Genomic DNA, 72089 nt, shown 5'->3' on the forward strand with positions numbered 1-72089 from the left:
GCACGAGAGACTTGTGGGAGAAGACGGGGCTCGAATCGGGTTCCCGGTTTGGGAGTTAGAGCCGGATTTCACTTTAGGCAAACAACTTCCTTAAGAAACTTGAATTCGAGGCGTTAACGCCCCAAAATCACCAAACGGCGTCGGTTTAGCACGAAACTTGGCACACACGACCGCCTAGGCACGAGAGACTTGTGGGAGAAGACGGGGCTCGAATCGGGTTCCCGGTTTGGGAGTTAGAGTCGGATTTCACTTTAGGCAAACAACTTCCTTAAAAAACTTGAATTCGAGGCGTTAACGCCCCAAAATCACCAAACGGCGTCGGTTTAGCACGAAACTTGGCACACACGACCGCCTAGGCACGAGAGACTTGTGGGAGAAGACGGGGCTCGAATCGGGTTCCCGGTTTGGGAGTTAGAGCCGGATTTCACTTTAGGCAAACAACTTCCTTAAGAAACTTGAATTCGAGGCGTTAACGCCCCAAAATCACCAAACGGCGTCGGTTTAGCACGAAACTTGGCACACACGACCGCCTAGGCACGAGAGACTTGTGGGAGAAGACGGGGCTCGAATCGGGTTCCCGGTTTGGGAGTTAGAGCCGGATTTCACTTTAGGCAAACAACTTCCTTAAGAAACTTGAATTCGAGGCGTTAACGCCCCAAAATCACCAAACGGCGTCGGTTTAGCACGAAACTTGGCACACACGACCGCCTAGGCACGAGAGACTTGTGGGAGAAGACGGGGCTCGAATCGGGTTCCCGGCTTGGGAGTTAGAGCCGGATTTCACTTTAGGCAAACAACTTCCTTAAGAAACTTGAATTCGAGGCGTTAACGCCCCAAAATCACCAAACGGCGTCGGTTTAGCACGAAACTTGGCACACACGACCGCCTAGGCACGAGAGACTTGTGGGAGAAGACGGGGCTCGAATCGGGTTCCCGGTTTGGGAGTTAGAGCCGGATTTCACTTTAGGCAAACAACTTCCTTAAGAAACTTGAATTCAAGGCGTTAACGCCCCAAAATCACCAAACGGCGTCGGTTTAGCACGAAACTTGGCACACACGACCGCCTAGGCACGAGAGACTTGTGGGAGAAGACGGGGCTCGAATCGGGTTCCCGGTTTGGGAGTTAGAGCCGGATTTCACTTTAGGCAAACAACTTCCTTAAGAAACTTGAATTCGAGGCGTTAACGCCCCAAAATCACCAAACGGCGTCGGTTTAGCACGAAACTTGGCACACACGACCGCCTAGGCACGAGAGACTTGTGGGAGAAGACGGGGCTCGAATCGGGTTCCCGGCTTGGGAGTTAGAGCCGGATTTCACTTTAGGCAAACAACTTCCTTAAGAAACTTGAATTCGAGGCGTTAACGCCCCAAAATCACCAAACGGCGTCGGTTTAGCACGAAACTTGGCACACACGACCGCCTAGGCACGAGAGACTTGTGGGAGAAGACGGGGCTCGAATCGGGTTCCCGGTTTGGGAGTTAGAGCCGGATTTCACTTTAGGCAAACAACTTCCTTAAGAAACTTGAATTCAAGGCGTTAACGCCCCAAAATCACCAAACGGCGTCGGTTTAGCACGAAACTTGGCACACACGACCGCCTAGGCACGAGAGACTTGTGGGAGAAGACGGGGCTCGAATCGGGTTCCCGGTTTGGGAGTTAGAGCCGGATTTCACTTTAGGTAAACAACTTCCTTAAGAAACTTGAATTCAAGGCGTTAACGCCCCAAAATCACCAAACGGCGTCGGTTTAGCACGAAACTTGGCACACACGACCGCCTAGGCACGAGAGACTTGTGGGAGAAGACGGGGCTCGAATCGGGTTCCCGGTTTGGGAGTTAGAGCCGGATTTCACTTTAGGCAAACAACTTCCTTAAGAAACTTGAATTCGAGGCGTTAACGCCCCAAAATCACCAAACGGCGTCGGTTTAGCACGAAACTTGGCACACACGACCGCCTAGGCACGAGAGACTTGTGGGAGAAGACGGGGCTCGAATCGGGTTCCCGGTTTGGGAGTTAGAGTCGGATTTCACTTTAGGCAAACAACTTCCTTAAAAAACTTGAATTCGAGGCGTTAACGCCCCAAAATCACCAAACGGCGTCGGTTTAGCACGAAACTTGGCACACACGACCGCCTAGGCACGAGAGACTTGTGGGAGAAGACGGGGCTCGAATCGGGTTCCCGGTTTGGGAGTTAGAGTCGGATTTCACTTTAGGCAAACAACTTCCTTAAAAAACTTGAATTCGAGGCGTTAACGCCCCAAAATCACCAAACGGCGTCGGTTTAGCACGAAACTTGGCACACACGACCGCCTAGGCACGAGAGACTTGTGGGAGAAGACGGGGCTCGAATCGGGTTCCCGGTTTGGGAGTTAGAGCCGGATTTCACTTTAGGCAAACAACTTCCTTAAGAAACTTGAATTCGAGGCGTTAACGCCCCAAAATCACCAAACGGCGTCGGTTTAGCACGAAACTTGGCACACACGACCGCCTAGGCACGAGAGACTTGTGGGAGAAGACGGGGCTCGAATCGGGTTCCCGGTTTGGGAGTTAGAGCCGGATTTCACTTTAGGCAAACAACTTCCTTAAGAAACTTGAATTCGAGGCGTTAACGCCCCAAAATCACCAAACGGCGTCGGTTTAGCACGAAACTTGGCACACACGACCGCCTAGGCACGAGAGACTTGTGGGAGAAGACGGGGCTCGAATCGGGTTCCCGGTTTGGGAGTTAGAGCCGGATTTCACTTTAGGCAAACAACTTCCTTAAGAAACTTGAATTCGAGGCGTTAACGCCCCAAAATCACCAAACGGCGTCGGTTTAGCACGAAACTTGGCACACACGACCGCCTAGGCACGAGAGACTTGTGGGAGAAGACGGGGCTCGAATCGGGTTCCCGGCTTGGGAGTTAGAGCCGGATTTCACTTTAGGCAAACAACTTCCTTAAGAAACTTGAATTCGAGGCGTTAACGCCCCAAAATCACCAAACGGCGTCGGTTTAGCACGAAACTTGGCACACACGACCGCCTAGGCACGAGAGACTTGTGGGAGAAGACGGGGCTCGAATCGGGTTCCCGGTTTGGGAGTTAGAGCCGGATTTCACTTTAGGCAAACAACTTCCTTAAGAAACTTGAATTCAAGGCGTTAACGCCCCAAAATCACCAAACGGCGTCGGTTTAGCACGAAACTTGGCACACACGACCGCCTAGGCACGAGAGACTTGTGGGAGAAGACGGGGCTCGAATCGGGTTCCCGGTTTGGGAGTTAGAGCCGGATTTCACTTTAGGTAAACAACTTCCTTAAGAAACTTGAATTCAAGGCGTTAACGCCCCAAAATCACCAAACGGCGTCGGTTTAGCACGAAACTTGGCACACACGACCGCCTAGGCACGAGAGACTTGTGGGAGAAGACGGGGCTCGAATCGGGTTCCCGGTTTGGGAGTTAGAGCCGGATTTCACTTTAGGCAAACAACTTCCTTAAGAAACTTGAATTCGAGGCGTTAACGCCCCAAAATCACCAAACGGCGTCGGTTTAGCACGAAACTTGGCACACACGACCGCCTAGGCACGAGAGACTTGTGGGAGAAGACGGGGCTCGAATCGGGTTCCCGGTTTGGGAGTTAGAGTCGGATTTCACTTTAGGCAAACAACTTCCTTAAAAAACTTGAATTCGAGGCGTTAACGCCCCAAAATCACCAAACGGCGTCGGTTTAGCACGAAACTTGGCACACACGACCGCCTAGGCACGAGAGACTTGTGGGAGAAGACGGGGCTCGAATCGGGTTCCCGGTTTGGGAGTTAGAGCCGGATTTCACTTTAGGCAAACAACTTCCTTAAGAAACTTGAATTCGAGGCGTTAACGCCCCAAAATCACCAAACGGCGTCGGTTTAGCACGAAACTTGGCACACACGACCGCCTAGGCACGAGAGACTTGTGGGAGAAGACGGGGCTCGAATCGGGTTCCCGGTTTGGGAGTTAGAGCCGGATTTCACTTTAGGCAAACAACTTCCTTAAGAAACTTGAATTCGAGGCGTTAACGCCCCAAAATCACCAAACGGCGTCGGTTTAGCACGAAACTTGGCACACACGACCGCCTAGGCACGAGAGACTTGTGGGAGAAGACGGGGCTCGAATCGGGTTCCCGGCTTGGGAGTTAGAGCCGGATTTCACTTTAGGCAAACAACTTCCTTAAGAAACTTGAATTCGAGGCGTTAACGCCCCAAAATCACCAAACGGCGTCGGTTTAGCACGAAACTTGGCACACACGACCGCCTAGGCACGAGAGACTTGTGGGAGAAGACGGGGCTCGAATCGGGTTCCCGGTTTGGGAGTTAGAGCCGGATTTCACTTTAGGCAAACAACTTCCTTAAGAAACTTGAATTCAAGGCGTTAACGCCCCAAAATCACCAAACGGCGTCGGTTTAGCACGAAACTTGGCACACACGACCGCCTAGGCACGAGAGACTTGTGGGAGAAGACGGGGCTCGAATCGGGTTCCCGGTTTGGGAGTTAGAGCCGGATTTCACTTTAGGTAAACAACTTCCTTAAGAAACTTGAATTCAAGGCGTTAACGCCCCAAAATCACCAAACGGCGTCGGTTTAGCACGAAACTTGGCACACACGACCGCCTAGGCACGAGAGACTTGTGGGAGAAGACGGGGCTCGAATCGGGTTCTCGGTTTGGGAGTTAGAGCCGGATTTCACTTTAGGCAAACAACTTCCTTAAGAAACTTGAATTCGAGGCGTTAACGCCCCAAAATCACCAAACGGCGTCGGTTTAGCACGAAACTTGGCACACACGACCGCCTAGGCACGAGAGACTTGTGGGAGAAGACGGGGCTCGAATCGGGTTCCCGGTTTGGGAGTTAGAGCCGGATTTCGGTTTGTCAAAATTATTTACTAAACTATCTTTCTAATTATATAGTAATCAATTTTTTTTTATATTTTGCTATAATTAAAATATTAACACATTATATGGTTTTTAATTATTTTTATCTTGTTTTTTTCAGATATTTCCTGAGTAGCAGTTGGCTTTTTTCTGGAATGCGGGCGTATCAAGATTATGACTAATTTTTGTTCTTGTAACCCACGAACGAATGAAGACGAAAACTTTTGATTTTGATTTTGATTTTAATTTATGTTATTTAAATTTGGGAGCAACATTATGTATGTATTATGCGACGTTATGTAGTGGCATAATTTTTATTGTTCTGAATTTTTATTTCTGTATTGCTATGAATTGAACAATATTATTAATTTTCATTATTTGTCAATTTTTGTTTATGTACGTATTTATATTATTCTGTAATTTTTCAATTTTTTATACTTATTTTTTATCTAATACAGGTTATTTTAATTTTTTTATTAATTTATCAGCAGGGTTTTTTATTTTTTTTTTATTTTTTGAGACGGGAGAAGAACCCGTCGCAAAAACCAGTAATAGGCCTTTGCGACGGTACCAACACAGTCGCAAAAGCTGCCTTATTGAATGTACAGGACACCTTTAGCGACGGTAAACCGTGCCGTCACCAATACTTATATGATGCCAGAGCCTTTAACGACGGTAATTTTCCCGTCTCAAAAAATCACTTTTAGCGACGGGAATTACGTGCCGTCGCGAAAAGTGATATTTCCACCATTATTTGCGACGGGAAAAATGTCGTCCCAAAAAACTTGGCATACCGTCGCCAAAGGTCTTTTGCAACCCCGTCTGTCGCGACCCCCCTTACCGTCGCAAAAAGCCACATTACCGTCGCAAAAGACATTAGCGACGGCTTTCGGGGCATTTGCGACGGCCGTTTACCGTCGCAAAAAACAAGTTTTTTTGTAGTGTTACATACCCAACTAATTAGAATTATTACAATCAATTAATCATCTAAAAATCCTAAACCTTACATATACGTCTAATCAACATAATTAAATTTTATCAATCATCTAAAATCCTAAACCTTACATACCCAACTAATTAAAATTATCACAATCAATTAATCATCTAAAAATCCTTAAAGTTTACCTACACAACTAATCAAAGTAATTAAAATCAATCCATATCTAAGAACCCTAAACTTTACATATACTACTAGTCAAAATAATTAAAATCAATCTATCATCTATAAACCCTAAATCTTATATCCAGAACTAATCAAAATAATTAAAATTAATCTATCATCTTTATGTAAAACAAAATCAAACTAACATCAAACAAATAAAAATAAACAAATAAATAAAACAGCGAATTAAACATAAATCAAAGAAAGTGGGTTTTGTACTCACCATATTTTTTTGAAGATCCAAGAAATATTTGAAAAATTAATGGAGCCACCAAAATAAAACCATAATCTATTTTTTCTTTTTGCTCTTTTTCTTCTTCTTCACTTTCACGCCACACACACACAGCAGTCTTTTTTTTTCTTCTTTGATGATCAATCTCTCTCTCTCTCTCTCTCTCTCTCTCTCTCTCTCTCTGGAGCTTGCCGCCGCAGACAACTTTGTTCTCTTTTTTTTTTTTCTTCCACCCTTAACTCCTAAACCCTATTTGACTTCCATATTGTATATATATATATATACCTAAATCTCATACATAACACCTAATAAACTATCATATAATATTATACAGCAAATTATAATATATATAAATATAAATATACGGTAATATATATAAATAACAAATATAAATACACATTTCTTTTTTATGTATAAATGAATATATAAATATAAAGATTCTGGTTAATTATATATGATTATATAAAATTAAATATCACATTAAATTAACTAAATAATACATTAAATTCTCATGAATCTACATAATTAATAAAGTCAAAAATAAAATAAGATAATAATAATTATAATAATAATAAATAATGACTTAAGAAAATTAGGAACGCTACAAATACCCTATTCACGATTTTGTTTTGATGGGCCGCAATTGGTTCTATCGCCTCCTTTATCACCTCCTGTAGCGTAAACATCTTCTATAGAAGAAAAGTTAGCAGGATTCCTTATAGAGGGAGTGCGATTAGGCATATCATATTCTTTGTTGTGAGAATAGGTCTACACCATTCCCTAAATTTGAGTTAAAGCCTTTCAGTGATCTCATAGCAACTTCCCAATCAAATTCAAGATCATTGGAAAGAGTATCCTTAATGAGTGCCACTTCTAGAGGATCCATATAAGAAAACATATCAAAATGGGGTATGCCATTTGTCTTGCTCGGTGACATGTTAGAGTCTGGTGGCGTAGCTAGTCCTTTAAGCTTTTCTTTTTTGTGAACGTCGATTTTTCAAGAAAACATTTTTTCAACATTCTTAAACAACCACAACACAGATAATTTAACAAAGTCCAAAATAAACAAACGAAATCCAAAGTCAGGCAAAATGTCTCACTACCTAAAATGTGCACAACCTAAATGATGTTGGAAAAACAACCCACAACAAATCTATATTCAGATTTGATCGAACAATAACCAAAAACACTAGATCAGGACACTGAAAGCTGTTGATACCTGGATATTGTTGGAAGCCCTTATCAGGTGAAGCATCAATGTGTGGAAGTTGTTGTTTGTCAAACACTGTGTCCACCGATGTAACAAGAGAGAAATCAAGTGGGTAATGGAGAAGAGATCGGTGATGGAGGGAAGGGAAAGGCCGGAGAAAAGGATCTTTGCCGGAAACAAACCCAATAACAATCACTGGCTGCGTGAAATCGAATGAGAGGGCCACCCCCTGCCCCCAAATGAGACACGATTTGAAGACGAAGGAAGACAGTGAGGGTTGTTTGGCTTCACCGGAGATCCGACCAAGTGTTTTCGAAAATCGCCTAGACCTCTATCAGAAATCGCCTCTAACACTTGGGTGTCTCTGATTGGATGGACTGAATACTGGACGCTAAATCCTTTATCCTGTGTTTGGTTGAGGGATTTGGGGAGAGATTTGGAAATGGAAAAGGAAAAGGTGTATGAAATTATGTGAAATATAGGCATGATTTATTCACATTTCACCTACCTTTTCCATTTCCCTTTCCAAATCACATCCTAAATCCCCCAACCAAACACAGCATTAGGGTCTTTTTGTTTTCAGATGTAGATTGGGTAGGATTATTAATAAGGGAATTATTAGTGAGGAGACTGTTAGTGAGGGAACTATTAGTGAGGGGACTAAGAAATTTGTGTTTCTTTGATAACTAATAGACTAGCAATAATTCATGTTTGTTTTGAGAGATAGGAGTGAGATTAACCAATTAAATTCCATAAATACCCTTGTTACATTATTATGAAATTTGGAAATTATTAGTGAGTGGATTATGAAAAATTATGTTTTATAAAAATATTATTATATTAAATTAAATTATTTTTATAAAACACAATTATATTAAATTATTTTTATAAAAATATTAATATATTAAATTATTTTTTATAAAACTAAATTACGAAAACAACTCAGCCAGCCCATGGTTTTAAACAGTGGATTCAAAGATTTTTTTCACTTAAATATTGTTCATTCATCATCATCTTTGCCCACGGTTTTAACCATTGTTCATTCATCATCATATTTGCCTTCTCTGTTAATAAGAAGAAAAAAAAAAACAGAGCATCACTACAAGGACGAGGATGGCACCGATCTTCACCAACAACGACGCAATGACGCCAATCATTACCGTCAACGACGACGCCGACGCCGATCTTCACAGCCAACACAATTTTTTTTTCTTACAAATTTCAATTTTGTATAATTTCATATCATGTAAGTCTTTTGATTTGTATCTCTTTTGTCTACACTTTCTGTTTAATTTGTAATTTGCCTACACTTTTTGTTTGATTGGTGAGAAAACCGAATGAAATATGCATATATATATATATATATATATGATAAGAGAACAGAGAGGAGAGGAGAGAAGAGAAGAGGAAAGGGTAAACAAGTAAATTACTCCTCTTACCAATGGACTAATTTTTAATACCAAGTGTTGGGGAAGACTAACAATCCCAACATGGAAGGCCCATCTAAAGCCTCCGGCTTATGAATTCATTCCCCAAATCTGTAAACAAACAGGAGTTATGTTCACTATTCATCATTCACAGTCCACTCCGGACTATGAAAGAGGGAAACAAACGGGGCCTTAGATTATTTGGTTGGATTTGTTTTTTTTTTTCATGTGTTTAGATATTTGAAAAAGAGTATTTTTAATGAATCTAATGTTTGGTTAGACTGGATAGAATAAATGAACAAAAGATTATTTTATTATTTTTTAATTATTTATTAGTAATAACAATATTAAACATATTTTTAATATTTTAATTATTTTTACCTAGATAAAATAAAATTTTATTTTATTTTATTTTTTTACACAATTAAATAAATTTATTTTTTAAAATATCAATAAAAATATATGTTATTTTTTAATTAAAATTTTAAATAAATTTATTTTTAAAAATAATAATAATTAAACAATGAAATTAAATAAAACATCTATTAAAATTTAAATAAAGAAATTTAATAAAATATAAACAAAATTTTAAAATAAAACATCAACAAAATATCTATAAAAAATTATTTTAAAAAATTAAATAAATAAAATATCAATAAAAAGTTAAACAAAATTATTTTATTTTTACATTGAGGCATTTAAATTTTATTAAATTTTACTAAATATAATACATAATTAAATAGTAGATCTTCAAAATGATCATTTTACATTCTAATCCCAATAGTAAATAGTCCAATGAAAATTGTCTCATACCTCCGCCCCAGGATAGTATAATCCCCCATATGGGGGATAAAGAGTCCGGCTGGACTTCATGTCCGGTGGACTAAAAACAAAAAAACAAACAACGGATAAAGAGCTTCTCCCGATTACAATCCCAACAATGAATAATCCCCCCCTTATCCCCTCAATCAAACACACCCTTGGAGTTAAAAGAAGATGATCATTGTTGTTGCTTTCAGGCATATTTGCTTGAGTAAGTTTTGCCCTGGAATTGCCAAAGGTGAGAGATTGTTAATGGCTGGAATTTACACTACAATCCTTTCAACAAAAATTTAGTCAAATCATTATTGTTTTTATTTGAACTGTAATTATTTTAGAAGTTCAAGTTTAGTCAAAATTAGTATTAGAGTTGGGTGTATAGTGTTCAGTTCCTTGGTATGAACAATTAGAGATTCCTGAACCAATTACATTGTTGTGTCATGCGTTGAGTAACCATTCAAGCTGTCAACATTTTAAAAACTCATTGGATTTTCATAACTCAAGAGATGGGTGACAATTTTACGAATTCTAAAGGGTGTCTGAACTCAAGTTTTATGGAATTGGTTTTAGAGTCATCCTAAAGCACTAAATTATAAATATGAGTGTGGTTAAGGGAGGAACAAAATGATTTTGGAGAAGATTAGATAACTGATTAAAATATATCTATACTGCTTTATAAAGTTTTCATACATCAACTTGATTGGATACAATATATCTTATTATTAAGGGCAATATTTTTTTTCTTATAGATAGTTTGATATTGATCTAACTTGTTGTAATGTCATCCAGACTTCATTTATTAATTTATTTATTTATTCACAATTTTATCACCTCTTGCATGACAATATTGTATCATATGGCATAAAATAATTTTATCACCTCTTACATGACAATATATCATATGGCACAAAAGGATGAAACAAATGAAGTAACTATAGCATCTTTTGCTTATTTAAATTTAACACACTTGATTAACAAATAAAAATTTATCACTTCTTACATGACAATGTATAATATGACACAAAACAATGAAACAAATCAAATAACATATAGCATCTCTTACTAAAATTTAACACACATGATTAAGAAAACAATAATAGGTACTCAATTAAAGCTGCCTTTGCCAAAAGAAAGAATGGAGAAGATAGTTTGTGCCACGGTAAGCAGAAGTAGTATGGTAGCAGCCAAAAATGAAATCCATGCCCATGGACTGTTGAAGTAATTCCGCTTTAAGTTTGCCATCCACCTGTTTCGGCGTCGCTTACAATGCTTGTTTACATCATTGAAAACTTGAGAGTAACTAAATTTTTCAGGATATGTTGTGGTGATGTTGAACAACTTGTGCCACATGGAGTAAATTTCTGCATCATCACCTACCCAACTTTCAATAATTCCTCTACGACGAAGCATATGAACATCCTCGGAGGAATTGATGAGGCAATTCATGAAGACGACATAGTCACAAACGTACAGTGGCTCATAATGATATGAAGGACACAACTCAAAAGCAATTAGATTTGTGAAGAAAGACTCACTTAGTTCTTCTAAGATGGCCAGTGATGGGATTTCCAATATCCCACTATTGAACTTTATATCAAACAAGTTTCTTTCCTCAGCCTTCTTGAATTGAACCCCCGACTCTCGAAGCTTTGTTGCAGAATTTATAAACTCCAATTGATTTTCCGTTGCATTTCTATCCATCTCAGCAAAGTTAAAGCACCAACAAACATGTACCAGGTGAAGTAGATGTTTGATGTCGTTGATTGAGACTCCTCTAGGAGCTTCTAACTTGCGCTCTGGTACGTTGGATTCTATATAAGTTACGGCTATTTGAACGATTTCCAAGTCTAAATCCGTTTTAGTCATGTCGAACAAACGAACAAGGATAAAGAATGGAAGTTGATTTTCAAGTAAAATTAAGTCACGCGTTAATGCATATTCAATTCTATCTGATTGGAAAATATGATCATTCTCAACTCTCAGTTGCCGCATACTAAACTTGCGAAATAACTCAATTATAAAGAAACCGTCAAGAAGCATCATTTCCACAAACTCATCTGATTTGAGGAGAATGGTTTCTGCATAACAATTGCGTGCGCTTTCTTCCAATTCTTTTATGGCCATGATGTAGTCATTCACACTCTTGTCTTTTACTCGATTGAGAAGTTGTTGTAGGTACCATAATTTGTACTCTTCCATCCGCTGTAGCTTAGCTTTACCACGATGGTAAGGACCAATAGCAACTATTGATGGTTCATAGGCTTTCTCATTTTGCCTCCGTAAGCCATCATACGTTCTGAAGATACAACACTCAGATGATGGATGGTAAAAATTAGCAAGCTTTTTGGCAATACTAATGGAGACATTATCTGCTCTTTCTTCCGGTTCCCTATTGGCCATGACTTTGCTGAAACAAATTAATTGTCAGGCCTTTTAATAATATATATATATATTATAAATTAATGTGACATTTGACTTTTTTTTAATTGTCACTGAATGCAGCAGCTGCAGCTCAGTTAAAAAAACTACGGTCAAAAACCTTTTTACTTTTAGGTTATATTTAGATCATGAATTTGAGTAATAATTTAAAATAGGAACAAAAAAAGTTGGATGAAATGCAGTTGAATTCACTCACTCTTTCTCTTTTCGTTTCCAAATCATTACCTAAATCTATGATTCGAACACAACCTTAATAGAAATGTGTTGACCAAAAATAAAGGTGTTTTGAAGTTAAAGAAATCTTCCATGACTGTATCTCCTTCTACGCTTCAAAATTTTTTTTTTTTTCTTAATTATAAGGAAATACGTTTGCTAAAGGGTATATACTATACACACTTTCTTACGTATTTATATAAAAAATGTTATGTGATCTTCTAGTTGAATTATGATAATTTGTTATTTAAAAATGAAGTTATTCATTTTTGTGATTTATAATAATTTTGAATCATAAAATGTATAACGTTACTACAAAACTATATAGCATTATAACAAAAATGTGTAATTTTAATTTTGAATCATAAATTATTATAATTCTACTAAAAAAATTAAATAACATATGCCACAAAAATGTATAGCATGTTCAAGAAAATGCGCAACAAGATAAATGTAAGAGGTGCATACCAAAAAGGTTCCTTTTCTATAATCATCACGTGTTGGGAAGATGCTTCGGTGTAAGGCTTATTGTATAGACTTTATTGCAACGTATGTAACTTAACGATAATGTTTCGTACCAAATACAACAATATTTAGTTCCATTTAGGCTGTTCAAAATTTTAATATCCATTTTCTATCATATTTGTTTTTACTGGAAGAAAAAAGTTCCAAACATTGCTTAAGATGTCTTATTTTAGCATATAGATTGACCTAGCTAGGGTTGATATCTTATGTAACTCAACATTGATACAAAAAAAAATATGCTTATTTATACACATATTTTCATCTTATTTTTCACTTTCTATTTTAAGCGTGAATGGAAATTGATATAGTCCTTTGAACTGCTCGGACCAGAAACTGCACAAGAAATTAGTAGTTAAGAATAGATAACACCTAAATGTGTGTAAGTTCTTCACTCGCATTACTGTAAATATTTCAAATAAAAAGTTCATACATAAAATTCATGTGCAAAAATGTACTAAAAAATTAATATATGATTCTAATTCAACACTTTGTATGGTATAACTCGCATCTTAAATAATAAACCATATATTAAATATACCGAGTATTTTTGTTTTGTGCAAATAAAAATTATATGTACGTAGCATTGCCGATAAATTTCAGTTAACTACTTCGAAATTTGAAGAAAATATAGAAAGGTCCACAGTTTTGGCATAATTATACTATTTTTCCTTTTAATAAAGTCAAATGGACAGGAAGTATTGCAGATAGTGAAGATAAAAAAATGAACAAAGTAAAATAAATATTTTAGTATAAAATAAATAACCACATCTCTCTATGTGACTAACGAAATTCTAAAAAAAAAAACTTTAACTATTATATAACTTAAAATAATAAGAGAGTTTAATAGGGTGATGCCATGCATACATGACTTTATATTTTCTCAAAAGTTTAGTGGAGATATCATTGTAATTTACCCTCTAATTTAAATATCTATCACTATGTTTTGTTTGTTTTGACAGAAAATATTTTCTGTAAAAAATTTTCTGAAAAACAATTTCAATAAAAAACTTTTTCCATAGAAAACATTTTCTTGTGTTGGTTATATATTGAAACTAATATACTAATAGTTGCATTAGTGGTGATAGTAGTAGCAACTACAGAGGTGTTGGGATGATGGTGGTGGTGGTGGTGGTGATGGTGGTAATAATGCGGTGAAGATCGTAGCAGTGGTTGTTGTGGGGCGATATAGGTGGTGGCGGAGGCAATGGTGATGGCGGTGGCCATGCCATGGTGGAGGTAATGGTAATAATGTGGTGATATTGATAAAAAAAAAATTGTTAGAAAAATATTTTCTATCTTTTGAAGTGGAAATATTTTCTTCCTAAATATACTTATTTTCCATTGCACCAAACGTTATAAAAATAAAAATAAATAATAATAATTTTTTTTTCTTTTAAAAAAGACAAACGTCAGCCTCGTTTGAAAACATGTTATTTTAGTAACTTTTAGACTTTTTACGAAAAGATATACTAAAAAATAAAAAAAGTAATGTAACAACTTATAGTAACTTTTTAATTTTTTCGCTAAAATATATGATTGTCAAATGAGACTAGGGAACATAGACCAAAAATTTCTAACGCACATAAAGGAACATATATCATATGACTTTAAATAGAGATAACAAATAAAAACTTTAATTAACCGAAAAAACAAGAAAACAAAAATATATATATATATATATTATAATTGACAATAATAAAACAAGTAATAATAAAATTACTTGGTGAAAACTTCTTTTTCAGTGACTTCAGCTGATCTCGTGTCAAACCGAAGAAGAGGACATACTAAAAACAAGGGTCCTGCTACGTTTCATGAAAACTGTCATGAAAACCATCTGTACCGTTGGGTCATGAGACACATACCTGATCTAACGGTGCATATGGTTTTCATGACAGTTTTCATGAAAATTCTTCATGACACTTAGCATTTCCCTAAAAACAATATTACAGCCAAGCCACTGCCTTCATTTTGATTTTTTAAATGAAAAAATAAAGCAAAAGTTTATAGAGATTATGATCAGAGGAAAACTCATTTTATAATCGACAATGAGCTTATTAATCACTAAAAGGAGGGAAGTATAGAATAAAGAGAAGTAATAAGAGCACCATGGAATGGGTTCTAACATTTTACTTATTTAGTATGAAAAAAAAAATTTAGTTTATATTTATTTTGAGTAAAAATGAGAAAGAGAAAGAAAAAAACATATTTAGTACACAAATATTTTAAAATTTTGTTTTGATAATAACTGAAAAGAGATGGTTGTCAATGGTGGCTAGAGTTGGTTGCTTTCTATATGAAGTGATGATTGAAAGTAATTATTAGTGGTGAGAGATGGTGGCCAATCAACCGCCTAAAGTAATTTTCAACAAGAGGTGATAGTCGAAAATGGTTATTTGTCGATGGGAGGTGGTTGACAGTGGTGATAGGTGGTTGGTGGTTGAGGGATGTAAATGAGGTATCAACGATGATAGGCAATAGTTATAAGCATTGGGTGGTGGTCGAAAAGAAAATGGAAGAAAGAAGAAGAAATGCGCACACACACAATATATATATATTTACAAAATTTACTAATTTTTGGAAAGTGTTTACAAATTTTTAAAAATGAAATAGAAACCAGACTTATTTTTTTTTACAATTTTTAAAAATGATATAATTGTTTGTTTTTCTTGATTTTTGCCTTGCTGCTGTTTGTTTTGAAGCTCTGTTCTTGTTCTGTTTTTTTTTTTTTTTTTTTGGATTTTGGTTGTTTTGATTGGCTTCTCGCCAATCTTGGGTTGAGTGTTGCATATGATTGTACTTCTTTGACGGTGTCAATTTAGTTGGAATTATGAAAGTTTGCTATGATGCTTAGTGCCCTCGTCTGTTTTTGTTGATGTATTGTTGAATGTAATTCGCTTTATCATCAATAAATCTTTATTTTGCTGATCAAAAAAAATATCACTAAATAGACCCTAAAGGATGGGTGTGATGAATGAGACGTGATTGAGAAGGAAAATGATATACAAGCCTAATTTTTAAACCCATTTGATAGAACTAATGATGTGGCAATAGAATTGAGCTCTACATGATTAAGTGTGACAAATCCAAAATTGACACTTATAATACTATATCATTATGAGTCAAATTAGGAAATATATATATATATATATATTGTTGTAAGGGTTTCAAACATTTCCCATAAGTGAGTTAGCATTCTTTTCAACGTGGGTTCCTTCTTTTTATTTATTTATTTATTTATTTTATGGATCTTATGAAAAACACAAAAAAATTGTTGTACAAACTATTTCTGAAAATTGATTTCATGAAACTTTTATGAAAATAATCCATTTTTTACAAAACAATGAAGAGTTATACTATAAAAAAAACTATTTTGGCATAAAATAAAAAGGGAAAAATCCATTTTATCCCTTATGGTATGATTAAATACCACTTTACTCTCTTGTCTTTTAAAAATAACCACATACCTTCCATGTATAGTTACATTTTCCATCCAAATTAGCGAAGAGTGTGTCTCACGCCTATTTTGAAAGTGGGGAAGGAAAAAAAAAACAGCCAAAATTAAATTTCAATGTAAGAAGACGAAATTAACCTTATTTTACTTTCTTTTTCCTTTTTTTTTATAATCTTCTTCCTACCTAATTGCCCTAACCCAAACCCACCTCTTCTTAAGAAACAGTGTATCTATAAAATTATATAGACAATATAATTTTTTTATTATAAAATTACCTTAATTTAATTTTAAATTAACCTAAATACCTTGTTTATTATCATAAAATTAAATCATCAAACTACTTTAATTTCATTTTTAAATTTTAACCAAAATTTTTATTTAATTATATTTTAAAATAAACATATATATATATATAACAAATTAAATCATAAATAACTAAACACCCTAATTTATTACCATAATATTACCTTATTTAATAAAATTTTAAACTAAATGTATATATATATCTATATAACAAATTAAATCATATATTAACTAAATAACTTAATTTATTTCCATAAAATTAAATCATAAAAATTCCTTATCTAATTTTTAATTTTAACCCAATTTATTATTTAATAATATTTTAAATTAACATATACATATATGTATAAATGTATATATATAACAATTTAAATTATAAAGTAATTTTAATATCTGTATATAGAGAGTGTTGAGTATATATATAATTATATGTATGTACAGGGCTTATATATACATGCATATCATCATATCTAATTAAAATTAAAATTTAAGTTTGTTAAAAAAGATATTTTGAAAACTCTTTCTTAAATGATTTTTGTGCTATATTTTTAATTTTTTTCGCTTAGTCATGGAAATAAATTAATTTATTTATTTATTTACAAAGAGAATCAAAAATAGAAGAATAAGAAATAAATTGTATAATTGTCTTCTTTTTTTTTTGTTAATATTAACGGGGTTAATATTATATTTTAGTCTAAAATTACATGAGGCGTATATGACTAGTTTTAAAAGATAAAGGGTAGCTATCGAGTCATACTACATTGGGTAAAATGAATTTTACCCAAATAAAAATGAGGGGTGTTTTCAAAGTTTTCAGTTTTTAAATTTTTTTTTTTCCTCAAATAAGTTATGTTTTGTTACAATTAGGAAAAAGATGCAAATTCATAAAACAAGAAATCAAACTAAATGCTAGCCAATATGAGATTGAAAATTTTGAATTCTTATTGGGTATGACTATTTGGATGTTTGGGATGATATATTATTTGTCATCAATTCCACTGGTAAAAATTTACAATTAAAATTAGAATAATTCTACACATATTAGCAGGCTTATTAAAAAATTTACTAAAAATACAAATGTCAAATGTGATAGGTTATCAAAAAAATAATAATATTTAAACTTTCAATGATGTTTGAACATGAATGTTTTTAGAAAGATAATTAGTAAGATTTTAAGTAGATGCATATTGATATTGTTATAAATAAGTAAAACTCTTATTTTCTACAAATATAGAAAAAAGTAAATTTTTAATTGCACTGGCTTTATCTAAAGAGATTTAGATAAAGTGGAAATATAGATTATATTATGAGAGAAACCACATAATTGCAAAAAGAAATGGTTTAATTAGAACAGTAATAACTACACAACAAAATCTACTAAAAAAATCTTATAGAATTGACGAAATTTTGGGAAATATTGCATTATTAGTCGTGGTCGTGATCATGATTGTGAGGTGATGATAGTGATCATGGCGGGCTCTAAGGGCAAACCGGCAAAGTCGCTGCTTTAGGGCTCCAGATTTGAGCTAAAACATAGGACTCCATGTAGGAAAAATCCTTATAAGATTGAACAAATATATATATTTTTTTTTTTGGTTAAGACCTCAATTAAATGAAAGCATACTTACGTGTAGGTCCTAATAAATGAATTTATTGTCTAATAGGTCCTATAGGAAAAATTTGTTATAAAAAAGGTCATTAATTGTAAATTTTAGCGATAATTTATAAAAATCATGACCAAAAAAAGTCACTAATTATCAATTTTTAGCGACATATGTAAAAAATTGTCACAAAAAAATTTATTTTTAACGACAATTTTACCAAGATTTATTTTCAATAGGACTTAATGAGAATTAAGTCTAACTATTAGAACCTATTGGTAATTTATCCTTAAATGAAACGGCTCAATTATTTTGATTGTTAACTTATGAAACTCACTTTAACTCTAAGCTTTTAACACCAAACTCAAAAACAAACTACTTTTATATATGGAGGATTCTCATTACTTTGATTTTAACTTATCACAACCCAACTACGTCTAGCGCTTAATACCAAACAAAAAAACAACACTACTTTTATTACTGGAGAGTTCTAAGTAATTGATTTTACTTTACTAAATTTCTCTCCAACTCAATTTAACATTTTGATATTAAACTTCTTTGGTATTAATAGTCTCTCTAGATGACTTTAGATTTTGTATCATTTCAAGTTCGACTTCAATTGTTTGTTAACTTTACTTTAAAAATTGAAATCTCTAGATTTGAATTGAATGTTGCTTGCTAAATTATGGAATGGATTATTTATTTAATCATACTTCCTAAAAAGTATAGATGAATTAATTGAATCTAAGCCAAGAGCTCTTGGTTCAATTTTATAACTAGAGTTCAATTTTACAACTAGAAATGCAAGAATAGTGTTAGGATTGTGGGCACCCAAAACTCAATCACACACACACACACACACTGAGATATAGAAATTTACGTGGTTCGGCTAATAGCTTACGTCCACGAACCAGAAATTATGTTTTCACTAAAATAGAGCAAAAACTCAAACAATGGAGGAGAAGAAGTTTTCTCTCTCTCTCTCTCTCTCTCTCTCTCTCTCTCTCTCTCTCTCTCTCGAAACATTTAGCTCTCACCCTCCCTCTCTATTTATACACAAAGTTGAGGGGTGTGAACTCTCGGGTTAGAAGTCGTTTTTTCCTACGACTAGTCGATTGGCTACCTTTACTCTTGACTTCCAGGAGCTTCCCTTCCAGCTCCTTCTAGCCTTCACTCTAGACTTCTGTGGATTCATATGAAGATGAAGAAAAATATGGATCACCCCTTTCACATGGGGTGACTAGCTAATAATCACCTCCTCAGATGATGTGAGCTGATCCGCAACAAAACCCGCTATCTATCTTGTCACACTTAAAACTAGCATAGTCTGCATCTCCACACTGAGACGTCTGCACCCCCAAAAGAAATACCTAATATCCCCTCAGTCGAGTGGCTATGGTAAAAGCTACAGATAAAACACCAGAGAAAAACATAGATACAAGAGAAGAAGGAAATCTAACATCCTCAACTCAACTTACACTACTCTCTGATTCTCTCTTAGAGTGAGCCCTGCTCTATCTCACACACATCTCTTCCATGCTTCCTTGTCACAGATGTCTTCATCTACCATGCTTGAACTTGCGTGATCAAAATATCCGGCACCCCCTAATTGGATGCCCAACACCCTCTACCCCGGATGCCCTACACTCCCTTGAGTGCTCTGTGACACTGCAACTTCTTTCCCTAAAATACCACTATACTGTCCATGCATCACCTTGCACAGTCAACATTGGAGCAACAGAAAACTCTTCGTTTGCTTGGTCAACGTTTTCAGTTTTCTTTGCTTAGAGCTTTCTCTGAATTATCAGCATTTCCCCTTTGCACTTCTGAACAACTTTCCAATATTTTCACACGCTTGTTGTTAATGCCTTTTGTAATCCCTAATCTCCAGTTCAACGATACACGTTACTTGCGCATCTCTTACTTGTACTACCAGACTGACGGTTGACAGCAGATCCCTCTACCAAAGCAACTTTAACAGGTCTGTACAAGTCACCAACTATCCAACACCTATCATAGTACCGGCACCCATACTCCTTGAGTGCTCATCGTGGCTCCATCTCTCTTTCTGAGCTCGCGTGAGAGATTTGCAACTACTCTATCTTATCAAGAGGTGCGTTCACTGCCATGGAACCAAAACCGATACCATAACCCAAGTATCCAACCATTCATTCAAAACTGAATGCCATCTGCTTGTACAAAACACGAGCACTCTTCCAAAAACCACAGCAGATTCTATTGCTCAAAATCACATTGAGCCAATGGACAAACATACAGAATCAATTGAGCTAGCTCTTTGATTTTCTACAACTCAAGCTCTACCATGGTGCCATGTTCCGATTTCCACAAATGCCAAACAAGTTGTCCTTGACAACTCCAAAAAAATCATGGTGAGCAACTCCGCTTGAACCAATTTTGAGGAGACTAAACAAGAGAGGCTTCAAATTCTCTGTCAAAGCAACTTCAAATGCAGTACCGTAAACTTTCTATTCGATCAACCATTGAACACAAAACCGCTCTCTTCTAGCTCAAACAAATCACAAAAGATAAACAAATTCTCTGAGAACAGAGGCAAGTTCTCAACCAAATAAAACTGGACTGTAGATGTAATTAAGCTCTAACCAATTTGGAAGTAGTGAACAAACTTCTGACGAACTAACAAAATACCAAAAGCCAAAAATTTTGAAGTGTTGAGCAAACTCCGGATTCCTCCAATTGCAATTCCAACCAGCAGACATAAGATTATGCACCATCTTCACAGCTATTAAAACCGCCCAAAAGTGCATGCATTGTAAATACATAACTCCAACAGTCCCTGCTGACTCCACCGAGTCAACACACGATCTATCCCCTCCAAATCCAACGGCAGATTGAGGGATAGATCCCAACATATGAGATTCACAAAATCACCATCTTCACATTTCTTATCAACTATCTCTTTCAATCTTCAACGAACACCAACGGTCACACCGTTTCTACAGAAGCAAACACCCAAAGTCTGAATCGTCACCTAGACTATCAATAGCTGATGTCTTCGAATATAGAGCAAATTCCAAAAAGAAAGAATCCACAAAATGAAGAAACGATCAAGTCTCACGAACTGGAGACACCCTTAGATCTAATCCGACACGATCATAGATCCTAACTGTGATAATGAATCTTAACAAACCACGACTCTGCAAATCGCTGATAATCTGTGAAAGACCACCAAAAACAATGTCTCCAATAGACATTGAAAGAGAATACGAAAACTCTACCAAGATCTGAAGTCGATTGCCACAACTTCTTCTTCAAATCGACAATTGTAGACATCAAGGCTTAACCAGATGTGAATCTTCAAACAATGATCCATGAAGGATCTCCAACTGTCTCCACAGAGGCCAATGCCAATAAAGTACTACTATTTGGACTTATCATACATGTCAAATCTCGTAGTACACTCTGCCAACGTCGATTCTCTTTATCCCCTAGAGAAATCCCAACAAACTGTAAAGTTTTGCAACTGACCCGAGAGTCTCCAAATGAACTGATAACCTCTACAACTGACTTCTGTAAGGTCTTCAATTTGCTTCCAATTGTCTTCAACTAGGTGAACAAAATTTATCACCCCTGTCACCTACATGGGTGATAAAATGTCGTTGTTCAGCACGCCTCCATTCCATTGAGCATCTGGAGTGAATCTACACCTTCTACTTGGAATGTCTTATACCGCCACACATCATCCTGCATGGCTTGCACCTCTATCACCAGGTACTTATATCCTCCAATAGAATGCTTACGATTTCCCTGTTGAGGTGACTTTGCCCAAACTCTTTGGGTGTCCGTTGTGAGTCCACTGCCACGAACCAGATTCTGGACAAAGAAAGGGATATGCCTTTCTACTGGGTATACACTCGTCTTATCAGTCTCAACTTCTCTATCTAGAGCTTTCTTCTATAAACTTCTAGCAACCATTTGCTGCTTGTAGAAAAAAATCCTACACACTACATTTTTGTACGACTTTTCTTGCGTACTCTTGCACTATTGTACGTCTGCACCTTATACGGCACTCCTACATACCCATCTATGCTCTCGCAGCCACGTGCTTTCATGCCTTATGTGTACATTTCTGCAACTGTTGCTCTTCCATTTTCACATATCACTAGTACTCCTCGTATTCTGTTTGATAGTAGCTCCAACTGCCACAACATTCCCTTAAGCTTGTATTGGTTGCCCATCACATGTCTATCGATGAAATTGTCTTCTTTTGATTAAATTAGACTTCCCGATCGCCTGGACTCAACAACTAGGAAAGTTTCCAGGAAAAACTGGTGGGGTCACAACCAGTCCCACTTAAAAAACCAGTCTCCTTAGACAGTATATCTTTTTTATAGAACTTTCCTAGACATTGTTGATCATGAAATAATCATGTGCAATCCTCTAGTCGCCCTTGATCAATTATGATTTCCCTTGATTCGCTACTTGATCAAAGCTTATCTTCTCTCCAATGATCTATCTCCCAATCTGTTTGGTCGTCCAATCCAATAGAATCTCGCTATTTTGATCTCTTTAGTGAATCCGTAACATTTCAAAACATCCAGCAACCTCCATTCGGCTCTTGAATATGACAAGCTCAAATTTTTGGAAAACTTCAAAAAAATGTTTAGAATTTCGCCATTCTGACCTCGCAGTTGCATTCGGAATGGTCCAATTAGCTAGGACCAACCTTCGTTGCACTTTCGGGGGCCTCACTAAAAATACTTCCCAAAATTTGGGATAAAACTATAATTTTTGGATAATTTGGGCCCTTCTACAATTTTTAGAAACTTCCAGGGAATATTCCGTTATCACCAGGAATATTTCACCCACTGACGTCATCCCTGAGAATATTCCGTTATCACCAAAAATATTCCATCGATTGACGTCATCCTTGAGTCATTACTACGTCATTGCAGGAATGAATTCTGAAATTTTGAATGGGTTGAAATGGTTGAATTCGTAGCCTATTTACAAGCCTTGATGCACCTGATCGAATAGTCATATCCTTTGATCGTATCCGATCAGATCTGACCGTTGGATCGACGATCTACGATGCAGATCATTCTCCCACCGATTAGGCTAGATTAAATAAAAATTTATTCTATTTTTTAAAAATTAAATAAATAAAATATCAAAAAAAATTGTGTTATTTTTTAAAATAAAATTTTAAATAAATTTATTTTAAAAAATAATAATTATTAAATAAAACATCAATAAAATTTTAAAAGAAAACATCTATAAAAATTTATTTTAAAAAATTAAATAAATAAAACATCAATAAAAATTAAATTAAGTTATTTTATTTTTATATTGAGACATTTAAATTTTATTTAGTTTTACTAAATATAATACATAATTAAATCAAATAGGCAAATATGTCATTTTACTATTTAATCCTATGGGATAGTTATTCCACCAATTCTATTCAATACCCCCCTGCGATACAATAGTCTCAGATATGTGGAATTAATAGTCTAATTGGACTCTTAGCTTTGTTTGGGATCCCCTAAAAAAACAAAAAGTTACTCATGGGTGTGCAAAAAAAAACAAAAAAAAATCCAACAAAACCAGTGCACACATGATATTGATTGCACAACCGTACTGACATGCACGAATTGCAAATCAATACTCAGATAGGTAAAAAAGTAATTTTGTTATTTTATATAATATTTTAATATACATTTTTTAGTAAAAAGTCAAAAAGTTATGTCAAACGACCATATATTTTTTCCTCTACTTTATTACCCAAAAAATCAAAAAACTCACTTATATAGTTTATCCCAAACAACTTCTCAATCCGATTTACAAATTTACAACAAAACAATAGATTTCATAATCCAATAGACATGGTGTTCAATCTCCCCCAATCCTTTCAAACAAACACCTCCTAATTGAAGAGCCTTACTAGAACCCCAATGACGTGGGAACAACCACGTCAAACAACAGACCACGCGCTCCTTTCTCTTCTCTCTCTCCCTCCCTCGTGACGGTAGCTCTCTTTTCGGTCTTCGATGATGACTCCAACGAGACCAGACCTCTCTCTCTCTCTCTCTCTCTCTCTCTCTCTCTCTCTCTCTCTCTCTCTCGTGACGACGACCGGTGACCCAATCTTGTCTCTCTTCTCTTGACCTGCCCGACGACCAGCGACCAGAAACGAACGAGAGAAAGAAATGGAGACCCAACAAAAAAAACGACGGAGACACACAACCACCATCACTATTCTCCACCGGCGAACTCTTTACCGTCCTCAGCCGTTGTTGTCCACCGAAGCAAAACGAAGAGAGAAGAATAAATCTTTTGAGAAAACCTAAGGTTTCTTCAATGTTCAATATTTTAAATCAAATTCTATGTAATGAAACCATCAATTGAACAAAGAGATAGCAAGAAAATTTGTATTGAACTTTCACAGGTGATGATGGGTTTGAAGAGCTTGTTTGGTTTGTTTTTGGGAAAAATTCTCTACAAACAAATTTTCATCAAGAGTAATCAAACTAAACAAATTTTTTTAAAAAAAATCTTAACGTTTTATTTAGTTACCTACTTTCCAAAATCACTCTATCTCTCATACACATCAAATCAATCACTTTTTTTAAAACTTTGTTCCCAAAATAATTTTTTAAAACTATTTCTAAAAAAATACAAACTAAATAAGTTTTCGTATTTTTTATCTCAAAAACTACTTTACAAATACAAACCAAACAAGTTCGAAGTTTTTTTTGCGCAGCAGTTGGAGATGGAAGGAACAACAAATTCAGTTTTTTATGGGGGTATTTAATGATGAACAAAAAGAATGAAAGAGCGAATATGTACTCTCTTTTTTTCTTCTTTTTCTTTCTCCTAGGCAGTGCGTGTGTTTCACACACTGCTTTTACAACTCAAATAACAAATTCAATTTTTTCGGCTTGGAAAGAGTTAAAATAGTCTGATTTTTTAATTTTTTGATTATTTTAATTTGACTTTTTTAGTTTTATTTGGTTTCTATTTTTAATTTTTTTAAATTTTGTAAGAAAAAATATATAATAATTATGATTTGAATATAATATTTTATTTTATTAACTTATATAATCAATTTTATCTTTGGTGCTTTTTTAATTAAAAATCAAAGCCAAACATAGCTTCAGCCACCTCACTAGGCTGTGTTTGCTTTGGGAGAAATTTTTGTGTACGGATACAGGCTGCTGGCATCCACATGTTTGTACTCGTAGCTACTCAACAACACATCTTCTCAACAGAGATTTGCCACATAAGACAATAGTAGTAGTTAAGGCGGTGTTTGGCAAGTTTTGGTTTTGGATTTTTTTTTTTTTTGATTTTTTTTCATTAAAAGATAAAGTTTTTGCAAAATAAAAAAAAATTAAATGCAAATAAAATATCATATCTAATTTCATAATTATTTCACTTTTTCTCTCACAAACATCACATTCAACCACAAAAAAACCAACTATCTTCTCAACACCAAAATTTTTTTATCCAATAATGGCCCTGTTTGGTAGAGCTGTGGAAAAGTGCTTATAGCTTATGCCTAAACAGCTTATAGCTTATAACTTTCAGCTTAAGCTGATTTCCAGCTTATTCTTAAAGCATCTCCTGCCCCACTCAAAGAATAAGCTGTTTTCTGACTTCCACAAAGCTATAAGCTATAAGTTATAAGTTAAACTAAACACATCAAAATAGCTTAAATTAAGCTGAAAGCTGAAATAAGCTGAAATTAAGCTGTACCAAACAGGGCCAATATCCTATAACTAAAAAGAAACCTACATAAAAATTCCCTTCCCAAACACCCACCAAGAGTTCTAAAATAAGAACTTTAAAAGGTATTTTGGGAACATCTCAAAAAAGTTAGGTTCCGTTTGGTAAAGTTTTCTAACTATGATTTGAGAATATGAGTTATATTTTGAGTTTGTGTGTTTTGAAATTATGATTTGAGTGTAAAAAATTTGTTTGGTTATGATTTTTGAATAGAGTGTTGAATTGAATTTTGAATTATTGTGGAATTGAGTTTTGAAAGTTTGATTTGAAATGTGAAATAAAAAAATTTGTTTGGTTATGAGTTTTGGAAAGAATTTTCAAAACTTAATTGAAATTGTTATAACTCATAACAAAACACACTACTTTTACACTATTGAAAATTCTGATCAACACTCATAACCAAACTCTTTTTAAAATTCAGTTAAAAAAATTTATTATTAACAGAAAATAACATTAATCAATTTTTTAATTGAAAATACTACAAAGGAAATAATTTTTTTTCAAAATAAATATTCAAAAAATTTAAATCATAAATATTTAAATAATTTAAATAATCTAAAAAATTTAATAATTAAAATAAATAAATAAATAATCTAAAAAATTTAAATCTTAAAATTTTAAATAATTTAAATATTCAAAAAATTTAAATAATTTAAAATTATAATATTATAAATTTAAAATAACTCTAGACTCAAATCGTAACCAAACATATAAAACAAAACAAAATTAAGAAATTATTTTTAAAACTCATAACCAAACATATAATTCGAAACTCCATAATACTTTCACAACTCTACACTCAAATCGTAACTAAATACATAACAAAAAATTAAAATATTTAAAAATATTTTTATAAAATAGAGTTTGAATTTATTTTTATAAAATATTTTAAAATTTAAAAAATTAAAATCGTAATATTTAAAAATTAAAATATATAAAAATATTAAAAAAATTAAAAAAATCGTAACATATTTAAATATTTAAAATCTTAACAAAATTAAAATAGGAAAAATTACTCATAAATCTCATGTTGGGAAATGTTGCTCTATCTAGTCTTGAGTGTTTTTTTTTAAACCATTTAATTCTTTTTATATTTGGTATGATATCTTTATTTGTTATATTTTATATTTTGTATGGTATCTTTGTTTGCTATATTGTATAAACATCAATATATTGTATCCCATATTGGTGTATGATGATGTTTGATGAGGTTGAAGATGTAGTTGATGTTTAATGATATTTACAATGTTAGTGATGTTGATGATGTAGTTGATATTTGATGATGTTGATGATATTTTATGATGTTGGCTATGTTGATAATGTTGATGATTTTTGATAAGGTTGAAGATGTAGTTGATCTTTGATGATATTCACAATGTTGGTGATGTTGTAATTGATGTTTGATGATATTTTATGATGTTTGTGTTGTTAATGATGTTATATGATGTAGTTGATGTTTGACGATGTTTGATAATGTTGGGGAGAGGGGGGGGGGGGGGGGATTCAAATACTGTAAAAAAAGGGATAAGAACAAAATAAAGATTAAAAGTTGAGAAGGGGACAAAAGAACGAACCTGGGAGTCTAGAAAATTTCTGGGATTGCAAGTGATGGCGGTAAAATTTTTCTTCCGCGCGAAGCGATGCTGTATGAGAAAATTTTGATTTTCCGAGAAAAGAAAAGAAAATATAAAACAAAAGGGCATGGGGATTTGTTTGACAAATGCTGTGACCCATTCACGGTACCGACCATCGTACGCTTACGCAAATTGATTGCTGCTGCTCTACCCATGATTTTATTTTATTTTATTTTATTTTATTGTATTGTATTGTAAAAGAAAAATTACTCATAAATATGATGATGCTGTTGATATTTGATAATATTGAAGATGTTTTATGATATTGGTGATGTTGATGATGTTTGATAAGATTGAAGATGTAGTTAATCTTTGATAATGTTCACAATGTTGGTAATGTTTGTCGTTGATGTTTGATAATGTTTTATGATGTTTGTGTTGTTGATGATGTTTGATGATGTAGTTGATATTTGATGATGTTGATGATATTTTATGATGTTGGCGATATTGATGATGTAGTTGATGTTTGATATTGTTGTTGAGCAAGGATCCTCTAGAGTTTTTTTTTTCTTAAAGTTTCCTAGAGTGGTGCATTGTGTGGTTGAGATTTAATGACAAATCACATCAATTTTTTAACATTAAATCTCAACTACACAATATACCACTTTAGAAAACTTTAGGAAAAAAACACTCTCGAGGATCCTTGGTGATTGTTGTTGGTGTAGTTAATGTTGCTGATGTTTGAAAATGAGGGAAATTTAAAAAAGGCCTATAGTGAACTTTTAACATTCAAATAAGACTTATTAGTCTACAAAATAAAAAGCAAGACTATATGGTTTAACATATTAAAATTTGAAATTTATTGGTGTTTTGCCCATTAAAATATTGATTTGAATTGAGTTTTGAAAAGAGTTTTGAATTGTGTGTTTGGTTATGAGTTTTGAAAAATAATGATTATATTTTGAATTGAGTTTTGAGAAATAGGTATAGAATTATAATTTAAAAACTCAAAACAAATACACACTCAAATCAATGGGTGAAACTATAATTTGAAAGGCTTATCAAACGGAGCCTTAGTTTTTTTGGTTTTTTTTACTTTTTTACACACAAAAAAAATCATAAAAAGACCAATTTTTTGGACTCAAAAAAGCCAAAAGGTCGTAAAAAAAAACCAAAAATGTAATTTTTTATCAACTTTCCAAAATACCCAGGGCCAACCCTGAGCATAGGTTCACCAAGGCATGACTTAGGGCCTCTCAAAATAGACCCAAAAAAGGGAGCCCTCCTATTATAGTTTCGTATAATACATTAGGTATGTTGTAAGTCCAAAAAAAAAATAAAAGAAGATCCAAACTAACTTAAAATAAATTGACCTATTAAAAAATTAAAACATTCGTTCAAAATTAAAATGGCCCATTCTCTCTCTATTTAATTCCTAAAATAGACCCAAAAAAAGGGGATTTCTCCTATTATAGTTTAGTATAATATATTAGGTATGTTTTAAGTCTAAAAAAAAAAATAAGACCCAAACTAATTTAAAATAAATTGACCCATTAAAAAATTAAAAAGCTCATTCAAATTTAAAAGGATCCATTCTCTCTCCTTATCTAATTCCTAACCCTAACACTTAATTTAATTTTTTAAAAAATTTGAGAGAAACGACACAACAGAGCACTAACGAATTTCTCAAGAATTCAGAACAAATATGATTGATTTATTTGCTTCTAAAAATGGAAGAAGATTGAAGATCGAGAATCAAGTAATACTTATTAGTTGTTGTAATGTAATACTAAATATTTTTTGTGATATTAACACAAATTTTTTGTCCTTTACCTTCAAAAAAATTTCATTGAATAAAAAAATATAAAAAGAACTCCAAATGATCTAGTGATATTTATTAGTTGATTATTGACTTTGGACCCTAAAAATTTCGAGGTCAAGCCTGAAAATACCACTAATTTGAGCTTTAATGTTGTGATATAGGGAAAAAAAAAATATAAACAAATAAGTATAAATATTACATCACGGATGAATTTCACTATTAAAACTCTTCCTAAAACTCTAAAATTAGAACTCCTAATCATTTTTGCATAAACAAATATCAATGCAACGTTTCTCTCTCTCCACCTCTTCTCTCTCTATAACTTTTGTTACTTTTTAATCAGGAGCATATTTGTCTCTCTGTATTTTAAGAATTTATAAAAAAAATTATATCCCAGTGGAACAGAAAAAAATTTATTACAAAAACATTGCGCCCACAATTTTTTACCGGCACTCTATTATAGATTCACTTATATATTTAAAAAAAAAAAAAACATTTCTCTGTCTAACTGTGTTGTAATTTTTCTAATTTTTTAAAAGAAAATGAATTGGACCCCCTCAAGGAGGCACCCCTCTCTTTCTGATTGGCCAATTTTTCTTTTTTCTTTTTCCTTTTTCCTTCTCTTCCAATCACCACCCACCACGTAATTGGAAGGGGTCTCAATCACTTCCCTTAAATTCTTTTTCGTCTGACTCGCTCTCTACCCCCCAAAAAAAAAAATTTGAAACCACCCTTCAATGTTTCACCTATTTATATAAATAAATCAAATCTCATAATTTTTTGGTTGACAAAGAAGGAGCCAATGAATTGAATATTTTTTTTAGAATGTCAGTAATCTAAACATATTATTAAAAATCAAAATATTTTAATTTTGCTATTTTTTTATTAAAAATCAAAATATATTGTTTTGTTGAGTTTGGCCAACTAGTAACTCAAAATAAATATGATCAAGTTAATTAGAATTCCCCAAATAATCTAAACATATTGTATTTATTTAATTTTATTTTTTAAATTTAATTTTTTAAAAAATTATAAACTAATTTAATGAAAAAATTAAAAAAAAAATCATCATTTAACCTTTTATAGAACTGAAATAAATTTTGAAAATTTTAATATATATTATATGGACTTCTTTTAAACTAGTACGGTATGAAATTCTCCAAATAATAATAATAATATTATTATTATTATTATTATTATTATTAATTTTAAAAATAAAATAAAATGAGTAATATAAGAGAGAAGAAGGGGTGGAAGACCATGTGAGGAGAGAGAAAAATACTGCAAACTCAAGCGGGGAGAGAAAATATAGGTACGATTTAGTTTTTAAAATAAGATTTAAAAAAAAAATCAAAAAATATATTTAATTTATTAATTTTTAAAACCCATTTCAATTTTTTTTCTCTTTTTTTTTAATTAATAAATCAATTAATTATTTTTTCTCTCTTCTCTCTCTTTTTTTTCTCACTTTTATACATTAATCAATTAAATTTTCTCTATCACACCTATTTATTCAACGACCTAAAAATATATATATAAATTATTCCAAAATTATTTTCAAAATTCACAATCAAACAAAATTTAACTTTCAAAATTTTTTTAACAACTTATTTTTAAAAATATAACTCAAAATTTAAAATTTTTTTAAAAAACTAACGGAGCGCGCGTTTATTTCCGTTAGTTTTGATTAGGTACTGTTTGGGAAGTGGTTTTGTGAGCTTTTTTTGGCTATTTTAGTCACAAAAGACAAAATAGGCTATTTTAGCCACAACAAACAAAAATCACATCCAACACATAATCATTATACTCTTTTCTCATAAAAAAAAGTCAAAAAAATCCTTCCCAAACTTAATTTTTTAACCCAAACTAAAATAGTTAAAAAAGTTAAAAAGCAAAACCACTTTTCAAACCAACCCTTAGTGTTTTTTTTATGTGGCAAATCTCACACAATTTAAGGGATGTGTTGTTCAGTTGTTGCCTACTGGTGTGCACACAAAAATTTTCAAGTGGATAAATTGGGATGTGAGATTTGAGTTTCCTTTGACAATTCATGATGAGCTTAAAAAAAAGTATAAAAACAAAATAAATTAAATTAAATAAATTAATAAAATAAAATATTACCCTTAGTGTTTTTTTTATGTGGCAAATCTCACACAATTTAAGGGATGTGTTGTTCAGTTGTTGCCTACTGGTGTGCACACAAAAATTTTCAAGTGGATAAATTGGGATGTGAGATTTGAGTTTCCTTTGACAATTCATGATGAGCTTAAAAAAAAGTATAAAAACAAAATAAATTAAATTAAATAAATTAATAAAATAAAATATTACCCTTAGTGTTTTTTTTATGTGGCAAATCTCACACAATTTAAGGGATGTGTTGTTCAGTTGTTGCCTACTGGTGTGCACACAAAAATTTTCAAGTGGATAAATTGGGATGTGAGATTTGAGTTTCCTTTGACAATTCATGATGAGCTTAAAAAAAAGTATAAAAACAAAATAAATTAAATTAAATAAATTAATAAAATAAAATATTACCCTTAGTGTTTTTTTTATGTGGCAAATCTCACACAATTTAAGGGATGTGTTGTTCAGTTGTTGCCTACTGGTGTGCACACAAAAATTTTCAAGTGGATAAATTGGGATGTGAGATTTGAGTTTCCTTTGACAATTCATGATGAGCTTAAAAAAAAGTATAAAAACAAAATAAATTAAATTAAATAAATTAATAAAATAAAATATTACGTTTAAATCATAGTCATTTCACTTTACTTTTCACAAAAGTCAAAAAAAAAAAAAATTGTCAAACGAAATTTTTAGTCTCAAATTAAAAAAAGTTACAATTCTCTAAAGTCAACTAAAAATGTTTTTGCCATTAAAAATATATATATATATATATAAATAAAATAAAATTATATTTTATCTAATTTTACGCATATTTTTTCTTTTTTTTCAAATATCTCCCTAAGGTTCCACATCTAACACAGCAAGGTTAGATTGGCAAAAAGGCATTGGGGGATGTAACATGATTGTAAAGTCAAGTTTGACAAGTAAGAAAAAAATTAAAAAGTTTAAAAATATTATTATTTATTAAAAATCAAAAAGTACAGTTGCGAAACTTTTAATTTTAATTTTTTCTTACATATTAATTTATACAATTTTTTAATACAAATTTTTTTATAAAAAGTCAAAAAATTAACCCAAATATCCATATTTTTTCCCTTAAATTTTTTGTTCAAAAAGATAAAAAATGTACTTATTTAAGACACCCCAAACGACCCATATAAATCGACTGATGCAGGGGTTGGCGAGGCAGGCAAAAGGGCCGGCAGAGTTGATCTGAGGTAAGGGAAATGGAAAACGTTGGAGGTGGTGGATCTCCTGGAAGGGGAAGTATTAGAGGGACCTCAGTGGATTTGAGTGATTTGATGGAGGGGTGTCGTGAAGTGTGTTGTTGGTAGAGAATCCAAGAGAGAAGTGGTACAGAAATGATTTGACTAAAGCATAAAATTAAAATTAATATTTTTTAAAAATGGTGGGTATAATGACAAAATGTATGGTCATAAGACTTTGATTAAAATAAAAAAATTTAAATTTAAATTGATAATATTAAAATTTTAATTTTGTACGAGAGTTAACTATTAAGTTTTTTTTTCTTATTAATTTCACCTCATAGTATTTTAGTTATTAAATTAAACGAAAAAAAATATTTTAAAATTTTTATATATATTTATATTGAGTTTAATTATTAAAATATCATTTTTATATAACAAATCAAAAGATTTACATTGATAAAACTATAATCTAAAATTTTATTTTGTTACAATAATTATGTCTTGAAGTTTTTTTTTTTTTTTTTTGTAACTTCTCTAAATATTTTTAAAAAATTAAAACAAAAATAGCAGTATTTAAAAACTCAAACAACTCACTTGTTAGAAACTCCGCACTTCTTGCTTTTCCGCTTTACCAAATGCAAAGTTGCTTGCTTTTTTACTATATTCCGCTTTCCCAAATGCAAAGTGGATTGTTGTAATTGCATGAGAGAAAGACCTCTCACCTTTTTATAGAGTGAAAAAGTTGGATGAATTTTTGTGAGCAGACGGGGTACACATGCTTATTTGGTACCTTTCGCCAATTATAACTCAACCCTTCTCTAAAAAATGCTAGAGGTCCCAAAAATTCTACCAAAAGTTTTACCAAATGTCTCACATGGATGTGGGACCCACATGAGACCCACATTGTATGGGTCCCACACCCATGTGAGACATTTGGTAAAACTTTTGGTAGAATATTTGGGGTCTCTAGCATTACTCTTTTTTATATTTTTTAACATAAACTCGGGTTCATTTTGGGAGGATCGCTTAGTTTTTTTTTTTATACTTTTTTTTTTGAAAAAATATATAAAGAATGTGAGAGATGGTATGATCCAAAATAGATTAAAAGCTAAAAGATGACTTTTAACTAACTTTTCAAAATATCCCTAAATAAATATACTTATTTAGATAAGTATATTTATTTGAATCACATTATCTCTCTATTTTTTATACATATTTTCATAAAAAAAAATTAAAAAATATATTTATTTAAGTCATCCCAAACAACCCTCATTTAGATCTTTCCAAACAACTGTAGAGGGGGAGATTGGAATTGAGATGGAGGTGCCACTAATGTTGTGTTTGTTTTGAGAGATGGAAATGAGATTCATAATTCCCTCCAGATTAGGATAAGCCTTGGAGAGAGGATTAGGATGGAGGCTTGGGACTTGAAATTAGAAAATAGTCTGCCGGAATTTTTATTTTTATTTTTATTTTTTTACATGTTAGGCATTTTTTTAAAAACATTAATGCTTAGTTTTTTAAATTTTTTGTTAAGTAAAAATTATAGTTTTATTTGTTTTATTTTATTTTATTTTTTATTTTTTACATGTTGGGCATTTTTTTTTAACATTAATGTATAATACTTTTGTATATTATTTTTGAATATTAATGTGTATTTATTTTATATAAAAATAATTTAACAATCCCTACACCAATAACTATTATCAAAACAAATATAATTTTACTTAATTACCTCACTAACGATCCCTTCATTACGAATCTCGTGCATTGTACCTCTGAAAACAAACGTGCCTTATGTTCATGGCAGCTATATGCTAAGGCTTCATTTGACAAGTGTCTATTTTAATTTAAAAATTAAAAAATTACTAAAAAAATTAAAAACTTATAATTTTACACCTATTCTATGTTATAATCACGTCATTTGTGCCCTTAACAGAGGTGGAATTATCTTTTTACCACTCCTTTTCATTTTTTTAAAATTATATTTCTGTCTGAGCCAGTCTTTATGTCGAAACGCACGCCACTCACACGTTCTGACACACACTCTCTCTCCTCCCTGACACACACACACCAGTTACACACTTCTCTCTCTCTCATTTCAAATTATTATTTGGAAAATAACTCAGAGTTCGAAACTGAGAGGCTCGAAACGGCTCGAATTTTTTTTTCCTTTTCAAGCAAAGGAGCTCTGCACAAACAGAGAGAAGAGAGGAGAAAGAGGGAGAGAAGAGAGGAAGAAGAGAGGAGAAGAGAAAGAGGAGGAGGCAGCACCACCGCCGCCGATCGTCGCAGCACCACTTCCTCGCCGATCGTTGCAGTCGCAGCACCACCGCCCCGCCGATCACAGCTCATGGCAGCACCACCGCCTCCGCCGCGCCTTCGCCGCTCCTCCGCCACTGGTTGAGGCCCCCTCCAATCCAGTTCTCCCTTCTCCATTCTCCCTTCCCTTCTTCTTCTTCTTCTTCTTCTTCTTCTCCTCCTCCCCTCTTCGTTTCTAATTGAACAAAAACACAGGAAAAAAAAAAAAAAAAAAACGACACCAAAATGACGTCGTTTTGGTGTCGAGCCAAATTCGAGCCAAAGAATTTCGAGCTACGTAGCACTGCCGTTATTATTTTTTAAATGCAAAAATTAATTTGATGAAATAAACACACATATTATCATATTTTTAAATAATTTTTAAAAATACATAAATTTAAATATAGTTTTTGTATATTTATTTTATCAAATTAAATTTTATATTTAAAAAATAATAATTTAAAAATGTAACTGAACATAATAATTACTTTTTATTTATTTTAGTTTTTTTATTAAATATATTTAATATTAATCTTATTTTAAAGGTATGTTTTAATGATATTAATTTTATAAAATTAAAATTTTGTATTGAAAATTATATATATATTATGAAAATAAAATAAAAAAGATTAAAATAATTTTTTTTATTTTTTATTGGAAATGAGAGGGGGGTGGTCAAGTGACTAAAGAAAGGTCTGGTCAAGTGACTTGTACCGCTGCTGCATCACTTGTCCCATAGATTGCACAGCAAATTTCGGAAGGGCAAAATTGTCATTTTATTCATGCTCACTTTGTTTATATTATTTCTTTTCATATGTTTTTGTAAAAAGTAAAAAAGTTTTTTCTAAACATATTAGTTTTTTTTACAACGTATTTAGTTAAAAAGTCAAAAAGTTATTAAAAAAATCTATTTCCAAACGAGGCCTAAGTCTTTATTTGGGAAAAACTAAGGGCTCGTTTGGTTTGATTTTCTGAAAAAAATTTGGGAAATTTTCTCTACAAATAAATTTTCAAAAATAATCAAACCAAACAAATTTTCCCAAAAAAATTTCCCAAAACTTGTAAACCAAACAAGTTTTCCAAACAAATCTCTCTCTCACACACATCAAATCAATCACTTTTTCCAAAACTCTATCTCAAAATAATTTTTCAAAACATCTTTTAAAAAAAACCAAACCAAACATATTTTCGTACTTTTTATCTCTAAAACACATCTCTCAAACACAAACCAAACATACCCTAAGGCCTTGTTTGGTTTGTGTTTCCCAAAAATTTTTGGGAAAAATTCTCTACAAATAAGTTTTCAAAAGTAATCAAACCAAACAAATTTTTCCAAAAAAATTTCCCAAAACTTGTTTGGTTTATAAGTTTTCCAAACAAATCTCTCTCTTATACACATCAAATCAATCACTTTTTCCAAAACATTCTCTCAAAATAATTTTCCAAAACATCTTTTGAAAAAAACCAAACCAAATAACTTTTCGTACTTTTTATCTCTAAAACTCATCTCCCAAACTCAAACCAAACATACCCTAAAATATCCTGGTTTTTTTTTCGATATTTTAGCCTAAATTTTTAGCCTCGTTTCGTTTTTATTTTTGGATTTTTTGACTTTTATGAGAGAAAAAGTGTAATTATTATGGTTTAGATATGACATTTTGTTTTATTAGTTTATGTAGCTAATTTTGTCTTTTGTGCTTTTTTAGCCAAAAAGTCAAAATTAAACATAACTTAATAGAGACTTTGGCCTCATTTGGCAACATTATTTTTTTAGTTTAAAAGTAAAAAAATCACTAAAAAATTAAAAAGCCAACAACCTATATCAAATTGTCAAAAAAAAAAAAAATTTCTATATTTTTTATGCATCTTTTTATAAAAAATAAAAAAATTATTCTAATTATGCTAATTTTTTCACCTTATATTTTAATTAAAAATTTCAAAATTTACTAAAATATTATGTTCTCAAACGAGGTTTTAACTACCGCTAGTCATTTTCTCTCTTTTCACTTGCAAACACAACACATTTTGGAGTGTTTTGAAAAGTTGGCAAAAAGTTAATTTTTTAATTTTTTTAATCTATTTTTTTTTATAAGTAAAAAATATGAGAGATAATTTGACTCAAAATAAATAAAAAGCTAAAAACTGACACGTTTTTTTTTTTGTTTCCCAAAAAGAAATCATTTTTTCTCTCTACATGGGATCCCTCTCTCATATCTCTTGCAAAATAAAATTTGAATTTAACCCAAATCAACAATGAAATCAAGTCCCCTCTTGGCTAATCTCCTGGGCGTAACACAGTTGGTTAGGAGATTGACCTCAAGGATGCCTTATCAGCTACTTGGTGTGGGTTTAATTCTCCCCCGCTGTGCGAGTCCTGACTTAAGCGGAGCTTGCCTTGGGAGGTCGGGACAAGCTTCCAGGTTATAGTCTCTTACTCGGAACGGACAACAGGACACCCTGGTGATCTCCTCAAGGAGCGCTGCCTTGGACTTGCGGGAGAGTGGGAGGATTTTCTTGTAACAAAAAAAAAAAAAAAAACAATGAAATCAAGCAATGTATTCGTACGAACATCAACGGCGGACACCCACCGACGGCCGGAGGCCAACGACGAAACAGTTGCAGAAAATGGTAACTCCTAGTTGACATCCAACTTGAAGTAGAACCATTGAAAAGGCTAAGAAGAAAAAGAACCATTGAAGATTTTGATCTCATGAACTGATTAGAAATTTGCTTGAACAATATGATTTTAATGAACTGTTTATAGTAGTGCTTTCTCCCTTCTTTATTTTTCAGAGAAAAAATTCTCCTGATGTGTAAGTCGTGCTTTTTTTTCTTTTTTTTTTTTTGCGGGTATGCTCTTATTTTTTTATCTAATATATTTCAATTTTTTTTTTCTTCATGTATTTTTTTCTTTTGGGTAAATTATATTGACAACACTTGATATTTTTATTTAATATAAATCTTCCCCAACATTTGAAAAATTATGGTAGCATTTGGTAAAACTTTCTAAATATGATTTGATAATTGAGTTGTATTTTGAGTTTGTGAGTTTTAAAATTATGATTTAAGTGTGAAAATTTTATTTAATTATAAGTTTTGAATTGAGTGTTGAATATTTGATATGACATATGAAATAAGAAAATTTGTTTAGTTATGAGTTTTAAAAATAATTTTTAAAACTTATTTCAAATTGTTATAACTTATAACCAAACATACTACTCAATACTCTATTGAAAATTCTGATCGAAACTCATAAGCAAACTCTTTTTAAAAATCAATTAAAAAGTTAATAATAATAAAAAATTACACTAACTATTTTTTTAATTGAAAAAATTACAAAGGAAATTGTTTTTTTTATAATTGAAATAAATATTCAATTACTGATGTCAAACAAATTTTGATTTGTGTATTTGGTTTGAATTATTTTTCTTTTCATATTTTTCAGATAAAAAATATTTTTTTTATTTTTAATAATTATTGGCACAAATAATTTATTATTTATTGTTTTGTTATGTTCAAATAAATGGCTAAAAAATATTAACAAATGATATAGGAGTGAAAAAAAAATTCGAATATCATTTTTGTAACCTCTACTCAATTTATTGCACACAATTCAATTTTATTTGATTTATTAATTTTTGCACAGTGCCATCATTGATGACGATGACTCAGAGGCTTGGTGAAGCTTTACGAAGTGAGCTGGTCAACATTCAATACCATTCTTCAAAACAACCAAACCCATGCATGTGTTCAACCACCTCCATTATTGATAAATGAATCTTACAACCATCCACCACCTACACCTACTGTCAAGAATTTATTCAATTGAAATTGAGGGATTGTTTGGGTTATATTAAATAAGTATATTTTTTATTTTTTTAGATTAAAAAATTAAAGAAAATAATATGATTGTTTGGATTAAATTTTTAATTTTTTATAAAAAAATATGTATTAAAAAATTATATAAATTAGTGTGTAAGAAAATGTAGGGAGAGTAGCAGTACGGCCAACCATCTTGGGCAGAGGCATTTGACATAAGAAATTTTTGTCTCATTCTGCAGGCATTGGACTGTGATGTTCGGCCCATGAGGGTCTAGCACGGGTCCATTTTTGCTAATCGAAACCGTGCAATGTGTAGAAACTATCTAGTATTATATATTTATAAAAAATCACGTTGATCGGATATCAATAGCTATCTGATCGTATTAGTTTTTTTTCAACTGTTAACTATAACACCATCCTTTTTTTATACAAAACTGATTTGATCATATAGTTAGCGATATTCGATCAGCATGATTTTTTACAGGCATATAACACTCAACAAGTTCTACACATTGAACGGTTCAGATTATCAAAACGGGACCCGTGATAGCCCCCACGAGCCGAACAACAGCATGCTTTTTGTGCAATATGGCTATACAATTTTTTTCAAACAAATTAGCTTCACCTATGGACGTCAGACTGAGTTTTATTATTTTGTGTGTAAATTTTTTTTTTTTTGTGAATAGTGATAACTTTTTAATTTTTTTTTTTTGTAATTTTTTGACTTTTTGAATTATTTTGAAGATGCCAAATCAAGCATGAGTTTGGACTAGTTAGGAAGGGAGGGTTTGGGCTTTTTTGGTTAAAAAAGGCACACCAAAAAAAAAAAAAAAAAATTTTAGCCAAATAAGACAAAACATCACATCCAACCCATAATCATTACATTTTTTCTCTCACAAAAAAAGTCAAAAAAACCAAAAGCCCTTCTCAAATGAGGCTTTTTAGCTCCAAACTAAAATAGTCAAAAAGTTAAAAAGCCAAAAAAACAACCCACTTCCCAAACGAACCCAAAAAGCTTATACCAAAGCCATTTTGAAGACAAACACAAAGGAAAAATTGTTTAAAAATTCAGTGAGTTGTAAATTACAAGGCTTTCACATTTGAAGGTCGGCAAGGAGAAGCCAACAGAGCCATCACAGATCAGCTAAACAGATCACTCACAGAACCCAACTGTCACCGATCAATCTCCAGGTGAACTGGCAGGTGAACCGGTAGGTCAACCGATGGGTTATCCGATCGGTCAACCGGTTTCAGTTTAGTCCAAGCCTCAGTTGAAGCTTCTTCCATTCCATTTTTCTATTGCTTACATTTTCATTTTATTTCCTGACCATTCACACTATAATTTCCCACCTCCAAAACCCACAATTTATATTGTAATTTCCCATCTCCAAAACCTACTATTCACATTATAATCATGCCAATAATAAAAAGTGCAAGGCCCGAACATAGTGAAACCTTTAATCTGAGGCCATCACGCCAACAACAACAACAGCATAGGGAAATTGAACCGTATTTGGCCTGAGACAAATTGATTTGGGAATGAATTGGGGGATGAAGGTGCAAATCAGTGAGATATATATAACCCATATATAGGGTTGGTTTGAGATGTTCTAAAAAAGTGCACTTTTTGATTTATTGGCTTATATGGGTTGGGTTTGATGTGATGTGTTAGAGAGGTGATATGATTTAAATAAGATGATGTGACTTAAATAGGATAGTGACTTTTTGACTTTCTGTATTATTTAGGTTATGCCAAACTTGGCCATAATTTCCAGACGAATTTGTGATTTACTTACCTCTTTGTTGTTGTTGTTTCGTTGTCCGGAGGGTGAATCTTCCACAACGCACAAAGTGAAACTCCGTTGATTTCTGGGAGCTGGTGGATGCGAATTTATGGGTGGAAAGGGAATTCACAGGTGGAAAGGGAATTCACAGGCATGGTAATGATTTGAAGCTCACAGTTCAGTTCAAAGAGAGACAACGAGACCCGTGAAGAATCTTGAGCTCTGATCTTCAACTTTTATTTTCTTTGCATATGAAACTTTTCAAAAATGGCAAACACTGAAGAGAGAGAAAATATATACATTTGGAAGCTTTTCACAGTGGGGATTGAACAGAGGGAGAAATGTGCCAAACTAGAATTCGAATATTATTTTGAACTTTGTGGTAGAATTGTGTTTCAAAACTATATCCAAACGTCTAGCGCAAATAGGAGGGTGGAAATATAGTTCGTAAGCCTTACCAAACACAGCCTATATTTTTCTTCTAAAGTTTGTAATCTCATTATAAATTGTTCCCTTCATTGCTTAAATTTTTTTAAATAACCATCTTATCCTTTTTTTGTTAATACCATTTCTTCCCCCTATCATAATGATTATATTTAACAAATTTTTATTATTAAATTCTACCTGAAAATATTCTTATTGAATGATGATATTGTACGGGGAAGAAATAATTCTCCTTGTATAATCCTGTTGACCAAGTCCACGCTCCTCCGTACGATGTCGCTTTATCACCTGAAAACACAAACGTGAGCTAGCCGGCGGGTGCGTGCCGGAAACCTCTCCGATGCCTAAGTCAGTAAGCTTGACAAATAGACAAAGCTCTATGTTCTCAGAAAGCAAAATTGTGTTGTGTTCTGTTACCTCCTCCAAGGTGATGTTTGTGAGCTTTTATAAGTTTCCAGTGGCACAATCCTAGTAGGACTTTTATTCCTCCATGCAGAGTCCTCCTAGGATTCATACTCCTAAGGATAATGCTTATCCTTTTACACCCTCCCCCACTGCTTAAACCAAGTGGGATGGTTTTTACTTTGGCCGAACTACTATATGACCGAAATAAGCTTGACTATGCAGAGCCACTGAGTAAACCGAACTCATCCTTAGTTCGGTTCTTGTTTTTTCCCTTTCTTATCTCAGCTTTCCATGTAGAACCCATGGTACGGTCTTAGACCGAACCAACGACTTTCGGCCGGTCTAGCCCCAATGCCGGTATAACTCCAAGTTGCCTTCGGACCGAAGTATCTTTTACATTTACTGTGCCGAAGTAACTTTGCCTCTCTTAGGCCGGAGTAACATTGCGGCCTTTCCTGGGCCGGAGTAACATTGCGGCCTTTCCACCAAGTCTTTGGCACTTTGGGCCACAAAGCCCATCTCATAGCTCGGCCCAATTTTTACCAAAAATTACCCTCTCAATTGCCCCTTAATTCCATCTGCACAGCATGATTAGGATTACCAGTCCAACCGAGCTGAAGTTTTTAAGCCTTTCCAGCCGAGCTAAAAATCCTTTAGCCTCTCCAGCCGAGCTAATTTTACTTCGGGCTTCACTTTGTCCGATCAAAATGTCTCTTCAATCACGACTGTAACGCTTCCCTTTCCGTATACACGTGGCACGCCCCCATTCGTAGAAGGCAGCTGTCAACGCCGTCTTCGTGTTTCGCAATTTTTGAACAGTTCCCGCTTCTTCCCTTTTCTTTCCCTCTCTCTCATTTCACAAAACACTCTTTTCATTCTTGAACCATTCACCTTCTTCTCTCCCTTGTTCCTGAGCCCCTGAGTTTTGAGCTTGCTGTGTTCGTGCCTCCATCGCTGCCATTGCCTCCATTTCCTAGCTTCTTTCTTATTCGGGTAAGCAAGCCTATCCTTCTTGCTCTTTGTCTGCTTTATCATCTGTATAGTTTTGTTTTGTATGCTTTTTGCAAACACTTTTTTCCATTTGTTGCTTTTGCTTCTGTACTTTCACGAAAAAATAATAGCAGAGCTCATGTGTGTATGAACTTCTGTAAAAAACTAGTCTTAGATTCAAAATAATGTAACGACCGATCTAGGGTACTGTTTGTCTATATAGGCAGATCACTTTAGTCAATAGCCGAACTAGAACTTGTAGAGACGACAGTAGCTTCAAAAAATAACCCTCTGATTCACTTTAGCCGAAATAAGATCACCGAACGAAGTCTGAATACATTAAACTAAGAACCTTAGTCTTCAACCGAGCTAAGCCTTTGGGGCTAAGCCAGCTTTCTTAGTTTCTAAACCAAACTCAGAAAGCTGCCCCTAGTGGCTTAACCGAAGCAAAAAACCCACTGTTCGAACCGAGATAACAAATCCCTAAAGGAAAACCGATCTTGCGCACAATAAGTTCAAACCGAACTATCGAGGGTTGTGCAGAACCGAAACAGAACCAGCCCGTAAAGCCGAAATAGGGCTCATTTACCTTGCTTTTAATTTGTAGCACAGTCCAATGATCTGTGCTTAACCCCTTTGTTTTCTACTTTGCAGACTTAGGTTACCCAGGCACTCCTGCGTGCGCTCAACCGAGCTACTGGGTACCATTTTTGCACCGATATAACTTATTTATAAATTATACAAATGGGTAAGTATAGGTACTTGGTAGAAACCCCTGGGGGTATGGCCGAATTCCGAAGGAATTATGGCATTCCAGACGATGTACACCTTACCCTAGCCAAGAAGGAAACCATTCCGTGGAATAACCAAGGCTTTGTCCCCTTTACTGTTTTATCCATTATAGAAACCGGACTAAGGTTCCCCGTCCAGCCTTTAATTTGTGAATTTCTTAGGCAAACCAGACTATGCCCAACCCAGCTATCCACCAATACATATCGGATAATAATGGGTATTGCCGAGCTAAACCGCCAAGCAGGCCTGAACCTCGGTTTAGCCGAAATTTTCCACCAGTACTCCATAGGTTCCAAAGATGATGGCTGGGTTTATTACCTTAGGATACGCCGACGTAGAGAAAAGATAATAAAAGATACACCGGATAAGGATGTTAATGACGATGACTTCTTCTGGGTATCGGGCAATTTTGAGGATCACCAAGCCCAAATCCCAGGCCGAAGTATTAACTGGAAGAAAGGAGAACCTGGTAAAGTTACTTCGGTTTTATGTATGTTTTTCTTTTACTTTGGTTTCAGGCGTCATGACCGATCTAACAGTTGTCCTTTTTGCAAATTTAGCTTATCTTGCTTCCTATTATAGTTACCCAAATCTGAACACACTCTGAGCCGCACTACGAATCAAAGAAAGAAGTTGGGCCAAGCTTCTAAACTTTGAACCGACCTACAGATATAGCGGTCGTCGAAAAGCCCGAATGACCGATTTCCTTCTTGAGGAAGCACCAGAACCGAACCCAACTTTGCCCGAAATACGACTTGTCCCATTAACTGCTGAAGAAGAGATGGCAAAGAAAAGCAGAGTTAGGGCCCTTCTGACTGCAACAACCAGGGCCGAAGTACCACCAACTATTGAAACGCAGCCTGCCGTTGTGGCCCTCCCTTCTCAATGGCCTTCTTCCTCTCGCCCTTCCAAACGCGCCCGATCTACATTGACCGAACAGCAACTTGTCGATGAGGTTGAATCCATCCCCCAAAGTCCTCAACCTATCCTCCAACCGGAGCAAATCGACCGAGCTGAATCTTCCAATTGGGCTCCGAAGCTAACCTTCAACGACCAAGATATCAAAGATTCTGATTCGGTTGTGGCTGAAAAAGATCATCAATTGGCCTTTAACCTGGCCAAAAGTGTGTGCCACCCCAAGGACATGGAGCACCACCTAAAGCAATTAAACACCGAAATGAAGTCAATTCGGTCTACATCGAAGTCCATGATTTTGGTAAGTAGCTCTGTCTGTTTCTTCTGTTTAAATTTTCAAACTTTTACTTCGGCTTAAGGAAAGTCTTCGTTCTGTCAGGCCTTACAAAAGAACAACATTACGTACAAGAAGGTCCAAGAGCTTAGAAAAATCACAAGGCAGGCAATGGCGGAAGCCGAGGCAAAGGTGGCCGAGCTAGAAGAAGTTGAAAAGAAAATGGCCGAGATGCAAGCAGAGAACGGCCGACTTGCCGATCTGGTTAATTCGGCTGAAGCGGAGAAGCAGAAAGCCGCCATCGCTATGAAAGACAAGCATCTGCGGGAGTTGGTGAAGCTTGAGAAGAGAAAAGACACCGAAATAACTCAACTAAAAAAGAGCGCGGAGGGAGCCGAAAAGCAGGGTTACAAGCAGGGTTACAAGAAGGCAGAAGACGCCTATGTCAAACAGTGCGACGCTGCCAAGGAGCTGTTCTTCAAGTGCGGCTGGAGGGCGGCTATTGAGAAGCTCGGTCACGATCAACAGACCGAGGTCTTCGACCCTCCAGCTTACTTTATACCGAAGTCCCTTGCGGAGTATGCGGATGCCTTGCAGCAAGAGTTTTTGGAAGACTCAGATTCTGATGACTCCACCGCTTCTGAAGACATTCCGGTTGTTAGTGCAGATCTATCACTTCGGTTGGAGCCCATGGTAGAGGACCTACCTATCGAACAGCCAAATGAAACCGTGGTTCCAACCGAAACCATCCTGGCAACCGAGAGTGAACTTCCTCTTGAAACCGGTCTTCAAGTTGATGGTGATACGGCTTTTGACGCCGAAATTGAAGAACTTTTTTCCTGATTTTTTTTCCCTTTTTTGTTACCTTTTCTTTGTAACCGGGCTATGTCCTCTTGTACTTGCTTTTCAATGAATGAAAATTTTGTTGGCCTCTTATTCCGGTTTCTGATTCATATGCTTGCACTTGTAATGTCTTCTATTACTCCAACTGTTATTTCGGTTTTAGCTGGTTAAACTATACTTACAGTAGCCAACCACTCCTTAGCCGACATATTTACTTCGGCTGAGGAGTTTTCAGTTTGTTTAATCCAGCCGATCCAATTTCAGCCATACCCTTACTTCGGTTGGAGAGTAAGAAGAGTCGGTTTATTCCAGCCAACCACTCTTCAGCCATACCCTTACTTCGGCTAAAGAGCAACAGGAGTTGGTTTATTCCAGCCAACCACTTTTCAGCCATACCCTTACTTCGGCTGAAGAGCAACAAGAGTTGGTTTATTCCAGCCAACCACTCTTCAGCCATACCCTTACTTCGGCTGAAGAGTAACAAGTGTTGGTTTATTCCAGCCAACCACTCTTCAGCCATACCCTTACTTCGGCTGAAGAGTAACAGGAGTTGGTTTATTCCAGCCAACCACTCTTCAGCCATACCCTTACTTCGGCTGAAGAGTAACACGTGTTGGTTTATTCCAGCCAACCACTCTTCAGCCATACCCTTATTTCGGCTGAAGAGTAACAAGTGTTGGTTTATTCCAGCCAACCACTCTTCAGCCATACCCTTACTTCGGCTGAAGAGTAACAGGAGTTGGTTTATTCCAGCCAACCACTCTTCAGCCATACCCTTACTTCGGCTGAAGAGTAACAGGAGTTGGTTTATTCCAACCAACCACTCTTCAGCCATACCCTTACTTCGGCTGAAGAGTAACACGTGTTGGTTTATTCCAGCCAACCACTCTTCAGCCATACCCTTACTTCGGCTGAAGAGTAACACGTGTTGGTTTATTCCAGCCAACCACTCTTCTGCCATACCCTTACTTCGGCTGAAGAGTAATAGGAGTTGGTTTATTCCAGCCAACCACTCTTCAGCCACACCCTTACTTCGGCTGAAGAGTAACAAGTGTTGGTTTATTCCAGCCAACCAGTCTTCAGCCATACCCTTACTGCGGCTGAAGAGTAACAAGAGTTGGTTTATTCCAGCCAACCTCTAAGTTAGTTTTTCCAGCTAATGTTTGGTTATTCCGTCCAAAACGTCCTGCAGCCTGGATCCTTATCCTGGGTTTAGGAAGGGTGTTGGTTTAATTCAGCCAACCTCTAAGTTAGTTTTTCCAGCTAACTTAGAATAGAATGCTTGCAATATACCTAATCTTTACTAAGGCTAACTTTTACAAAGAACAACTTGTGCTGAAAAGAATTGCTTGTTTTATTGAAGGAAGAAAAAATTACATATGTTTGAAAAAGAAAAGCTAAAAGTAAAATAACTTGAGATTTGCCGTATTCCATGGCCTAGGGATTGCCTTGCCATCCTTGTCTTCTAGGTGGTATGCCCCTTTGCCTGCTAACCCAACCACCTTGTAAGGACCTTCCCAGTTTGGCCCTAACTTTCCATCTCCTGGGATCAAAGTGTTTCCCATTACTTTGCGCAGTACCCAATCGCCTATCTTGAATTGTCTTGGATGTACTTTTTTGTTGTATTTTCTGATCAACTCTCGTTGGTATGCGGCGATGTGAACTAGTGCTCTTTCTCTTCTTTCTTCTGCAAGGTCAAGTTCCAATGTTATGGCAACTTCATTCAAGTCTGGATCAAAATTTTCGCTTCGAATTGTGGGGAGGCCAACTTCCAGTGGGATTACAGCTTCCATTCCGTAGGCTAAGGAAAATGGTGTTTCTCCTGTTGATCGCCGAGGTGTGGTGCGGTAAGCCTATAAAACATGAGGAAGTTCATCCGCCCACTTGCCTTTTGCCTTTTCTAGCCTTTTCTTTAGTCCATCCAAGACGACTTTATTTGATGCTTCTGCTTGGCCATTTGCTTGAGGATATGCTGGTGTAGAATTGTAGAACTCTATCTTGTACTCTTCACAAAAGCTTCTGAAGATTCTGCCGTCGAATTGAGTGCCATTGTCTGAGATTAGGGCCTTTGGTATGCCAAATCGAGTGATGATGTTTTTCCAGACGAACTTCTTCACATCTTTTTCCTTGATTAATGCCAATGCTTCTGCTTCAACCCACTTTATGAAGTAGTCTGTTGCCGTGAGAAAGAACTTCCTGCCACCGGATGCTGTTGGGAGTGGTCCTACGATGTCCAAGCCCCACATTGCGAAAGGCCATGGGCTAGTCAATGGTAGGAGTTCTCTGGCTCGTTGATGTATTTGATGTGTGAATTTTTGGCATTTCTCACACTTTTTCACATATTTTTCTGAGTCTGCCTGCATATATAGCCACCAATATCCTTGCGAAATGGCCCTGTAAGCTAGCGACCTTCCCCCTTGGTGACTTCCGCACACCCCTTCGTGTATTTCGAACAAGAATGCTTCCACTTTGCTGGGATGAACACATTTTAGGTAAGGCCCTGAGAATGACTTCTTGTATAATGCCAAAGATGGAGATAGCCAAAATCGCTGCGACTTTGCCCTTATTCTGTTGGCTTCTTTTTTCTCTTCTGGTAGGATGCCGTTTTTTAGGAACAGGATGATGGGATCCATCCAAGAGGGGCCTACTTCTGCGCAACATACTTCTTCTGCTTCGGGGTCTTCTATGCTTGGTCTTGGTAAGTAGTCGATGAGTAATGGATGAGGGATTGATGTATCTGCCATTGAGGCCAGGCCTGCTAGTTCGTCCGCTCGGCTGTTTTCCTCCCTTCCAATTTGTTCTATCCTTACTACATCAAACTTCTTGATCTCTGTTCTGACCAATTCTTGGTACTTGGCCATCCTGTCATCCTTTGCTTCGTAGTCGCCAGAGATTTGGTTTACTACCAGTAGGGAGTCACTGTACACCATTAGTTTGGTGGCCTTCAGGTAGTAGGCTGACTTGAGTCCTGCGAGAAGCGCCTCATACTCCGCTTCATTGTTGGATGCTGGGAAGCCAAGGTTGATGGCCTGCTCTACAACCAGGCCGTCTGGGGAGATGAGGACTATGCCAAGCCCTGCACCATGCCGATTGGACGCTCCATCCACAAAGAGCTTCCACATCTCTCCAACGAATAACTTCCAGCAAGTGGAGGGGTCAGATGATGTCGTGGGGTCAAGGATGGTGTTTTCTTCAAGGTCCATGTTGGCTGTCTGCCCTTCGTCCTCTGTTTGAACTGTTGGTGAGTCTTTGTTTGTCTCTTCCTTGTTGTCCTTAGTATGGTCTGCCTTGGTGCTTGATTGACTACCTTCTACAAGGGGTTGCGCTATTCCGGCGTCAACTTCCGTCCCTAGTTCGGTTGTGTCAGTTAGGTCGACTGGGCAGATATGATGACTTCCAGGAGTAAACTCTGCGACGAAGTCTGCCAAAGATTGGGCTTTTATTGCGGTCTTGGGTTGGAACTTGATGTCGAATTGTCCCAACTCTACTGCCCACTTCAAAATTCGCCCACTAAAGTTCGCCCTTTCAAACAGAGCTTTTAGTGGAAAGGCTGTGAGGACGACTATGATGTAGGCGTAAAAGTAGTGCGCCAATTTTCTGGATGCCATCATTAATGCTAATGCTAGTTTCTCTAAGGGCAAGTACCTTGTTTCGGCTCCCAACAATGTCTTGCTGACATAAAAGATGGGCAAGTGTTGTATTCCTTCTGCACGAACCAACACTGTGCTAACTGCGTGCTGAGAGACTGCCAGGTACAAAAAGAGTTCTTCACCAAGTACTGGAGTAACAAGTAGTGGTGGGGAAGACATGTACTCCTTCAAGCTTTCCAGAGCTTGGTCGCATTCTTCATCCCACTCAAACTTGGCTTTTAAAGCTTGGAAGAATGGTCGTAGTCTGTCTGATGACCTGCTTATGAACCGGTTGAGCGCAGCCGCCATACCAGTGAGATGCTGCACTTCTTTGACTGAGTTTGGTCTCTCCAACTCCTGGATTGCTTTAATCTGAGAGGGGTCTGCTTCTATACCCCGGTTGGTCACAAGGAAGCCCAAGAATTTGCCAGATCCAACTCCGAATGCGCATTTGGATGCATTGAGACGTAACTTGTGCTTCTTCAGGACTTTAAACATCTCTCCTAAGTCCTTGAGATGGTCATTCTCATCCTTGCTTTTGACCACCATGTCGTCGATGTAAGCCTCCATTGTTCTGCCTAACAATGGTTCAAACATCTTGGTGACCATCCGTTGGAATGTCGCCCCTACGTTCTTTAGGCCAAAGGGCATGACCTTGTAGCAATATAATCCCCTTGGTGTTGTGAAGGATGTGACCTCCTGGTCTGGTTCATGCATGGCGATCTGGTGGTAGCCTCTGTATGCATCCAGAAAGCTAAGTCGGTTATGCCCTGCCGTTAGGTCCACCAGTTGATCTATCATTGGTAGAGGAAAGCTATCTTTTGGGCGCGCCTTGTTGACTGTTTTGTAGTCGACGCAGACACGCCATTTACCATTCTTTTTTGGCACTACGACTGTGTTGGAGATCCATCTTGGGTAGTGCACTTCTCTTATTGCTCCTGCCTCCAACAGGTTGCCTACTTCTTCCGCCACTATTTCGGCGTGGTGGAGTGCCGATCTGCGTGTGCGTTGAATGACTGGTCTGGCGGATGGGTGGACATTGAGTTGGTGACTGATGAAGCTTGGATCAATGCCTGGCATGTCGTAGGGTGTCCAGGCGAACACTTCGATGTTAGAGGTCAAGAATTCCAAGACCTCTAATCTCTCAGTGCTGGATAATGACGAACCGAGCAAAAAGAACTTATCCGGGTTCTTTTCATCTATCTTTACCTCTACCAAGTCCTCCACTGCTTTTTGATCTGCTGCTTTGCCGACGTCTGCGAATAGTTCATTACTTTCTGGTTCTTCCAGCGAATGAACGTATCCTTTGGCAGCTCGGCTTCCATTCGCTGTGGCGAAGCATTGTTTTGACATGATCTGATCGCCATAGACTTCTTCAATTATGCCGGTGTCGTTGGGGAACCGCATTACTTGGTGGTAGGAAGACGCCACCGATCGCATGGCATGCAGCCATGTTCTTCCTAAGATGATGTTGTAAGTGGAGGGGACTTTCAATACCCAGAACTCCACTTGTTTCGTCACGCTTCCTGCTCTGACCGGAAGAATTATTTTGCCGACGGGCCACTCTGGCATGGAGTTGAATCCAATTAGGGGAGAAACTGTAGGCGCCAAGTCTTTGTCTTGTAGCTTCAGTTGTTTAAATGTGTCGTAGTACATGATCTCACATGAACTACCCTGGTCAATCAGAATCCGCTTGACGTCAAAATCCTTGACTCGGAGAGTGACGACTAGGGCATCATTGTGGGGACAATATATTCGATCCAAGTCTTTATCTGAAAAGGTCATAACATTTGTTGCCTCTGTTTTCCCCTTCTTAATGGCTGGTCGGGCACTCTGTACTTCTCTAAAGTGCTCAGCCTTTTTGATGAATCCCTTGAGCTCACATACGCGCTCAGGTTCAAAGACTCCATGTATTACATTGATAATGCCTTGAGGTGGGGCGTCGATTGGCATTCCGTTGGGGTTATTGTGATCTTGGGGGGCTGGTTGCGTCCCTCCTTCAATATATTTGTCCAAGTGGCCTGCTGCCACCAGCTCTTCCAAGTGTTGTCTCAATGGCGTGAAATTCTCAGTTCGGTGCCCCTTTTCTTTGTGGAAGGTGCACCGTGATCTGTCGTCGTAGTCTTTCTGAGCTTCTCTTAGCTTGGCTGGCCACTTGACGAAAGGCTCATCTTTTATCTCGCTCAGAATTCGATATATCAGTTTTTTGAACGCTGTGGTTATGGCAGTGCGGATCCTTAACCATCTTTTATCAGGGTCTTCTCCGTTATCCCGTCTGCTACGACCGTTCTTATTCTGACGATCCACTGTGTTGACCTTTGCTGAGGCCTTCTTCTCTGGTGCTATGGTCGCACCAGATTTTGCTTTGGCACGTGCGCCGTCCTCCTCTACCCTGATGTGCTGATGCACTCTTTCCATCAGGGCTTCCATGGTGAGGGGTGGCGTCATGGTGATTGAGTCCCTCAGTCTGTTCCCGACTGGAAGGCCTCTTTTATACTGCGCAATGGCAAGATTGGTAGGGCAGTCCCCAATCTGATTGAATGTTTCCCAATAGCGACTGTTGTAGGATCTAAGGGTCTCTTTATCCCCCATGTCGATGGAGAGTAACTGGTCTATCTCCACCGGTGTTTTAGTGTTCGTTCGAAACCTTGTTACAAATGCTTCTGCTAGTTGAGCCCAGGAGGCTATGCTGCCCTCTGAGAGCTTTTCGAACCAAGTCAAGCCTAGGTCGCCAAGGCTTGATGGGAAGAGTATGCACATTAAAGCCTCGTTTCGCCTGTATACGGCCATGACTTGGCGAAAGTGGCTCAAGTGTGAATACGGGTCCGTCTTTCCTTCATATGTGGTGAATTTCGGCTGAAGGAAGCCTGATGGAAGGGGCGCGTTCTCAATTGCTGGAACAAACGGCGAAGTCTGTAGTCTTGCTAAGGCTTTGTCCGTTGGTTCATAGGCTGGGCGCGGTATTGGCATTCCAACCTCGACGCTTCCATGCGTCCAAGGAGCCAACCGCTGTAAGGCAGAAACTCGGTGTGGATCCCTTGCCCTGGCATCCTCCTTGCATCGTGCTTTTTCTTCGAGCACGGTTCGTGAGTCGGATGACCTGGGTAGCTCTGTCTGTCTAGATCTGGTTTGGTGTGAATGTGAAGGCCAATATGTGCTTCCTTCAGTGTATGCTCTCTCAGGTCTCGTCCTCTCAGACCTAGAGTGACGAGTTCTGGAAGACAAGGAATGAGTGTCGCCTGTCCTGAGGCTTCTGCTCTCTCCTTGTAAGGGTGTAGTATTCCTACTATGATTTTCCGGGTGGCGATGGGGTGTCTTGTGTTTGAGCCCCTCTCCTGTCGCCACTTCTTTGTTCTTCATCTGGCGTTTCAAGGCCTCCATGTCCGCCGCCATCTTTCTTATCAATTCATCTTGTTCCTTCACGCGATCTTCCAGAGTTTGAGGGTCAATCCTTCGTCTTTGTCTGTCGGGACTTTGAGAATGGGATTGACGGGGGCTGTGAGTCCGTCTCCCTCTAGCATCCCTCCTGGAGGTATGTCTTTGGGGCTCCAAGTCCGCCATGGGAGGGACAGAAGGTAATCCTTCATGCCTTGCGCCCTCTTCTGGAGTTAGCCCGTCGACGGCGGACTGCGGTAGTTCTTCAATGTGTGCCATTGATTGAGAAAAGGAGAAGCGTAGTCAAGAGGTTTTTGTTCTTGTCTGTTTGTTCCCACAGACGGCGCCAATTGTACGGGGAAGAAATAATTCTCCTCGTATAATCCTGTTGACCAAGTCCACGCTCCTCCGTACGACGTCGCTTTATCACCTGAAAACACAAACGTGAGCTAGCCGGCGGGTGTGTGCCGAAAACCTCTCTGATGCCTAAGTCAGTAAGCTTGACAAATAGACAAAGCTCTATGTTCTCAGAAAGCAAAATTGTGTTGTGTTCTGTTACCTCCTCCAAGGTGATGTTTGTGAGCTTTTATAAGTTTCCAGTGGCACAATCCTAGTAGGACTTTTATTCCTCCATGCAGAGTCCTCCTAGGATTCATACTCCTAAGGATAATGCTTATCCTTTTACACCCTCCCCCACTGCTTAAACCAAGTGGGATGGTTTTTACTTTGGCCGAACTACTATATGACCGAAATAAGCTTGACTATGCAGAGCCACTGAGTAAACCGAACTCATCCTTAGTTCGGTTCTTGTTTTTTCCCTTTCTTATCTCAGCTTTCCATGTAGAACCCATGGTACGGTCTTAGACCGAACCAACGACTTTCGGCCGGTCTAGCCCCAATACCGGTATAACTCCAAGTTGCCTTCGGACCGAAGTATCTTTTACATTTACTGTGCCGAAGTAACTTTGCCTCTCTTAGGCCGGAGTAACATTGCGGCCTTTCCTGGGCCGGAGTAACATTGCGGCCTTTCCACCAAGTCTTTGGCACTTTGGGCCACAAAGCCCATCTCATAGCTCGGCCCAAGTTTTACCAAAAATTACCCTCTCAGATATATAAATATAAATTTTATATAGAATTTTCAAACATAATGATATAGTTTAATGATGATCTTTCACTTTAAAATAAAACACTTATAAACATAATTTATATTTGTAACAATGTCACTATCACAATATTTTTATGATATTTTTTGTATAAATTTTTATATATAAATATAATTTTTCATTATATTTCCACAATTATATCACAAAATATTATATTTCTTAATTATGTCAAGATTATGTGTATCTAAAAAATAAAAAAATAAAAATACTAAAAATATTTTAAAAATTTAGTAAAATAAAAAAACATGTAAAAAAAATTTAATTTTTTGTGAGTTAAACCCAAAAAAAAAATGATTGTTATTTTTTTGAAATAAAATGAACAAAATATCTATATTATTTTATTATTTTATACATATAAAGACTAAGGGATGAATATATTATTTTAATCTGACATGGGGATAAATGTAACTTTTTAAATGTGAAGGGTGAATCTGTATTAAACAGAAACTAATGTATCCTTTCGTTTTTTAACAACTATTTCAAAATATTATATACTACATACTATATAATTAAATTTATTAACTTAATTTGAAGTTTTATATTGCAAAATAAAAAATATGATCACCAAGAAGAAGAAGAATATAATAATCAAAGCTAATAACAGCCTCAACACTCAAAATTCAGGCCTCGTTTGGCAAGTGTCTTTTTTATTTTAAAAGTTAAAAAATTACTAAAAAAAATTATAAGGTCCATAATTGTTATCTCACAAGCATATGAGTTTACTAGGCAGCCAAATTGGTTTTTCGTTTCACACCTTTTCGTGCACTAGGCAACCATCAAAAATTGTTCATTGTGATTGCGTGGAAAAAATTTATTAGAAGTCTTGGGTGTATTTGGTTTGTGTTTTGAGATAAATTTTTAAAAAAATTTTAGGGAGAGAATTTAATTATTTTTTTGGATTTGTTTAGTTCTATATTTTGAAAATAGTTTTGAAGTTTGAGAGTTTGGAATGATTGGTATTTTGTTATAGTTGAGTAGATGTGCATGGGAGAAAAAGTGATTGAGAAATGGAGAGGAGAGAGAAAAAATGATTAATTAATGTATAATAGAAGGAGAAGTAATTTAACAAAAATTTTGAGAAATTTTTTAATCAAACATGTTTTTAGAAATTTTCAAATCCAATTCAATTTTCAAAAAAGAAAAAGAAAAAGAAAAATTAATATTGAACACAAGTTACAAACATGACATGATGGCTGTTAGTCTGCACAGTGTCGTGCCATCATACTGTCACGGGTTATGACAAGGGTTGTCCATTTACCCATTTTGATATTATTTATTTTCACAATTTTAATCAAAAAGTCAAAAAATTCATCCTAAACAAATTAGTTTTTTTTAGTTCATATTTTAGTTAAAAAGTCAAAAAATTACTAAAAAGTCTATTCCCCAACGAGGCCTACTATTCAAACTAGGTTGATTTTCTCAATAAAGGAATCATATTGTACATGAATATGAGCTCATAAAATATGATTGGGTTAAAATAACTTATTAAAAGATAAAATAGACCAAAATAATTAATAAGATAAAATGTCATATCCAACGTATAATTATTTTACTTTTTTCTCTCATAATTATCAAATCAATTGTAATTTTTTTTTAAAAAAAAATCAACTAACTTTTCAAATATTTTTTTTTAATCAAGTTAAAATAATAACAAAAATTAAATAATCAATTAAAATAATTAACTTCTCAAACAAGGCCTGAATTTGCAAGAGAGAACAATTTGGTATAAATCAGGTTGAGGTAAGGTGCAGGAGAGATCAAATTACGTCCATTGAATTTTAGTTGAGATCAATGGGAGAAAAGATAAATGATTTTTGTGTAGCAGAGAAAGAGCAATAGTAGAAAAAGACGAGAAATGAAGTGAAGAATGGGTTTCTTGGAAAAATGTGAGAGAAAAGATTTTTCTATGATACATTGTTGATACCGTTCGTCCCAGTGGATGGATCAGACTGGTCCAAGCTCCCCAAGGCCAAGCCCAGATGATCGAGCCCACCGGATATCCTGCAAACAAGTTCAACGGGGAACGGGATAGTCCCCCAGTGAACCCTCCGACGATCAAGTTAGGAAGAGAAGTGGAGTATCTGGGAGAAGATTAGAGATGGAAAGCTTAACCTTTTTCTTGTCTAGAACGTTTGCTTATATCCTTTGGCAATCATTTCGCTGTCCCTTCCGACCTGCTCTCCTTGCCGAAAGCCTATGCTGTAGCTCACCTTGCTCAGGGTAAGGGGGTTCTGTTCCGGCGGAGAGGTGTTGTCGTAATAAATGCTGTGATGGGCTGCATTAATGGTGATGTGCAGCGGCAATAACTTTTCAGATCTTTGTCTGCTGATGTGGTTCGTCCTTCTCTTGCTGTGTGTCTGAATGTCATTGGCTCTTTATGCCATGTTAGACTCCAGCTGTCCTGGACCTCATCAGTTGGGTTATGCACTAGGCTTCAAGTGATGGGCCATGAGTGGTTCATGGCCTTTGTGTTTCAAAACTATATCCAAATGTCTAGCGCAAATAGGAGGGTGGAAATATAGTTCGTAAGCCTTACCAAACACAACCTATATTTTTCTTCTAAAGTTTGTAACCTCATTATAAATTGTTCCCTTCATTGCTTAAATTTTTTTAAATAACCATCTTATCCTTTTTTTGTTAATACCATTTCTTCCCCCTATCATAATGATTATAGTTAACAAATTTTTATTATTAAATTCTACCTGAAAATATTCTTATTGAATGATGATATATAAATATAAATTTTATATAGAATTTTCAAAAATAATGATATAGTTTAATGATGACCTTTCACTTTAAAAAAAAAAACACTTATAAACATAATTTATATTTGTAACAATGTCACTATCACAATATTTTTATGATATTTTTTGTATAAATTTTTATATATAAATATAATTTTTCATTATATTTCCACAATTATCTCACAAAATATTATATTTCTTAATTATGTCAAGATTATGTGTATCTAAAAAATAAAAAAATAAAAATACTAAAAATATTTTAAAAATTTAGTAAAATAAAAAAACATGTAAAAAAAATTTAATTTTTTGTGAGTTAAACCCAAAAAAAAAAAAATGATTGTTATTTTTTTGAAATAAAATGAACAAAATATCTATATTATTTTATTATTTTATACATATAAAGACTAAGGGATGAATATATTATTTTAATCTGACATGGAGATAAATGTAACTTTTTAAATGTGAAGGGTGAATCTGTATTAAACAGAAACTAATGTATCCTTTCGTTTTTTAACAACTATTTCAAAATATTATATACTACATACTATATAATTAAATTTATTAACTTAATTTGAAGTTTTATATTGCAAAATAAAAAATATGATCACCAAGAAGAAGAAGAATATAATAATCAAAGCTAATAACAGCCTCCACACTCAAAATTCAGGCCTCGTTTGGCAAGTGTCTTTTTTATTTTAAAAGTTAAAAAATTACTAAAAAAAATTATAAGGTCCATAATTTTTATCTCACAAGCATATGAGTTTACTAGGCAGCCAAATTGGTTTTTCGTTTCACACCTTTTCGTGCACTAGGCAACCATCAAAAATTGTTCATTGTGATTGCGTGGAAAAAATTTATTAGAAGTCTTGGGTGTATTTGGTTTGTGTTTTGAGATAAATTTTTAAAAAAAATTTAGGGAGAGAATTTAATTATTTTTTTGGATTTGTTTAGTTCTATATTTTGAAAATAGTTTTGAAGTTTGAGAGTTTGGAATGATTGGTATTTTGTTATAGTTGAGTAGATGTGCATGGGAGAAAAAGTGATTGAGAAATGGAGAGGAGAGAAAAAAAATGATTAATTAATGTATAACAGAAGGAGAAGTAATTTAAAAAAAATTTTGAGAAAATTTGTAATCAAACATGTTTTTAGAAATTTTCAAATCCAATTCAATTTTCAAAAAAGAAAAAGAAAAAGAAAAATTAATATTGAACACAAGTTACAAACATGACATGATGGCTGTTAGTCTGTACAGTGTCGTGCCATCATACTGTCACGGGTTATGACAAGGGTTGTCAATTTACCCATTTTGATATTATTTATTTTCACAACTTTAATCAAAAAGTCAAAAAATTCATCCCAAACAAATTAGTTTTTTTTAGTTCATATTTTAGTTAAAAAGTTAAAAAATTACTAAAAAGTCTATTCCCCAACGAGGCCTACTATTCAAACTAGGTTGATTTTCTCAATAAAGGAATCATATTGTACATGAATATGAACTCATAAAATATGATTGGGTTAAAATAACTTATTAAAAGATAAAATAGATCAAAATAATTATTAAGATAAAATGTCATATCCAACGTATAATTATTTTACTTTTTTCTCTCATAATTATCAAATCAATTATAATTTTTTTTTAAAAAAAATCAACTAACTTTTCAAATAATTTTTTTTTAATCAAGTTAAAATAATAAAAAAAATTAAATAATCAATTAAAATAATTAACTTCTCAAACGAGGCCTGAATTTACAAGAGAGAACAATTTGGTATAAATCAGGTTGAGGTAAGGTGCAGGAGAGATCAAATTACGTCCATTGAATTTTAGTTGAGATCAATGGGAGAAAAGATAAATGATTTTTGTGTAGCAGAGAAAGAGCAATAGTAGAAAAAGACGAGAAATGAATTGAAGAATGGGTTTCTTGGAAAAAAGTGAGAGAAAAGATTTTTGTATGATACATGAAAGTGGTTTTTATGTAGGGCTTTGATAGAGACCTCATCCAATCACCACCCCCACACTTTCCACACATACGTGGCGGGTGGTGATTGGAAGAGAAAAAAAAGAAGAAGAAGGAAAATCTAACCAATCAAAGAGAGAGAGGGGGTCAAGGGGCACCAAGGATCCTCTAGAGTATTTTTTTCCTAAAATTTCCTAAAGTGGTGTATTGTGTGGTTGAGATTTAATGCTGAAAAATTGATGTGACTTGTCATTAAATCTCAACCACACAATACACCACTCTAGGAAACTTTAGGAAAAAAAAACTCTAGAGGATCCTTGCTCGTCAAGGGGATGGGGAAAAAGGCGTGAGGATCCTCTAAAGTGACTAGCCTAGAGTGATCTCCCAGAGTTACCAATCCAACAGTTGAAATTAAAACTAATCAAAACGACGTCGTTTTGGTTAGTAAGTTGGAAAAAAAAATAAAAAAAAAAATAAATTCATTTCAAATTCTCTCAACATACACAGGTATAGTAGAAGGGAAAGGAAAACAGTGTGAGAAAGAGAAGAAGAGAGAGAGAGAGGCCGCTCCTCCTTCCAGATCCTCGTTAACTTGCTTGTCTGTGTAAGCTTTATGTTTTTCTATTCAATGCTTCATTTAGTTAGTTGGTTACCTGCTATATACTCTCATTTTATGTATTTTTATGAAAGCCATGCTGTGGAAAAATTCGGATTTTTTTTAATGTTATTGATAATACACAGTTACATGATTGTTACATGATTTTTTTGAAATCTATTTTTCGGGTTTTGAATTTTTTTTGTTTGTGAACCTTAGCTTAGCTTATATACACAGTTATATGCACAGTTATCAGTCAATTGCATATATACACAGATATACACAGTTATATATAGCTTAATATATCAGTCAATTCAAATTGTTTTTGAACCTTAGCTTAGCTTAACTGTGTATATTTTGGGAGATTGTTTTCTATTTTGTGAATTTGTAAATTGCATATAACTGAAAGACCAAAATAATGTAACAGTTATATGGAGGTAGGACGACGGGGCAACGGAAGGCAGGGAGGAGCGGCCTCTCTCTCTCTCTCTTTGGCACTTTGTTTTCCTTTTCTTCTTTCCACCTTCTGCTATACCTGCGTATATAAAGGGAATTTGAAATGAATTTTTTCCTCGTTTTGGTTAGTTTTAATTTCAGCCGTTGGATTGGTAACTTTAGGAGATCACTCTAGGCTTTTCAATTTAGAGGATCCTGAAGGGGGGGAAAAGGGGGTCTGGGTCTTTTTCCTTTTATGTATCATACAAAAATAAATTTGGACCATTAGATCTAAAAGTAAAATAAATCTAACCCTTGATTGGTAATAATTAAAACCATGTTAAGAAATCTAGGTAGTTTCGTAAAAAATAAGGTAGTTTTCAATGGTTTTGAAACCAAAAAGTGGTTTTCAACTTACCACAATAAGTACACTTATTATTTTTAATAACTATACTTACCATTCGATTATTAATAAAATATACTTAACTTGCTATTCAGGTAACATGTAAACTTAAAAAATTAAGTTCTAATAAATTTTCAAACCTCTAAAATAAATATAAAATTTATAAAATAGAATTTTAAAAAAAAATATACAAAATAAATGTGAATTTTATACATTTTATAATAATTTATTACATTTTATGAAATATGATTTTTTTTTTAAAATTTATTTATCTACTTAATGACAATAAATGAACCTAGTTTCCCTTTCATTTACCACACTTGAAAATAATAAATGCAATTAATGAAGAAATATAATTAATAAAATATAGGAAAATTTAAAATTTATCTGAGGATTCCATGAACAAAATTTTATGTTTATTTTTAAATATAATTTTATGTTTATTTTTAAAATTTAAAATTTTTGAATATTTAAAAATTTTAACTTTCCATGATATTTTGAATTTATAATTTTAATGTTTTGTTGGAACAACATTTCACCTAGTTAAAAGAAAAATTATGAGATTTAAGTGGTAAGGAAAAAAAAAAATTCAAGTTTGATGAAATAGTAAATACAGTCTTAAGTTTAGTTTAAATGATTGATTAATCAAGTCTACTAAAATAGTAAGTAGAGTCCCATTGAGTAGTAAGTATTGTTTAATTGATGATTCAAATTTGATAAAGTAGTAAGTAGAGTCTAATTAAGTAGTAAGTGTTGTTTCCACATAACTACACTTACCATTCATATTCACTTACCATTCAAACATTAATAAAATGCACCTAACCTCTAAAATAAATTTAAAATTTATAAAGTAGAATGTAAAAAAAAAAAAAAATGTACAAAATGAATATGAAATTTATAAATTTTATTATAATTTTTTACATTTTATGGAATATGATTATTTATTTATTTATTTATCTACTTAATGGCAATGAATGACAATAAATGAAACCTAGTATCTTTTTCATTTACCACAATAAATGCAATTAATGAGAAATATGATTAACAAAATATAGAAAAATTTCAAATTCATTTGAGGATTTCATAAACAAAATTTGATGTTCATTTCTAAAACTTTCGAAGATTTTAAGATAGAATTGTTGTTGATCTGGAACTCCTTAGGTAAGTCTCTTTTTTTTTTTTTTTTACTTTCACTTCCATTATAGTTTTGTAACAACCCCGACCCATGATTAACGTTAATCTATGATTAATTATGCCTGATAAGTAATTAAGAGAAATTTGTATCATATGTTGCCTTATTTTGCTTATATATGCTTAACGTAGAAATTTGTATCACTTCTATTTTATTTTATATATATATATATATATATTTACTATAAGAAGAACAACGATTGGAACGCTTGTAGTACGTAGTTGTCACTCAATATGATTATTTAGTATGACAAAACTTACAATAATTCTAATATTACTTAGCATTTAGTCTCTCATCTAATTAATTTTCTTATACTCTTATAGATGTGTTGTGGGGTGCTAAGAGGCATTACTCCTTGACAAGTATGTGGAGTAACCTATTTACATATCTATTTTTTGCACCAAAAAAAAATTTGAATGACAAGTAAAATCATATTTAGTGGACAAATTGTTGATTTGGTTCAATAAAACAAAAATGAATGACAAGTAAAATCCTATATCAAAAAAGTAAGTCTCATGAATTTGGTTCAATTGATTTAGTTATACTGTCTTATTATGTTTCTAAACGTGAGTATGTTTCATTTGAGAAATTTTAATCTTACAAGTCTATAAAAATATTTATAGGACTAAATGATTCATAAGTCATGGATATAGAATTTATTAGTATACCCCTTGATTTAATTATAATGGCTAGACAATTAACTTAAATGGTTTGATTTGATTAAAATAATAAAATAATTATTTTGAACTTAATTTGATTAAATTGAAGTTAATTTGGAATAAGGTGCTATATAATTGAAAGGGTAATGGTTGATTTTTTCAATTAATTAGATGCACCTCGCAAGATCAGTAATACAAATAAATAGGATTAGTTTGATTGGCCAAAATTCCTACACCTCAATAGGAGGTTAGTAGTTCGAATTTCTTCACCTGTGTATAGGTCTTATTCTTCGTATATTAATTGGACTTTGTATTTGATTTTTTTTTTTATGATTATAATTCATTAGAGTTCATTATAATATTTATATGAATCAAATCTAAAAATAAAAAAGAAAAAGAAAAAGTAATCATGTAATTACCACTGTTCTTTTTCTTTCAAAACATAAGATTATTACATAAATTAACTTATCCTTGTTTAAATAAAAAGTAGAAACATTATAATTACCACGTGTAGTTACCGTAGTTTTCAATTAATTCTGTTTGGATTTTTACAGGCTATAACAGGTTATAACAGTTTTGAATGGATGGCCCAGATTCCAAGAGTACATCCAATGGCTAGTAATTAATTTCATGTATGGTACCTCAAACGGTAACTATATATCCCACTAAAAGTGGTGCTCTAAAGCACCACTAATGAGTTGGCAAGCACTTTAAAAAAAAAAAAAAAAAAAAACAAGACACAAGCAGTGGGCTCCGTCCACTACCACACCACTAGTGATTGACTGACTGACAAATGAGATAGAGTTAGCTTCTTCATTTCTTAACCAACAACGGTGGTAGAAGAATAAGCCAGAGATGAAGCGATTACGATGACTTCCGATGAAGCAGAATCGATGATCAACTTTCTTCTTCTTTTGGTGGATATTTTGTTCTCCATTGTTGGCCCTTTCCAGAGATGTGAATAACAGGGTTTTTAGGGTTTGCAAGGGAAAACGGTGATTAATTGGAAGAAAAAAAAATGGTAAGGTAATCCCAATATTTTCAACAACAATAGAGATCCACATTTTGCACCCACAAATACATATTTACACTATTTTGAGAAGGAAAATTTTATTACAAAAAATGTCACTAATGATAAGTTTTAACAATAGTTTAAAAAAAATGGTCACAAAAAAAAGGTCACTAATTTTCAACTTTCAGCGATAGTTTAAAAAATTTGTCACAAAAAATATCACTAATTGTAAGTTTTAGTGACAATTCATAAAAGATGTGACAAAAAAAAGTCACTAATAGTTAGTTTTTAGTGACATATGTAAAAAATCGTCATAGTGCTACGCGGTCAGTTTTTTGTTAATTTATTAGGACGTATTGATAGTTTACCTCTTTTGAAATTCTTTTTTTTGTTGAGAACACCAAACAATGCTACGTGGTATTTCAGGACTATCGTTAATTTTCTCACATTACGTCGGTTTCATCAAAAAAATTGACATACAAGCTACATTAAGAAATATTAAATTAACAAAATAATACAATTTTCATATTAAGTGGACAAATTATTTGTAGAAATGTTAAATTTTAAGAAAATTTTGTGATACACACTGTAAAAAATATATATTATATGTCTCAGTTATAGCTTATGTGATTTTAGTTATGAGCTATTGTGGTGTTAGTTGTGACTTAGTTATGGTTCATTATTAGGTTGATTATGACTTAATTATGACATATTGTGGTTATAATCGAAGAGGTTCTTGGTTATACTTCAAGTGGTGTTTGATTATAGCACATTGTGGTATCTATCTATATATTATATATGGAAAATGGGATTTCTAACCCACAAGTTTTGTGGGAGCTCCAAATTCCCAATCTAAATTTCATAATTTTTTTATTTTTAAAAATTTTTATTGGCTAACTGATAAGAGTATGAGTTCCCATGGTAACTTAAAGGCTCAAGCTTCAAAAAAGCTTACGTTGCAGCCTCAAGAAGAAGAGCAGCTCAGATAGATCGAGCCTCAGATAAATGCTCAAAAGATAAGGCCACAGCTGTAGCCGCAACTGCAGCTCACTCAACGCAAAATGTATGCTAGTGAATGGCGTGAGTAATGAGTTAGACAGAAGTGGATTATATATGTAGTGAGAGAATTGTAAGAGTTAGTTAAATACAGTTAGCTAGATATAGTTAGTTAAGAGTTTGTTATAATAAACTCTTAACAACTTGTATAAATACCTGTAATAGAGATATTATTGAATAAGAAAGATCAAATTCTTTTTCTTGTTATGGTATCAAAGCCTTGAGCTCTCACGAGCACCAAAGTTCATAAATGGAAAATCCGCTTTCTTTTTCATCTGTTTCTCAATAAATTCCACAAAATCTAAATATCCTTCTTTCGAATTTCAATTCCTTCATGACTGTAAAGTTAGACTCTACAAACTATTTGATTTGGAAAAGTCAAGTCCAAAATGTATTACAAGCAACAGATCTTCCTGAATTTGTTCTTGGATTGGTTCCTTGTCCAAACTCTGAGGTATTTGATTCTTCTAGTAAAAATATAACAAATCCATAGTTTTTGCAATGGAAGATGATCGATGCACATCTGCTTAGTTTCCTTACTGCTACACTATCATCTCACGTGTTTGCTTTAGTTCTTCAATATCGTCATTGTTTCAAAGTTTGGATTACTTTGGAAAAACGATACACTTCACTATCTCATTTTCATATTCATCAATTGAAGAATAAATTGCAGTCTGTTACGAGAAAAGGTTTGACCATGAATGAATATCTGAATCAGATCAAAGAAATCTCCAATCAATTTCGTCTTGCTTCATCTATGATTGATAATGAAGATCTTGTGCTCTTAACTCTGAATGGCTTGCGAGAAGAGTATGATGCTCTTAAAACAACCATACGTGCTCGAATGGAATCCATTACAACAGATGATTTGTGTTCACTCTTGAGTTCTGAAGAAATACATATTGAGAACAAGGCTCAACTTGTTGTTCATGACACTGCAGTGGCTTATGCTGCAATCAAAGGTTCGGAAAATTCACAATCTTATCATCAAGTTTCAAGATCATATTCTACAAATCCTCAAGGTTACAGAGGTCGTGGTCAATTTCATGGTTCTAGAGGAGGTCGAAATAGAGGCAGAAGATTCAATCGACCTACTGTAGACACCCCATTTTTGACTGTCCTCAAGACTTGGACGTTACCGTTTGAACACTCGGTGATTATCTTTGTTTGTGTTCGTCTTGAGTTCCCGGAGGCCTCGGCTGCGTGCCTTGCCTCAAGATCTCTCGGCTCGACTATTTTGTGTCTGGTTTTGCACCAAACACTTGTGTTTTTGCTTTGGAGGGCAGTGAATGGCTTTTGGGCCATCCCCTCACTCCACCGGCCTTGGCTTGAGGCCACCGACTGTGTTTTGTTGCAATTGGCCAAATGTGATGGCCGGCCAGCCAGTTTGACTGGCACAGCTGTCATTCTAGGCCGTCCCTCAGCCCATACCTGGACGTGGGTGTTCTGAGGAGCTGCAGATTGATATATATCTATATCAATCAAGCTCTCTCAAAAAAGGAGAGGAGGAGATAGACAACTTAGACAACTTTTTTTCAGAGCTTGAGCTTTAGGGTTAGGGTTTACATACATCCTATCTCTATATCTCTCTCTCTTTGTGTATTTGTGTGTGTTTTAGTCTTAGTATTGCACACAAACACCCAGTCCCACACCTTTTCTTGGTTGCTAAGGGGCCAGAGGTTTGTTCTTGGTGTTCTTGGGTGGTTTTGAGCTTTGAGGACCAGCTGTAGCATTGTTTGTGAAGAAGGTCTACAAGGATAAGACTTTTTTCCCTTTTTACCCTTTTTTTGCAAAGCATTTTAGCCTATCTTGCATCTATTTCTGAGCTTAGCATATAACATATAAAAGTCTTGTTTTTGTCTGCTCTAAATAGTTTGTTAAAGGTGTTTTAAGCTTTGAGGTTGTTTGACCCCTCTTAAGGCTTGTTTGGCCTTTGTTTTGTGCCATTTTGGTTGAGCTCCAGGACCATTGTGTTTGGGCCTCCTCACCACTGAAATCTTGAGGGATTTCAGAGGTGAGGATGGGGTCTTGAGGTCCTAGGAAGGAGAGGGCCACCCCCCTCTCCTTGTTGTCCTTGAAAAGGGCTATTTTTGCCTCTTTAGTGAGCATCATGTTTAGGTTCATGTTGGCCATGCCTTGACTGATATTTATGCTTATTATGTCATGATATAGCTCTGTTTTTAGTTGGTTTTGGTACACCATGCTTGCTTAGCATACATGCCTTGTAATGCCACGATTTGCCTCAATACATGCATAGCATTTAGACTACCATGCTCATGTATTTTGGCTAAACTTTGTGAAGCTTACTGCATATTTTAATGTGGTAGTAGACGAAACCCACTGCTTGTGTCTTATTATTTTTTTTTTTAATAGACTCAAGCATTATTGGTACCTCAAAACCAGAATTGCGTACTATAGCTATCCCGAGAGAAAAAAGGTCAGGTAAAAAAAGCACTGTTCTACGTAAGAAAGAGAGAAAGGTGGGATTGTTTGGAAAGTATATTTTTTAATACTTTATAAAAAAAAAGAAGAGAAATGATATAATTTTAAAAAGATAAATATATATATAGGTCTTATTTATTACAATTTAAAAAAGTTAAAAAGTTAAAAAGTCACTATTCTATTTAAGTCACATCATCTTATTAAAATCACATAATTTTTCTATCACATCACTTTAAACCCAATCGATATCCAATCCATATTTTATAAAAAGTAAAAAAATATACTTATTTAGATCATTCCAAACCATCTCTTAGTTTCAAACCATTCCTAAATCTCTCTCACTATACATATGACATGAGGATGATAACTTGATCGCTTATTTACCCACAAAAATTTCTTAAAAAAGTGTTTTCCTTCATAGTAAAAGTTAAATTTATTTTTTAAATTTAAGCCTAGTTTGAAAGTAGGTTATTTTAATAATTTTTTAATTTTTTTTAAAAAAAATGTAAAAAAATAAAAAGTGATGTGACAATTTATAATGATTTTTTTTGACTAAAATATATAATTGAAAAAATAAGGTATTAATGATATAATAGTCTACTTGAATATATAAAATAATTTTCTCTTTTTTTTTGGTTATATATTTTTTAATAATCAATTATTAAGTCTTAAAAATAAATTAAAAAATGACCTTGTATATAATTTACTTTCATCTTCCGTACAATTATTGCTATGCATGACGCATGAGTTTAGTGATGAAAAAAATATAAAAGATATAAATAAATAGAGACTAGTAGGGACAGAGAATCCGAGCTGATAATTAGGCGTTTTTGAAAAAATCTTTCCCACCAACCATTCATTAACACTTGGGTTGTTTTTGGGAGGTTTTAAATAATTTTATTTTTTAATTTTTTAAATTAGAAAGTAAAGAAAAAAATATGATTATTTGAGATAATTTTTTAACTTTTTATGAAAAAATATATATTAAAATATTATATAAAATAACAAAATTATCATATTACCACTAATATCTCTAAATGCGTATTGACACTGATTTGTATGGAAAGCCAGTACGATGGCTACAATGGGTAGAAGTACGATGGCTACAATGGGTAGAAGAGTGTAGGAGTAGCTTCTCTCCAGTCCGAGATTAGATTGGATGATATTGTTCGGTATATGGAGGTTTATTATGGGTCTCGTTTTGATAATCGAAATCGTTCAATGTGTACAACTCGTCGAGTATCATATGTTTATAAAAAATCACGTTGATCAGATATCAATAGCTATTTGAGTGGATTAGTTTTCTATCAACCGTTAATTTGTTTATCGTCTATTTTTTCATACAAAATGGATTTGATCATATAGTTATCGATATCTAATCAAAATGATTTTTTATAGATATATAATACTCGATGAATTCTACATATTACACAATTCTAATTATCAAAACAGAATCCGTAGTGGCCCCTCATGGACCGAATAGCCAAGTCTTGTGTAAATATTTTGTGCACCCGCCTATGTACTTTGTACCGTCACTTCACACTGTACCGTGTCTCTGCAATGACACAAAGTTGACAGCTAATTTATACTTTTTCTGTGTTAATTTGTTTTTATATATATATATATATATATATTTTTTTTTTGTAAATATTGATAATTTTTTATTTTTTAAATAATTTTTTATCTTTTTATCTTTTTTTTTTTTATACTATGCCATACATCCACTTGGTTGAGGTTGTCTGCAAAATCAACTTAAACGTGATTTTCTCTATTTTTCAACTAATAAAAAAACGTAAATTATAATGATCTTCCTTAAAATTTGTTGAAATTACAGACACCTTCTCTAAAATTTTTAAAATTATACTGACGTCTCTTATCAGACTTTTTAAATGGAAAGAATCATTTTATAAAATCACCCTTTAGTTCTTTACCCTTTAGAGCATCTCTAACCACATCCTCTTCTTAAGAGGATGGAAATAATATTTTTTATTCAAAAAGTAAATATAGAGGAGGTCACTATTCATTTAAACTTCAACCACAAATCTTCATTTCTTTCATTCAAACTCCAATCAAAAAGTAATTTTTGTTCATTAATAAATATTTAATTTTAAAATTTTTGTAAAACATATTTAATATTATACTCATTTTAAAGGTATGATTTTATACTTTTTATTGATATCATTTTTATAAAAATTAAATTTACACATTAAAAGTTATTTCGAATATAATTAAGAAATATAGATTGAATAGTGTTTTAGAGTCTCCTCCATTTTTTCATCCTCCCTCTATATTTGGAGGATCAATTCAACCTCCTCCCAAATCGAGGAGGATATAGAGGATGGGTTGGAGTTGTTTTTGGGAGAGGATCCTCCATATTTGAAGATATGGAGGATGGGTTGGAGATGCTCTTAGTTCTGTTTTTGACAAGAGACCTACAAACCACACCCATTAGGCAATTAAAGCAATAAGAAATACCAAACAATTCGGTTTGAGAAGATAGTTAGCTTAAAACAATTCACTAAAAGATAAAATAAATTAAAATAGTAAATAAGATAAAATGTCACATACAACTTATAATCATTATATTTTTTTTCTCAAAATCTTTAAATCAACTACCAAAAAATAAAAAAATAAAAATAAATAAATGACTTTCCAAACACAAATTTTTTAGCCAAGTTAAAATAGCCGAAAAGTTAAATTGCTAACTAAAATAGCAAACTTCTCAAACAATGCCAATATCTCATTTTATTTGGAGTTGGCAACATAGAGGGAAGAGTTGGCTAGAAGCCTGCTAAAATATATTATAGAGAAAATTAATGATAAATTCAGTCTAACAATTGTTTAAGGCATTAGGTTCAATGGATATTTTTTGTTGGTGAGAGGTTCACAATTTATGAAATAATTTGTAAGAAATCCACTTATTATTTTGAAGGACATTTTGTTTTCAATTTTACCTCTTAATCTATCTGTTTAATTTTTTTAACTATATGTTCAAATTTTTTATCTATTTAATTTTTTTGACTATTTGTTTAATTTTTTTATCTGTTTAATTTTTTTGACTATCTGTCAAATTCGTATCTATTTGCTGAAATTTCTTATCTGTTCAAATACCTGTTCAATTTCTTTTTACTTATTTGTTTAAATCTACCTGTTCAAATATTTTATCTGTTTAATTTTTTTAGCTATTTAATTTTTTATCTATTTAAATTTTCTCTTTTCAAGAAATCTATCTATTCAAATTTCCATTTTCATTAGTTCAAATTTTTATACATATATATATATATATATATATAGAGAGAGAGAGAGAGAGAGAGAGAGAGAGAGATAGGTGTTACAGATTTGTGAATTTGATGCTATTATAGATCTATTTCATCATCAACAACAACATCCATCATCACCATCAACTACAACAATAACAAATCATAACAAAAACAATTCAGATCTGAGAAAGCTTTAACAAAAAAAGAAAAGAAAAAGTTGTTATACAAACCCTAACAAAAAATAATTTGCGTTGTTCTCACAGATTAGATCAGATTAGAGACTTATAGGGGAGTTGATCTGTCAATTGGAGTATTTGATCTCTTACTTCATCATTTTATCAACATTTCAACACACACACACACATAGAGAGAGAGAGAGAGAGAGAGAGAGAGAGCTGAAGAAATTAGGGTTTTATGAGAGGAATTGAAGAATATGAAGATGAGAGAAATCAATGGAAGGATCTTCTTCTTCAGGTCTTTGTTTGAGGTGACGACGGAAGAAGAAGAAGAGGTGCTGTATCGGAGCCAGGTATAGTAGGCTACGACAATGAAATTAACGACGAAGATTAGGGTGTAGAGTAAGGCGGTGAGGATGACGACGAAATCCAACTCGACGCAACAGCCTCCGATGGGTGTGCCGTCGCTGTGGTAGAAGATGATGTAGATGAGTTGACGCTGTGGTGGTGTGGCATTCCTTTTGATCTGATCATGCTATTACTTCATATCCGTAAGGAAAAAGCAGCGGTGACATCATCAACGTGTGGGGAAAAAAAGGCGGTGGTACGATGGTAGCGTTAGTGGTGAGTCTGATGGCATCGGTGTAGAGAGAGAGAGAGAAAGAGAGAGAGAGAGAGAGAGAAATGAAATAAAACGAGAGAGATAGGGTCAACCAAACAGATGCAACAATATATACATAGACATTTTGGTCATTTTGTCTAAGCATGTCCTTATGGACAAAGTGTTTTAGAGTGTGCATCTTTGGGTAAAGAAAATCCAAAATTAGACTTTTGGCCCGAGCACCCTATATTATATATATAATATATTTTGTACATATATTGGTTGCAAAGGGGTTTCAGCAAAAGGTATGAGTTAATTGCACTAAAATTTTCTCTCTAGTTGTGAAGTTGACTACTATTAGATTGGTGCTGGGAATTGTGGCTGCTGAAGATTTGTATCTTGAGCAGATGGATATGAAGACGGCTTTTCTCGATAGTGATTTGGAGAAAGAAATTTGCATGAAGCAACCACAAGGTTTCTTGGTACGTGGCAAAGAGCAATTTGTATGCAAGCTTCGAAAAAGCTTGTATGGTTTGAAGCAGGCCCCAAGAAGTTTGATGGGCTTATGTGTAGCAGTAGTTTTACAAGATGCCAAACAAATCATTGTTGTTATTTCAAGAGGTTTGACAAAAGTTATATTATTTTGCTCTTATATGTTGATGTTATGCTTATCGCGGGATCTAGCATTGAAGAGATAAAAAAATTGAAGAAAATTTTGTCTAACCAATTTGAGATGAAGGATCTTGGAGCTATAAACAAAATCCTTGGTATGAGGATTCACAGGGACAAGACTAATGGTACTTTCAAGTTGTCACATGCTAAGTATGTCAAGAATGTTCTCAAGTGGTTTAACATAGATGGTGCAAAACCAGTGAGCACTCTATTGGCTAGCCACTTTAGACTTACCAAAGAGCAATCACTGAAAATGAAAAAGAGCAAGTTTACATGGAATGAGTTCCATATGCTTTAGCTATCAGTAACATAATGTATGCTATGGTTTGTACTAGGCCAAGCATTGCACATGTAGTGGGAGTAGTTAGTAGGTACATGAATAATCTAGGCAAGTAGCATTGGGAAGTAGTGAAGTGGATCCTTAGATACTTGAGTGGTACTACAGACATGGCACTTTGTTTCAGACAAATCGGTATCGGGTTACATGGTTATGTTGATACAAACTTAGTTGGTGATGTGGATATCAGGAAGAGTACTATTGGTTATATTTACATATTGAGTGATACAACAGTGAGTCAGATTTCACAATTGCAAAAAACTACGGCCCTTTGTACAGCAGAAGATCAGTATGTTGCTATTACTGAAGCTGGGAAGGAAATGACTTGGTTGAAGAATTTCCTAGAAGAGTTGGGTAAGAAGCAAGAGAGTGTATTTTGCATAGTGACAGTTAGAGTGCAATTTATCTTGCAAAGAATCCAACTTTTCAATCTAAGACAAAACACATTCAGTTGCGATACCATTTCATTCGTTCACTTGTAGATAATGAAGTCTTGTCTCTTGAGAAGATTCGTGGCAGTGAGAATATAACTGATATGTTGACCAAGATAGTCATTATTGGCAAACTGAAGTTGTGTGCAACTTCAGTTGGCCTTCAAGGTTGATGATGGAAGATCGAATTGTTGCAGCGTTCCTCAATGTGATGAAGATGATGGAGAGCTTGTGTTATCAGGTTCCAAGTGGAAGATTGTTGGGTCTGTGGATCCTAATAAGTACTTTTCTCTCTTTGGTCCAATGAGGGTTTTAGAGGGGCCTTCCTCCAAGGGGAGGGGGGATCCAAGGGGGTACTTTAGTAATTTCCCTATTGCTTTCGCATTGCCCTAATTTTATACTTATAAATAGATGAATGGGGTGTCTTTTTTAGGTTAAGAGAGTTGTATTGTTTTTTGATCATAGTGAAAATTGCAACAGCCGTGGACGTAGCCCTATTTTGGGGTGAACCACGTAAATCCTTGTGTTATTGATTGTGTGATTTGTTTTATTCATTTTATTTTTCTTGTTTGTTATTTCATGTCTCACCAATCCTAGTTAGGAAGAGACATTTTCCTAACA

General features: G+C 34.4%; 1 protein-coding gene across 1 annotated transcript; it reads right to left on the reverse strand.

Annotated features, from left to right (window-relative positions):
• Positions 1–10702: 10702 nt before the first annotated feature.
• Positions 10703–35200, reverse strand: LOC114311614 (UPF0481 protein At3g47200). The gene is made up of 3 exons (XM_082880655.1): positions 35036–35200; positions 33356–33483; positions 10703–12141 (listed from the first exon to the last, which is right to left on the reverse strand). Exons 1-3 carry the CDS (start codon positions 35198–35200, stop codon positions 10839–10841), a joined length of 1596 nt encoding a protein of 531 aa, XP_082736781.1. The 3' UTR covers positions 10703–10838.
• Positions 35201–72089: the final 36889 nt, after the last annotated feature.

Source organism: Camellia sinensis, chromosome 7, assembly GCF_055761805.1.
Source record: "Camellia sinensis isolate YWXY chromosome 7, ASM5576180v1, whole genome shotgun sequence".
NCBI classification, from domain to species: Eukaryota; Viridiplantae; Streptophyta; class Magnoliopsida; order Ericales; family Theaceae; genus Camellia; species Camellia sinensis.

Coding starts and splice junctions, on each gene's coding strand:
- LOC114311614 (XM_082880655.1), bottom strand. CDS start 35,200: ATGGAGAAGGGAGAACTGGATTGGAGGGGGCCTCAACCAGTGGCGGAG. Junction 33,484..35,035: donor TGCGACGATCGGCGGCGGTG/GTGCTGCCTCCT, acceptor CTCTATAAAAAG/GTGAGAGGTCTTTCTCTCAT. Junction 12,142..33,355: donor AAGTGCGGAGTTTCTAACAA/GTGAGTTGTTTG, acceptor AATTTGTTTCAG/CAAAGTCATGGCCAATAGGG.